This window comes from Cibotium barometz, chromosome 37, assembly GCF_041138505.1.
Source record: "Cibotium barometz isolate CiBa-2024 chromosome 37, ASM4113850v1, whole genome shotgun sequence".
Lineage (NCBI taxonomy): Eukaryota > Viridiplantae > Streptophyta > Polypodiopsida > Cyatheales > Cibotiaceae > Cibotium > Cibotium barometz.
This window is the reverse complement of record NC_141082.1, coordinates 15142241-15214329: the sequence shown is the minus strand read 5'-3', so window position 1 is coordinate 15214329 and position 72089 is coordinate 15142241. Positions and strand designations below refer to the sequence as shown.

The window sequence follows — 72089 nt, the reverse complement described above, 5'->3', positions numbered from 1 at the left end:
GAGGAGGGTCAACGCAATCATGAAGCCAACAAGTTAAGGGCTAACCGGGCTAGGGATAGAGTGTATCCAAGAACTGAGCTGTTTAAGAAAAGGAGATTGGACGTGCCTTCTCCAATCCCATAAGAGTCTAAGGAAGGGACTCAAAGTGACCTCATGGCAAGAATGTTTTAGCAAGAAGATCAATATTTCTTTTAAAATAAATACATGAAAATGAAGGGTGTACCACCCAAGGTGGTTCAATACACTATTTTGATCATGGAAGGATCGAGACCATCCAAGCAAAAACCATACCAGATGAATTTAAAATATGCAACGATTATAAAGGAGGAAATTAATAAGCTCATCGCTACAAACTTCATCTATGAAATTGAGCACATAGATTGGCTTTCACAAATCGTGATTGTGCCAAACAAAAATTAAAAATTGAGAGTCTATGTTGATCTCAAAAAGGTCAATGCAGCCACCAGAAAAGACCAATACCCACTACCATATACGGAACATGTATTAGAATGGGTAGCAGGTGAAGAAGCCTACAGCTTCTTAGATGGGTTTTTAGGCTATAACCAAGTGTCCATAGCACTAGAAGACTAGCACAAGACATCATTCAATACGATTTGGGGGACATATGCTTATAAGGTTATGCCTTTTGGCCGCACCAATGTCCCAACAACTTTCCAAACGACTGAAGTGCATGGCCTTCAAGGACTACTTACAAAAGTGGCTGGAGGTATTCATTGACAATCTATGTGCATACTCACACTAGACTGAGCACTTGGCTTGCTTTGAGGAAGGTGTTTGAGAGATGTCGATTATATCGTACATCCTTAAACACTTTAAAGTGTCGATTCTGGGTCAAAATTGATCTTGGAATTACTCCCACCAACCAACTATACAAAGGTGTACAACGGTTTATGGGCCATGTTGGGTATTATTGATGCATTATCATATTTTATGCTGAAATTACTAAGCCATTGTATAGACTACTCGTTGTCTTTGAATGGACTAAGGAATGCCAAGAGGCCTATGATAAGTTGAAGAATGTACTAGAGCTAGTGCGCCAATCCTGAGACCACCCAACTAGGATCTTGTATTCCACGTGCACATCGATGCATCAAACTTTGCTATAGGATGTGTATTGGTGCAACATGGGGAATTTAAATTGGATTACCCTGTTTGCTTTGCCAGTCCGTCAACTAAATGATGTAGAGATAAACTACACCACCGTTGAGCATGAAGGGTTGGCCATGGTTTATGCTGTAAAGAAATATAGACATTACATTTTGGCCCCGACAAATTTGTGTTCTTTGTGGACCATCAGGCCCTATTATATCTGGTGAACAAGCCTTGCACCATAGGAATAATCACACGCTGGTTGCTTCTACTCCTGGAATTCAACTTTACGATCACGGCGGTGAGAAAATGAACACAATATGTTTTAGCAGACCATATGTCTATAATTCCTAACGGAGAAGCAGCAACAACATGCATTGATGATGACCTTCCAAATGCCTGTCTATTCAAACTTGACATGGTTCCTAAGTGGAGTGAGGAAATATCCAACTATCTAGCTCATAGGTTCCCACAAGATTGACCCTTGAACAAAGATAAGATGCGTTAGCTTATTAAGTTGGCCACACCTTATCAATTGATTTGCTAGAGAATTATATAAGCTAGGCAAGGATGATATCCTTAGGAGATGTGTGCGAGAGGATGAGTTTGTCACAATCTTAGAAGAAGCACATGTAGGAATAGTCGGAGGACATTTTATTGGAGAAGTCACAGCTCGCAAGGTGCTTCAAGCGGGATTGTGGTGGCCTATGTTATTCGAGGATGCCATAGAATTTGTAAGGAGATGCAAGGAATGTCAACGATTTACTATTCCACAAAAAAAGGACAGAATGTCACACTCACCCTGTGATTGTGAGACAACTCTTTGAGAAAGGGGGTATTGATTTTGTTGGACCCATTAGTCCAGTAGCGCATCCATCACAAGCCCATTATGTGATCATGGCCATAGATTATTTCACTAAGTGGGCAAAGGCGAGAACCTCTAAAAGATTTGATGCTCGGACTACAGCCAAGTTCTTATATGAACAGATCATTTCCAGATTTGGCTGCCCACTGAAATTAATCAATGATCGGGGTTCACATTTCATTAATGAGGTGATTGAACAATTACTTACAGGATTCCTTGTAGTCCATCGCAAATCATCACCTCATTACCCATAGGCAAATGGCTAAGCAGAGAGCACAAACAAGTTTTTATGTACTAAAACCTTAGAAGCCAGTCGCACGGATTGGGAGCACAAGCTGACTATAGCACTATGGGCCTATCGTACATCATATAAGGTAGCAACGAGGTACACCCCTTTCGTCTAGCTTATGGCATTGATGCGGTGATGCCTATGCAATTTTTAATTCCAAGCCTACAAATTGCCGTACAAGAAAGGCTCACTGCTGAAAATGCATGCCGAGAGGTTGGTTGACTTGGAGAAACTCGATGAAACTTGGCTGATTTCCTCGCATGGGCTTATGGTCGAAAAACTACGAAGAAAACACTGGTTTGACCATAACCTAAAACACAAAGAACTAAAAGTGGGGGACCTCGTCCTCATGTATGATGTGGGAAGCACCAAGAAAAAGAAACCAAAATACATAATGTTCAGACCTTTTCGAGTTCGAAATCACCCCTCAAGGGTCACTCCAAATTGAAACTATTGAAGGGGTGGAAATAGAAGGGTATATCAACGGAAGCAAACTCAAGAAATATTATGGACCCTTGACCCAGGAAATGCTCACACGAGCATCTCCTAAAACAAAAGAAAGAGCTAGTCAAGGAAAAGTTCAAAAAAGCTCAAGAGGAATCTAAGGCGAGGGAAGCCAAAACAAAACAAATACTCCAAGGGAGAACGCTACACGTAAACATGGCTTCATTGACCTTGCTTGACAAGGATGACTTGGATATCGAACCTACACGACTCAGTGTAAAAGTCTCTACAAAGGAGGGTCACATGACAAGCATCACACAAATTGATACGGGGTCAATTCATAACTTGATTTTCTATGAGACATGGGTGGCCTTAAACAAACACCCCCTAGAGGCAACTAATGCATAGATTCGTAGTGTGTATCCATCTGTTACACAAAAAATAGGACTTTTGAATATAAACATCTCAATATGAAATAATCCCTTAGTCAAGAAGGTGTTTGTTATGCTTGTAGGAACCATGGAAGAGGAAATGCTTCTTGAACGATCACGGATTTGCGCCAGCCAACAAGTGCCATATCCAATGGGCAAAATGAGAAATGCAACTCAATGATAGCAAGGACACCATCACTGTGCCATTATGGAGTCCATTGAATAAGGAAAAATAGGTAGTGGCATGTGACATGGAGTCTCCAATGCCACGAAAAAACAGAAGGCTTAACAGAACAAGTATCCACATCAAAAGATCATCCCTCTTCAAGAGAACCAAAACAAAGGTAGCAAAGGTATCCAGCCAAAGCCCAGCTTCAAGCACAAGGATACTATGAGACAGACAAAACCTCATAGGTATCTAGACAAAAAAGCCATGCTACAAGCATGCGACAAGGAAATCCAAACAAGGACAAGAAGCTATATTCCAAGCAATCCCACTCACAGCTAAGCATTCAACAACGATGGGTCCGAAAAGACTTACTAGTAGCATAGGGCTATTATCAAGGAAATGAAACAGTATGGGTACCAAAAACCAATTGTGCATGTACCTCTAGAAAAGCAGAAGAGAGCCATAAGCACAGACATGATAAAGTCGAAATCAAGTGATAAGGAAGCACCAAAGTTGGTATGGAGAAAGAAACAAGTTCAACCAACAAGTAAACAAAAGAGTGCGACACCACCAATGTTATCCTCCAATGAAGAAAAGCTGAACCAAGCCGTGGACCAAGGTAAGGGAGACATGCACTCACATGCACAGGAAGCAAAACATGTTCACCAGGATTCAGTGGATGTACTCCTCCAGTAGTGGATGGAAGGAAAAATCAAAAGTTCACTTAGAACAGGAAGCAAAACATGTTCACCAGGATTCAGTGGATGTACTCCTCCAGTAGTGGATGTACTGTAGTGGATGGAAGGAAAAATCAAAAGTTCACTTAGAACTTAAGCGGTTGTTGCAACAACACATACCCACAGGATCCAAAGTACAACATTGGTTTTCATGGTAATAAAGAAAGGAGGATGACAAGGGGAACCTAGCTCCAAGAAACTGGGTACAAGGTAAAGGGGTATACTTTTTTTCATGCCGTGAAACATGTTCATGCGTTTTTCACGTGTACACTTCTACTCCTCAGAATGCATCACATATGGCCTTGGAGTGTTTGAGTATATAGGAAACCATAGGGTGTCAATATTTGCATGCATAAGGGTACAAGTTGTTTCATGTCATGAACCGTTCACGTTGTGAAATGCTCATGACTATTTCACGTCGTGAAACACTCCACAATAGTTCACGTCGTGAACCAAATCATGCTAGTTCACGCAATAAAACAGTCAAAAAACCTCTACAAATCGCAGACAAACACATTGCATACCCAATTAAGATGGTCGTTGGAGCCGACAGCTAGATCATAAATACATCTTTTTCCCCTTTTTTCATCAACCTATTTACATCGCTCTTCTTGGCATCATCATCTTCATCGTCTTTTAGCGTGCATCTAGTCGTCGGTGTCCATCCACATTTAATTGCTTGCGACCATCGATTCTCAGGTAGGAGCTCCTCACACACTTTCAATTGTTTCATTCATTTGTATAAAATCATTGTTGACCTCTTAGGTCACATTTGAACACATTTTTGCATTTTTACAACTCTTAATCGATTGCATATATCCTTTCCCTTCATGTTTAAATCATCCCTACACTTTAGAAGGTGCATCTCCCACCAAATCCTCTCTCATGACATAAGGAAAATAACCCGTGAAATAGTAGTCTGCTAGCTATTTCACGAGTTCTAAACTAAACTCTCGGTTTGGTTAAGAATACACTGATCACTTTAAGCCAGTTGCCCATACCAAGTGCTAACCACTAACACACTTTCCACATTGATAATCGTGACACTACAATATGCTCTTTCACGAAATAACTTCCTGCTACTTCACAAGCTAAGCCTTTCATGGATTAAGCCCTTCACGAGCTAAGCCTTTCATGGCTTAATTCCTCACAAGTTAAGCTTTCATGTGTTAACCCTCGCATACTAACCTTTCACATGCTAACCCTTCACGGGTTAACACCTTACGGATTAGCCTTACACACAACTAACTACTTCACGCTCGGCCATTTCACAGCCTACTACTTCACGGATTATGACTAATTCCCGACAAACAGTAATTCACACACATCCCTTCTTGACATTGCTCATCACACTAACACTCTTCCCATCATACACCCATGCATAAAAATCACTAACACACACATACCCCAAAAAAAAAGGAAAAAAGAAAAAGAAAAAGGAGGACTGCGAGCTCCTACTAGTCACAAATGTGACTGATGTTCTTTTCACATGTTATAGATGGCCTCCTCTACTACTTTTTCGAACCAGAGGTTGAGGAGAACCCGGCCGTAACTCAGGCCAATACCACAGGGTCACCAATAGAAAAGAGGAAAAGAGCACCACGTGTGGCACCAAGCTCACTTACCTTGTGCCATATGCACAGACACTCCAAGGTACTGTCATCCACAAAGACATTTAGATAGCTTACGGGAAGATTATGTTCCAGTATCACAACCCACATTGCTTAAAGATCTTAGAAGATAGAGATGTCAAAAACAACCTGGAGAAGGTAGGACTTGGCAGAATGGCAGACGTTCTCCCCCACACCATCAACCCAACACTATGTGTGGAATTTCTGAAGTCTTATGACAGAAACACCAAGCGAGGTACAGTCACAAAAGGTAGATGGATCCACTGAGTAGGTACTCATCACACAGAGGAAATGATACGGGCATCTCTGCAGTTACCCCTAACCCATACCGACACATGTCCATACAATCGATCACATGCCCATGAAGGACATGCTGAAGAGGGTTTCCTTTAACTCAAATGGAGCAGAATATGAGAATATAAAGGATGAAGCAGATGAGAAAGCTTACAGAGCAATGTCAATGCTCATGCAAGTAAAGCTAGTGGACAGATGTTGCGTGACGAGTGGTGATCAATGCAAGGATGCAACACAAAGATGCAAGCAAGAAAACAAGTGACATTCTTATTTAGGGCTCTTGTAAAGAGTTCCAAGTTGTAGATGATTTATATGAGATAAATCTCTTCATTGAATCAATAGCAATGTCATGAGTCTTTCTCATTCTCTTCTCTAATCATTTTACTCTTATGCATGCTTTTAGTATTTCGTTTTTGTGTATGTGGGCTGATTTGAAGCTTTCATGGAAGCTTGATGCTTGAGTGTGTGCATGCTTGTAGGAAGATAGGAGTGGAGTGAGGTCTTTCTCTTTGCTTGTGTGCATAGTGATTGTGTTCCTCTTGCTTGTATTTGTGAATGAATGGGTGTGTAGGAATGAGGGCAAGTTGAGCTTGTGTGTGTGCTTAGTCTAGTGTCATGTGATGGTAGCCATAAGCATTCTCTCCATTTGTGGATAAGCTTTTGTGCACCGGTGTACGGGTTGAATCCCTAGCTTCAAAAGGGATGCAAATCCCATTGGATTGAGCTACACGTGGATCATGCTACTCTTGCTACAAGTGAGAGAGTTTTCCGTCTCTCCATTGGCGCCGTTTTGCCGGGGAGAAGACTCAAAACCGGTTGAAAAGCTTGCATTACTACCACTATTTCTTTTTGTTTTTAGGTTTAGGGTTAGCATGAGTGTGGAATCTCGAAGCTAGTGATTAGAAGAGAAAAAATAGATTAGTACTTACTTGTGCGGTTGAGATCTACTCCCGCTAATGTTTTCTCATTCATGTATATGCTTTCCATGGTTGTTTTCATCGTTGTGTTCATGTTTTGTTCATAGAATAGAAACGAAATTTGCATAATACATTAAGCTCAATGCATTATGTGTGACCTTATGTATTATGCATTAAACTTGTGCTTAATGTATTAATACATTATGGCTTAAGCTTAATGCATTATGCAATAATGCAATAGATTAATGCTTAATGCATTATTGCATAAGCTTTATCCTTATTACATTATGCATTCATGCTTTCAGCTTATGCACATTACGTATTATGCATCAATGCATTAAGTGTATGCTTAATGCAATATTAGGCGGCTGCATCTGAGGCCGTGTGGGCGGTTGGCTGTAGCAAGAGGGAAGCGAATGCTGGCGGTGAAGGATTGACGAAGGCCGGCAACAAGAAGTTGGCCGGCTCTACAGGGCGGCCGCGTGGAAAGAGCGCAAGCCGGTGCGAAGGCAGCTGTGAAGGGCCTCAGCTGAAAGCGAAGGTGGTGGCCGGCGAGAGGCAGCTGCGAAGGCGAAGGCCCAGGCGGCTGCATCTGAGGCCGTGTGGGCGGCGAAGGCAAAGAGTCACCCACTGAAGGCCGAAGCAAAGAAGGTGAAGAGCGGGCAGAGGAGTCGAGAAGGTGCGCAGCCGCGAAGTGGCCGCAAGGAGGGTGGGTGCTGCTATAGAGTGGCCGGCGAAGAAGCCAAGGCGGCGGCTGGCGGGGTGTAGAAGTGAAGGTGACTGCAGCAAAGTGAAGGGCACCCAGCGGTGGAAGAAAAGAAGGCAGCTGGCGGCGAAGAGGGCGGCGAAGGCTGCATTGTTGACGGGGGCGTCAGAAGGTAAGGTGCTGCGGAAGAAAAGAGGAGGAGCGAAGGCGAAGGGGCTGGCGGCGCCTGGCCGCCGCTGAAGAGAAAGAGAACAAGAGCTGACGATAGCTGAGGGCTGAGCTTGCCTCTCAGTCGCACAGCAAAGGCGGCTACGAAAGGCGAGAAGGAGGCGTGAAGGAGGTGAAGCAGACGAGGATAACGCTGCGAAGGCGAAGGCGCATGGATCGCACGATTCGCCGGCTGCTCTGCAAGGATAAGGTTAGTATTTTTTATTTTTTTTTATTTTTTTGTTGATTTTCATGTTCTTTGTATTTTTTTTAAAAAAAATAAAATAATAAAAATAAAAAGAAAAAAAACAATAAAACAATAAAAATAATTTAAAATAATTTTTTTTAAAAGAGAAAAGAAAAGAAAGAAAGAAAAAAAATAAAAAATTCTGTAATTTTAGGAGTCCACATTTTTTGCATATTCTGTAATTTTTTATTTTTTTAAATTTCTATAATTTTTTGCATAATTAGTGTAACTTGCATTTTTTTAAATTTTTGTAATTTTGTGTATAATTAGTATTTTGTGTAATTAGTTAAAAAATAATAATAATAATAATAATAATAAATAGATAGTTACACACATATTCATGTTAGTTGCATTTAGTGGTTAGGTAGGGTATAAAAATATATATATATATATATACATAAATATATATATATATATATATATATATAAAATAAACCTGAAAATTTGACCTTATGCACTTGCGGTCGGGACGTCATATAGACACTGCCATAGGGCCTAGGGCACCTTCTAGAGTACCTACGCAGGAAAGTGGGACCCAATCGGTAGGAAATTTGGCAGATATTGCTGAAACCTTTTCCGAATCCCAATCTGATACCCTTTCCAGAACAACTAGCTCATTGTCCATGGACAATCTAGGGCTGTCAAATAGTCATCCCTTAGCCCCAAATAGGACACCCACAAGATCTTTTAATCCATTTGAAGCCGACACCATGGGGTTACCACTCAATGTAAGACTTCAATATGTCTACACGAATGCTCAAGGACCTGAGATCTTTAGGGATCCACAACAACGGTATCTTGTTAAGATCGCAAACTTTTTCTCAGAACTTGATAGAGCACCTCTAGTCAATGACCAGGGTAACGTGTACATGGGTGGAGATGGTGTTCGCTACGAAGTCACCTATCATCCAGAGAATGTAGACAAATTAGGGGAGCTCTCTAAAAGCGAGTTCTTAGACTTATCAAAGCTTTCCAGAGCAAGGGAGTCTAGAGATGATTGGCTCATTGAGCCGGACATGCTTGGACCATCCAATGCCCAGTCCTCAAAGCCATCCATAGATGATTTACTTCTTGTAGATCTAAATTTGGAAAGGGATAGGAAATGCAAGAGCAAAATGGATCAGGGGGACTGAGAACCAATGGGAGTTTGTACGACAAATTCCAGTGACAAAGGTCTTATAGGATGACCCACTTCAAGAGGTCTATAAGGACTCTTTAGAAGGATATTATGCCACAACTAGATTGCCAGAGCTAGATCTTCCTCTAGCACTTGTGGTGGTAGTCGAGAAGCTTGCAGAATACAAGAACCGAATCGTTGATAAATGGGCCAATGAATACCGAACCTTAGATTGGAAGGAGATTCGGGAGCTCACGTGGAAAGGACAACCATTATTCATGGAAGTGTTCTCAACAAATACAGCTAAACCAGGAGAGACAGCCTTTCTTGGAGAAACTGCTGCTCCTCCCCTACGAGAGTTCATTAGAGAGGGACCCTCAACATCAAAGTGGACCACTGCAAGTAGCCCAACTCTAGCACCAAGATATTATCCTACACCAAAAGTGCGACCACAGATCACACCACCACAACGTTTCTCTCACTATGACAATCGGAGGGTAGGGGAGCCAACTCGGCCTCCCATAAATGCACCTCCTAAAATGCGGGTAACAAGATCTTTGGAGGGGGTTGGTGAGGCAGGTAATAGGGGACCCACACCAATTTGGGATGCATGTGGACCATCTTACCAAAGAGAAGAACAATTCCCACTGAGAGTGAGAGGTCGTAGGCCCTATGATGAGTATTCAAGACAAGTAAGGCCATCAACTCTTCAGAAACTGGTAAAGAAGTATGAAGGGTCGGGAGATCCATACGACCATGTAGCAGCATTTAGGCAAGCAGTTCGAGCTGAGCAAGTGACTGACAAGCATACGCAAATTGAAGGATTTGGGCTCACTCTTGAGGGAAAGGCCCTTGCTTGGTTTCAGGCACTAGAGGCTTCAGACAAATCTTCTTTACGAGTTCTGGAAGAGAGATTCATTGCTGCTTTTTCCTTGATGGGGATTCAACATGACACGGTAGCAAACATCTACTCTTTCAAGCAAGGCGAGACTGAGAGTGTTAGAGATTGTGTAAATAGGATGAAGCAGTACATTAATCATTGCCTAGAAGATGAGAAGCCCATGTGCAAACCCTAGAGTAAATCTGGAACAAGATTGATGCATTAAAATAAGAGAAAAATTCTGGTTTTGAAACCCAGAGTTGATTAATTTCTCTCTTCTTAAAAGGACTCAAAAATTCAACACTGTATACACATCTCTAAAAAGAAGCATAAAGATTTCAATGAGTGTTGCCATGATGCTATGGATTTCACAGATAACTTCAAATTTCAAGACGGTTCTGGCCCTGAGGTGCAACCTAGGGATCAGTGGGGTGATGACCAAAGTTCAGGGTCTAGTGCGCTAGTAAATCCAGACCAGATAGCTAACGTAGTACTAAGGAGATTGGGACAAACCTATCGCCCACCCATGCAGCCACAACAACAGCAGCAGCGAATGAGGAGTGTACTACCTACAGGTCCTCATCTTTGTGGAGCATGTGGCGGTAACCATAAAACCGAAGAATGTAATACCTTTTCTCCTCTAGTCACAAAAACCAACCCACAAAGAAGTGGTGCCAGGCCTGTGCTTGGAACTTTACCCACACCACAAAGGAATGTACTCGCATTGAAAGAATGAGACAGGAGCGTGAGCAGCAAAGGGGTGGAGTGACTCCACAAATGCATCAACAGTATACTAATTTTGAACGTAAGCCACCGATGGCACAAGAGCAAGCACGACCTATTCTTGGAGCTCAACCTCCTGCTCTCCTGGGAGACTGCTCTTGTGAGGGTTGTTGACTACGACAATTCAAATATGTGTAGAGACTTGGTAAACCCAGGCTATGTGGAGGAGGAATATACATCATATTCATCCAAGGAAAATCTCTTTGAAAGTCCCGCATATCCAAGCCAAGCACTGGAGGGTTGTTGACTACGACAATTCAAATATGTGTAGAGACTTGGTAAACCCAGGCTATGTGGAGGAGGAATATACATCATATTCATCCAAGGAAAATCTCTTTGAAAGTCCCGCATATCCAAGCCAAGCACTGGAGGCTCAACCACCAGGGGAACAAAATTCTTTGATGTTGCTAGGCGGCTACCAACCTAGGACTCCAGGCCCCTCAGGTCAATGGCAGCAAAGGAAAGTAGAAGCCAAACTAATGGGCCCCTGTTATGAGTGCGGAGAACCCCATTGGGCTCGTGATTGTCCACATCGCTCAAGGCAAGCAGCTCGATCCAATACAACAGTACCACAATTTTCACCAATTGAAAGATATTGTCTAGGGTGTTGTGTAGAACACTTCCCAAAGGATTGTTTGCTGAAATCACATGAGGAAGGCACCTCTCAACCAAAGGTCTCACTCAACTTGGTAGGGGCAGTTCCATCGCCACCTTCATCAGAGAATGAGGATGTCATGCCACTTAGAGTCATGACTAGATCAATCTAGCAACTCATTAAGGAAGCTCAATCAATACTTGAGGGCCCACCTCCACCTATCCCTCGGGGCCCAACCTCTCTTAAGCCAACATTAGAAACCATACCAGAAGTGTCATCAAGTTGGGAAATGAAAAGTGAGCTCATCTCACAATCTCATAGCGAGAAGTCTGCACCAATTGCCACCCCATTAAAAGAAGGTATTATGCCACCACCTAGCCTTGCCTTCCCATGCAATGATGAAGTTATTGATGCTAACGAGGACATGGGCAATGAGATGTGGGCAACAGTTCGTGAGAAAGTTAATGAGAATATGTCCTCTATTATCTCACCTCCATTCTCTGAGGTGGATTTTACCAGGGGCATAGAAAACAACTTTAGACGCCCAAGCATCCAGGAGGAAGTTCAAACAATTGTTTCTCCTAGAAGTAAGCATACAATGAAATCCTTACCGTCATATTTGGGAGATTATGAGAACTGTTCTCAAACCTTGAGGATACCCTCCATGCATAGAAGGTTGACAAAGGAGATGGATATGGGTATCGTGCAAGCTATTTTGTCAGCACCAGTGGCTTGTACCTTACCTTTGCTTGATTTGATAAAGCTTCGACCTGAGTTGTGGAATGATATTGCCACATGTTTGTCAGAGTAGGTATTGCTACAAAAGGGTCACCATCATTGTACTATACACCCTGAGACAAAGCATGTTATGCCAGTTCCTATCAACAAAGTAGGAAAATTTTGTGAGGACGATCAGGGAAATGCTACCCTCCCATTAGAAGTGCGAAAAGTAGCTTCAACTTCAATACTTGATAGTGGTGCAAGAGTGGGCATTGTGACAAGTGATATTGGGTAGACCATTCATGCGACAATTTCAAATGATTCAAGATTGGGGATACAATTATTTGTACCTCCGACATGATTCTGTCATCACAAGGGTCAACCTAAAGAATCACTCATATCGTGATGTAACAAGGTCTCCAATAGATGAGTTTGATTCTGTTTCATCTGAGGGCTCAAGAGTTACATTGTCAGATGGGCGAGAAGATCTGTGGATGTGTGGAGCCTCATGTAGGGATTTCAACACTGAGAGACTTAAGGGTAATCGAAGTGTATCAGAGAAGGCATACATTCCACAACCCTTCCGTGAGCACTTAATTGATCCACTAGAATGGAGTCATGTCCTTGCAACATTATCGACATGTGCTTTACCTAAGCCAATTCAATTTTGTGACTCAGATGGATATGACATTATTCCTATACGAATGGTACAACCACGTGACCTTCTAGATGTTTTGTACTATAGGGTTTGCATCCACAACAGCACTGCATGTAGAGGAAGTCTCAGTGGAGGATTTAACACTCGAATGGATGGGACTCTGATTTTGAAGATGATGAGATAATCCCTGAGGAAGAGTTAGGAAAGGCACGCCTGCTCTCTTGAGAGGAAGGGAGGTTCAAGTAGAGATCCCTCGAAGCCGACCTAAACGTAAATGCTGTAAGAGCCATAAGAGAATCCGTAAACAAGATGAGAGGAAACGACGTGAGAGACTACAAAAAGAAAAGGAGGAGTTTAAGAATGAACACTCTCGACCACCACCTCACTTCTCATGAAAGAATGGATATCTATACTATGTCCAAGCACAAGATAGTATCAAAGACCAAGTAAAACGATCAGATGGATTCCAACCAGGAAAAAAGCTAAAAACTGTTAGCAAAAATCGTAAAAAAACGAAGAAACAAAAACCAATACTCAAATCTAAAACCGATTCAAAAGAGAATGTCGGAAGTGCAAAGATAACAGTTGAACAAAAAAATCGGATGCAAGATTGCAAAGGGGAGCTCAAAACCGCATGGTCTTCAATGAGTGACGACTCAAGTGGACAAGAACAAGGTCTCAATGTTCCCCCCAACTTCACACAGTACACTCTTCAAGATCGGAAGATTGTTCTTCAACAACCCATGCAACAAAAGCCAAGCATGCCAGGGGTTTCATATGATGGTCCAGAAGATGCAAAAAAAATTGATATCGCTAAGCCAGGAGAAGAGCCTCACTATGTGTGGATTGCCACAGACTTGTCCTTAGATGAGGAGAAGTTATTAATTCAAACAATAAAGGAGTATCGCGATGTTTTTGCTTGGAGTTATAAAGACCTCAAAGGAGTTGATCCAAGCATATGTCAGCATACAATTCTATTGCGAGAGGATGCAAAGCCTTCCAAGCAACGTCCTTATACTTACAATGAGAATTTTGCACGAAAGATAAAAGAAGAAATAGATAAGCTCTTAGAGGCAGAATTTATTTATGAGATTGAACACATTGAATGGGTCTCCCCTATTGTAGTGGTGCCCAAGAAAAATGGAAAACTTCGAGTATGTGTAAACCTCAAGAAGGTAAATGCAGCTACTGTACGTGATCATTACCCACTTCCAATCACGGATCATGTTCTGGAACGAGTTACAGGGAAAAAGGCATATAGTTTCTTGGATGGATTCTCCGGTTAGAATCAAGTGTCAATTGATCCAAAGGATCAACACAAGACAGCCTTTGCTACTGAAGATGGCATCTTTGCCTATCGTGTTATGCCATTTGGTCTAACAAATGCACCAGCAACCTTTCAGCGGTTAATGAGTCATGTATTCAAGGAGTACCTTAGGCAATTTCTTGAGATCTTCATGGATGATTTATGTGTTCACTCACAAGAGCGTGATGATCATATAGAACACCTCAGACTTGTGTTTCAAAAGTGTCAAGTTTATCGTATATGCTTGAATCCTGACAAGTGCAAATTCATGGTAAGACAAGGGAAAATTTTGGGCCATATTGTTTCTCGCAATGGGATTTCAACAGATATGGATAAAATTGATGTCATTGTCTCATTACCTCGGCCTATCAACCCTAAAGGGGTACAAATATTCATGGGACATTGTGGCTATTATCGTCGATTCATCTACATGTACGCTGTCCTAGCCAGACCATTATATGCTCTTCTTGTAAAGTTTAATTATTGGACTGATGAGTGTGAGGAATCCTTTGAAAAGTTGAAGCAAGCATTAGTGACTGCACCCATCTTACGGACACCAGATTGGAACCAAATCTTTCATGTCCATATTGATGCTTCAAACTTTGCAATTGGATGTATTTTGGCTCAATCGGGAGAACATAATAAGGATTTCCCAATCTCATATGCTAGTCGACAGTTGAACAATGCTGAGAAGAATTATACCACAACAGAAAGAGAAGGTTTGTCCATGATATATGCAGTGAAAAAGTTTCGCCATTACCTTTTGGCAAACAAATTCATATTTTTTGTGGACCATCAAGCATTGCTATATTTGGTGAATAAGCCTTGTGCAACTGGAAGGATTGTGAGGTGGTTTGTCATCCTTCTTGAGTTTGATTTTGAAGTGGCAGTCCAAAAAGGAACAACTCATCTTAGGGCAGATCATTTGTCTCGAATCACCTCAAGCGAAGCTCCTGTGGGTGTGGATGATGATATGTTAGATTCAACACTTTTCCTTGTAGAGACAGCTCCTAAATGGTCTGAATCCATCTTAGAAATTTTGACAAGTGGGCAGATACAACTAGCGGGTCCTAATGTGGACCTATGGCAACCATTCAAGTTAATCTTAGGGAGATTATATCGTCAGGGTAATGATGGAGTATTGCGGCTTATACCTAACCCTGACCAATATGAGGAGATCTTGGAATGGGCACATGCGGGTATCGGTGGAATCCATGCATCAGCTACTACTTGTGTGCGACGTATATCTCAGGATGGGCAATGGTGGCCTACCATGCATGCAGATGCTGAAAAATTTATTCGTAACTGTGCTTCATGTCAAATTCAACAGCCAATTCATAATGTCACATTATTCCAAATTTCAACTACACCAAGTTGGAGTAAGTATATTGTGGACTATTTTCAGCATGGTCATACTGATCAAAAAATTCCTAAATATCGAAAGCATGCTATTGAAGTTGAAGCGGCAAACTATATGCTGATAGAGGGCCAACTCTACAAGAGGGGCAAGGATGGCAACTTACGCATGTGTGTATGTGAAGCTGACTACTTGAAAATCTTGACTCATGCACATGCAGGTGTTGGGGGTGGACACTTTTCGGGCAATACCACAGCTAAGTTGATTAGGTGGTCTGGGCTTTGGTGGCCAACCTTACAAATGGATGCCGAAGAATATGTAAAACGTTGTGACGATTGTCAAAGGACCAAACCTCCCATCACAAAGGACAATATGCCATTATGGCCTATGTTAAGCACACGTGCTTTTGCAAAATGGGGTATTGATTTTGTCGGTCCCATTAAACCTCCAGCTTGTTACACGCATGCCGAATATATTATAGTCACAACTGACTATTTGACCAAATGGGTAGAGGCAAAGGCTACTGTTAAAAATGATGCCAGAACCACAACCAAGTTCTTGTATGAGTACGTGTTTACACGCTATGGCTTACCTATTGAAATCGTTAGAATCAAGGTGTGCACTTTGTGAACGAGGTCATAGAGTTTTTGCTTCAAGAATTTATGGTAATTCACAAGCGTTCTGCACCCTATCATCCCCAGACCAATGGACAAGCTGAGAGTACTAACAAGATTCTCTGCACAGCACTCACAAAGATTGTTGAGGGACATAGGACTGATTGGGAGCAAAAGTTGCACTCAGTTCTTTGGGCATATAGGACAGCCTATAAAACATCTATGGGCACAACCCCATTTGAGCTTGCTTTTGGGCTAGATGCAATTCTTCCCATTGAATTTCTTGTACCTACTCTACGAGTTGCTAAACAATTGGACTGGACTGGTCATGAGCTTTCACAACGCATTGATGAATTGGAAAAGCTTGATGAGACCCGCCGCTTATTGGCGGTAATGGGGATGTATGCCTGTTGCCATATATATATATAGGCAGTGATGTGTGTGAACACACTTAGGACCGCCGGGGCACTTTTTCCCTCTTTAGGAGGTTTTTTCCCCCGGCTTGTATATACGCCCATCATTCTAGGGCTAACTTATCTTTGTACATTGACACAATCTAATACACTTTGTGTTGTGTGCATTCTTGCTTCTTCTTCTCCAAGCTTTGTGTGCTTTCCTGCAACCCTAATTCCAACAATTCGTATCAGAGCAGGCATCGACTCCCAGGGCTACACCGCCAGCACCCTCCGACTCACGTTCTCCGATTGAGGTGAGTTTTCACGAGTGCTTGTTGCAGATCCCTATACTCTGCAAATCGGCCCTTAGGGCTTTGCGTTCTCAGAATTTGCATCTGTCGTTTCGGGCTTCATTTTTGCATTTCAAGTTCTGCACAGGTGTTTTCGTCATTTTCTGCAGAAATTTCGACAGTGCAGTTTTCTGCAAAACAGGCATACGTATTCTATTGTGGATCGTGCTACATAGCACGAGTTATTCTCTGTTCAGTCTTTGCTTCATTACAGGTAGCTTTTGCATCAGTTTCAGTCAGTGGTGGCCATGGCTGATAACAACAATGATGTATTTCGCATGTTATCTACTGATGACAAATTGGATGGAGACAGCAACTACCCACTTTGGGCATACATGATGCAGCATGTTTTGGTTGCAAAAGGAGTGTGGAACATTGTGCAGGGTATGGATGTACGTCCAGGTTCTGTGGACGTAGGATCTGTTGAGGATGTTGCAGGTTCTAGCAGCTCTACTGTTGCTGCTGTTTTACCCACTGCTGAACAAGCTCGTTGGGATGGTAAAGATGCGCAGGCTCATGCCTTGATTGCACTTTCTGTCAAACATAACATCACCCCACATATTCGTTCAGCTAAAACAGCAAAACAGGCTTGGGATATTCTAGCTGGTTTGTATGCAGGTCGTAACGAGGCAAAAATCGCTTACATGCGTAAAGAGCTAGAATTGAAGATTATGCAAGAAGATGATGACATGAATGTTTTTCTTGCTGAGATTAAAGATCTCAAAGAACAGTTGATTTCTGCAGGTGAGATTATTCCTGATCATTCTCTTGTGCAGACTGTTCTTGATGCTTTACCTGAGACATATCAGACTTTTGCTTCCACATGGAGACTTCTTAATGAGGACAGACCTGATGCTGTCAAGTATGATACTTTAGTCAACAAACTCTTGCAAGAAGCGCAGTCCAGGCAAAATAGGGCCAGGCAATGTGCAGTTGATCAAGCATTTATTGCTGCCCAGCAGCAGCAGAGAAGAAGTGATAAGGCAGCCCCTTCCACTGTTTCTTCTCCTATTAGTAGGTCTGCAACTTCTTCTCCTTCCATAGGTAGCAACAATAAGTCTGAGAAGGCTCTTGATAAAGGCAAGAAAGGCAAATGATCATGTCATTAAGAATTGCCCTAAGCTAAAGGCTAAAGAGGCAAAGAAGAAAGAGTCAAATGCAGCCACAATAGCGGATGCTTCTACAAATGCAAATTCTACAAATGTTGTGCAGGATACAGAATGGGCGTTTAGCGTGTATTGCCAGTATGAGCCATCTGTACATGATGCATGTTTGGCAGTTTCTGTTGACTCTCATGTTTGGTATTTTGACAGTGGTGCTACAAAGCACATTACCTCGCATCGTGATATGTTCACTTCTCTTGAGGCTATCCCTAATGGGAATACTGTCACATGTGCCAATAATGCTTCTTACCCAGTGAAGGGCGTTGGTAAAATTATGCTTACGGCTGCAAATGGCAACGCTTTCACACTTTTAGATGCTTTGTATGTGCCAGGGATAAAGAAGAATCTATTGTCTGTCTCTGCGCTTGCTAGACTTGGACTTGTAGTCAAATTTGTGGATGACAGATGTACTGTTCATGATTTGACTTCTGGTGATACGATTATTGTACCTGGCACCTTGTTTCGTGGGCTGTATAGGCTCAATTCTTATGACAAGTGTGTGGAAGATTCAGCAAATGCAGTTTCTGATGAAAAGGCAGTTTCAGATGCAAAACTATGGCATGCTCGTTTTGGTCATCTGAACTTTGCTAGTTTGCTGCGTTTACAGAAATTTGATATGGTTGCTTCATTGCCCCCTCTTGAGGCACCATTGAAACATGTTTGTGAAGGCTGTATTTTGGGCAAAATGCAGCGTTCTGCGTCTCCAAAGGATGGTTCTGTGTGGGCCACTCGCAAATTGCAACTTGTACATAGTGATGTATGTGGGTCTATGCAAACTCCGTCATTTGGTAAACACTTGTACTTCGTGACTTTCATTGATGATTACTCAAGGCATGCATGGGTATATCCACTGAAGGCAAAGTCCGAAGTATTTTTGTGCTTCAAACAGTTTTTTCTTATGGTTGAAAATGTATCCAATTGTACTGTGGACACCCTCCGTTCTGATCGAGGGGGGGAGTACATGTCTGAGTTTGATGCATTTCTAGCTAGTCGTGGGATAAAACACCAATGTACAGTGCCATATACCCCTCAGCAAAATGGTGTTGCTGAGAGGAAAAACATGTCACTTATGGAGATGGCACGATGCATGGTCAAGAGCCAAGCTTTGCCACATGCCTTTTGGCTTGAGGCTGTCATGTGTGCTGCATATGTACTCAACAGGTGTCCCACTAAGGCCTTGCAGTCTATTACTCCATACGAAGCTTGGCATGGCAGGAAGCCTTCTATTGGTCACTTGCGTGTCTTTGGTTGCTTAGCCTATGCTTTAGTGCCTATGCAACAACGCAAAAAATTGGATGATAAGGCTGTCAAATGCATTTTTGTTGGTTACAGTGCTGAGAGCAAGGGTTACAGATTGTATCATCCGCAGTCAAAGCGTATCTTGATTAGTCGAGATGTTGTTTTTGTGGAAGATGCTGTGCAGCCTTTGTTATCATGTACCAAAGAGACAGGTGTGAGCTCACGGGATGTATTTGATACATTGTTGCCTCTGTTCACAGGTGGGAATTCAAATGTAAGTCCTAATGAGGTAAATATTCAGCCTATGCAGATTTCAAACGACATCATAGATCAGCCTATTTCTGATGCAGATTTACAGGATGTAATTTCTGAGGATAGGGCTGAAAATGAGCAAGCTAGAGGTATGCCTAAATGGCTGGTGCAAACCTTGCGTGATAGTAAAATTGATGCACCTATATCTAGTCGTACTCGTTCAGGTTTTCAGCATGCCTCTTATGCATCAGATTGTTATGCTTTGGCTGTGTCTACTAGTATGTGTGAAGAGGAAGAACCTCTTTCATTTGATGAGGCACAAAAATCAGAAAATTGGTTGGCTTTGCAATGCAAAGTGAATATGATGCTATAATCAAGAATGGTACATGGTCTTTGTGTGATTTGCCTATTGGTAAAAAGGCCATTGGATGTAAGTGGGTTTTTAAGTTGAAACGAAAGCCAGATGGCAGTGTTGATCGCTATAAGGCTAGACTTGTTGCAAAGGGTTATGCTCAAGAAAAGGGCATTGATTTTGATGAGACCTTTGCTCCCACTTGTCGTATGACTACCATTCGTAGCATTTGTGCATTGGCAGCTCATAATGGTTGGAATGTACATCAGCTGGACATAAAGACTGCGTTCTTGAATGGAGATTTGCATGAGGAAGTGTATGTATTGCAGCCTCGTGGTTTTGTTCAAAGAGGGCAGGAAAACAAAGTGTGCAGGTTGAAAAAGGCTTTATATGGTTTAAAGCAAGCTCCACGAGCTTGGTATGAAAAGATACATGCATATTTGACTGCACATGGGTTTCAGAATAGTCCAACAGAAAGCACTTTGTATGTTAAACGTGTGGATGGTGTACATCTAATCATTGCTCTCTATGTCGATGACATGCTGCTCACAGGACCAAATGAGAGTCATATTGCTGATTTTAAGGCTGATTTGAATGCCTCTTTTGAGATGTCAGATTTGGGGCATTTGCATCATTATTTGGGGATACAATTTAAGCAGTGTGATGGAGGTATTGCTTTGTGTCAAACAAAGTATATTGAGACATTGTTGCAGAGATTTGGCCTTGAAGACTGCAAGCCTATTGCTACTCCAATGGAGACAGGTTTGAAGTTGAGTCTTCATGATTCTGGAGATCACTTTGATGTCACACTCTATCAGACAGCTGTTGGTTGCCTCATTTATGTATGCATTACGAGGCCGGACATTCAGTTTGCAGTCTCACAGGTGAGCAGGTTTATGCATAGCCCAGGGTCTCAGCATTGGAAGGCAGTTAAACGCATCTTTCGCTACTTGAGTGGCACCATACATCTTGGGTTGTTTTATCCCAAGGGGGGATCGTTGCCGTCAGATTTACATGCTTTTTCGGACTCAGATTGGGCTGGTTACTATGACACAAGAGTGTCCATAAGTGGTTTTTGTTTCATGCTCGGTAGCTCATGCATATCTTGGTTGAGCAAGAAGCAACCTACTGTGGCCACTTCTAGTTGTGAAGCTGAGTACAGGGCAGCTTTCATAGCTACGCGGTTGAGTGTGTGTGGCTCAGACGGCTTATGGCTGACTTGGGGGTGTTGGACAGGAGTCTGCCACCTCTATCTTCACTGACAGTTAGAGCGCATTGGCAGTTGCGAGAAACCCAGTTTTTCATGCTCGCACAAAGCACATTGAGGTGCATTATCATTATGTCAGGGAGAGACTCTCAGCAGGAGAGATCAGCTTGGCCTATGTGCCAACACAGGACAACCTCGCCGATCTTTTCACAAAGGCGCTTCCTCGTGAGAAGTTCGAAGCTTTCCGCAAAGCTTTGGGCTTGCTTCCCTTTGTGGACTGATCTACTTCGGGCATGGCACTCCCCTATACATGAGTGCCAGCTCTCGTTCACACCATCACTCCCAGGGGGGATTTGTTGCCATATATATATATATATAGGCAGTGATGTGTGTGAACACACACTTAGGACCGCCGGGGCACTTTTTTCCTCTTTAGGAGGTTTTTTCCCCCGGCTTGTATATACGCCCATCATTCTAGGGCTAACTTATCTTTGTACATTGACACAATCTAATACACTTTGTGTTGTGTGCATTCTTGCTTCTTCTTCTCCAAGCTTTGTGTGCTTTCCTGCAACCCTAATTCCAACAATGCCGAGAAGAGGAGACAAAAGCAATGGTCTGATAGAAATGTAGCAACTGGCCGATTCAAAAAAGGGGACCTTGTGATCTTGTACACACTTAAGAAGCATAAAAGAAAGCTCAAAAAACGTGGCCTAGGACCGTTTATGATTAATGAGCTTACTCCAAGTGGTGCAGTGCGTTTAGAGACACTAGAAGGTGAGCAAATGCCTAACTTCATTAATGAAAGTCGTCTCAAGAAATACAATGAGCCATTAACTGAAGCCATGCTTCAACAAATGCATGCTGCACACACACGGAAAGAAGCACATGACCTACTTAAACGTCAGGCTCAAGAAGAGGCTAAAGCTAGAGTTGCAAAAGCCAAGGAGCATCGCAAGGCTTCTATGTTGGTATTACCGTTGGCTACTGATGAACCATATGTCGATCCTTTCAATATTCAAGTGTGTCTTCATCTTCATGAGACTACCTACTTTGGCTCTGCCTTAATTGACTGTGGTGCAGATTATAATGTTCTCTCGTTTGACACGTGGATAGCCTTGGGGGACAACCAACACTTGTGCACATTCCTATTGACTTACGAAGCTTCTCAGGTGAAGATAACCCTATAGAGGAAAAATGTGTCATTATGATGTCCATTCAGGATCACCAGATGTCAGTTCCCTTTTATGTGGCAAGTAAGTCCAAGGCAGTGGTAGAGGTTGTTCTCGGTCGATCATGGTTAAGTGCTACCAATTGTTCATTAGATTGGAAGAATAGACAATACAAATTACAAATTGATTCTGATTGCATCCTGGGATCTGCTACTCCACGAGCTTTATCATGTCAAAAGGGTGGTGCTTCTACCTTACACAACCCACTTTCAAAATCTGCTCTTGAAGCTCCAACACAAATGATGTGGATAATCGATGAGTCCTCAAGTGAGGGCCATGGCTGGCATGTTCCAACTACTCTAGTCACTGCTCAAAGAAGGCCAGGCAAAAAGGAATTATCAATTTGGCTACCCAAAGATGCATACAAACTTGTACCATCTAGCCTAGTTGCTAAGCCTCCTAAAAAGCACATCTTTTCCAAGCCTAAACCTCAGATTGTTACTCATTGGGTCCCAAAGCATGTTCTTAAAGCACAAGGCTATTATGAGGGTGCAACAGCACTTTGGCTTCCCAAATGCCATGGTTTACTAGAGGTAAAAGAGTGTATCAATAAGATTCCAAAAGCCACCCTTGGTTTTCCATATCAGTGGGTGCAAAGGAAATCAACACAACCTCTTCAAGATAGGATAGGTGGTTGTGATAGCACCTACAAATCTCCTTGTGTTGACCTTCCCAAAACATGTATTGAATCACCAGTTGTCCCAATTTATCCTTGTTACACAATTCCACTATCAACTTGTGTACCTAAGATAAATCCAACTTTACATGAGTTTCAAACACTGATCTACCAAAGAGCTTCAATTGTAGTGTTAATGCCTTACCTTTGGTTTTGGGTATGTCCTTCTTAAGAGGTGGGAAGGTTAGCAATTGTCGAGGAATTTGAGCAAGATAAGAGGATTTAGGCATTGAAGTGCTAGAATCTATGCTCAAAGGAGTAGGCTCACATTTACTAATGTGGTTCCTTATGCCTTTAGAGGATTGTGTTCTTTTTGAGATGATCTTATCTACAATGTTTTTGATTGGGATTGTAATGATGGATATGAGTGTATAAAGTTTGAAGTTTCTGAATTTTATTGTTCTATGACCAGATACCTCCTGATGGATACTTGGCGAGATACATGTCCACCATGCATTGACCCTGATAGTACTCAACTTGAACATCGCGGGGGTTATAGTGCTCCTCCTTTTCAAACTCATTCTAGGTACTTTTATGCTCCCTTAGGTGAAAATTGCTGTGGGCATCACTTTGTCACTTTATTCTATCAACAGCATCACCCATTTCCACATTGTCAAGAGTGTGCACGACTCGTATTAGGAGAAGCTTCACACATTTGTTGGCTATGCTGCTCTTACTTTCGACGATATGGCACGGGCTTAATGAAACAAATTGTGGGAATTACACCCCAACGCCATAACCTTCTTGATGTGAGAGTACCAGAGAGATGACCAAATCAACGTAGATTACCTGAGGAGGTTCAAGCACAATAATGGAGGGATACATGCATATAAATGACTTGTAACCACCTATCTTGTAAGCCCTCCTTTCCCCAGCCTCAACATGTCAATTTTGGATCACTATGAGTACCTATATTGAGCATTTCCAAAATCGAAATTGTCTGCTTAACCTTCCCATAGAACCAATGCCATATTTTAGCGAGGAAGCACTCCTTCCTCTACCACCTTCTCCAGAGGCTGGTTTTTGTACAAGGTTGTCCTTGCATCCTGAAGTGATTGATACCATCTTTCCAACAGAAGTGGACACGAATCCACCACCAGTACAAGGGTAAGCTTATCAACTCCACGATAAGATCAACAAGCCAGGGCACTTTTCTCCCACTGGGTTTTTCCCCTCGGTGATTGGTACCAATAACAAATTTTATTCCTTTCTTTTCTTTTCTTGTTTGTTAATAAACATTTTGCAGAGATCTCAGCTAAACAAGAGCATACAAACACGCCCCAATAGTCCACTTACCGTGCACACAAATTAGGAAGGGGGGAGACATGCAATGCCTACAAAGAGCAAAGAGAAGCAATCTGCACAACATCAGCAATGCATCAATGCAAACGCACAACATCAACGAGCACTACAACAGGTGTATTCAAATCATAATCTTTTATTCTTTATGTACTTTCAACTTTTGGATATATTGTTTGCATGTTCACACACAGTTGGCTGGTTTAAGTTTTAAATTAGTTGTTAAAATGTCGTGAGTGATTTCTAGATTCTTAGAGGACTTAGTAGAAGGTATTTCTATTTGAAGACGGTGTAGGATATATACCAACGGAGTCTGCCAAGTTCTTATGCTCTCGAAGTATATTAGTTATCCTTAGTGGTAGCTACCTCTTAGGTATGGGCTAGGTGCTAGGATTAATAATAAAAAAATTTCATGCCCTAAAAAATATATACAAGTGAATCGAGACATGACGTGTCTACAGCCATGTGGAATGCTTGGTAGGACCTGGGGTTGTCTTAGCACCTTGGGGCCGATGCCTTGGTTTCCATGGGGTGAACACTGACGTCTAAAAGGTTAAGAAAGACCTTCAAGGACTCTATCGCCTTGATAGATGCTGGTAGGACTCTGGGGTACATTATGGGCCCTCGAGACCGATGCCCTCATCTTCATGGGATACTCCTTATGTCAAAAAGAAAGAAAAGGGTCTGTCGCCCTTGAGATACTTAGCGGCCTTTAGATTCTCTTTGGCGGAGGTCTCTTGGCCATTGCTTGGGTCTCATTGGGATGGAACCTTTCACTTTATCATCTTTTACACACACATTTAAAAAAAAAAAGAAAAAAAAGAAAAAAGAAGAAGAGGTCCAATCACCATTGCTCATATTTAGGACTAGGTTTGCCACTTAGGAATAACTTAAATACTTGTAGGACATTGAGACTGCGGTCATAACCTGTGGTGTGCAAGCACACTTGCCTTTGCATAGCACTATCTACCACTTAGTCTCACTTTGTCTAGTCTTTACTCACCTCTTTTAGCACTCTTTAAAACTCTAATCAGCCTTTCACTTGTATGCTCACGTGTGAGATTGTCATTGCTGGTTTTTTTTTCAGTAAAAGGCTTTACTTGTATCCATTGTTTTTTGCAGCTTTTGCTTCTACCGCGCTCGAGGACGTGCGCAAAATAGGAAGGGGGGAGTGTTGCGTGACGAGTGGTGATCAATGCAAGGATGCAACACAAAGATGCAAGCAGGAAAACAAGTGACATTCTTATTTAGGGCTCTTGTAAAGAGTTCCAAGTTGTAGATGAGTGTAGGAGTGGGCTTAAGAATAATCCCACATGGGAAGTTTTGGGAGTTTTAGGAGTTTTAGTATAAAAAGTGGCTCATTTGAGAGCTTAGGTACACTTTGGGCTAAGTTCATGCAAGAGCTCCTTTGAGAGAGCTACTCTCCCTCTTCTCCATAGAGGTGAAGACTCTTCTCTCACCCCATCTACATCTTTGTATGAGATAAATCTCTTCATTGAATCAATAGTAATGTCATGAGTCTTTCTCATCCTCTTCTCTAATCATTTTACTCTTATGCATGCTTTTAGTATTTCGTTTTTGTGCACCGGTATACGAGTTGAATCCCTAGCTCCGAAAGGGATGCAAATCCCATTGGATTGAGCTACACGTGGATCATGCTACTCTTGCTACAAGTGAGAGAGTTTTCCGTCTCTCCAACAGATATAACAGGGTTCCTCTCAATCACATAGCCAAGGTCCATGAGGAGAAATAGGAGGATTGGGCTTGGTATATCCACCGAGAAATGGAGAATTACCTCAATCTACACCAATCCAAGGTGTGTAATCCATATCTCCTAACCAAAGTACTCAGCCATGCAACTAATCTTCCCATTCCCCAAGGCACTCAAAAGGCAGAGGTACCTCAGGGGGCTGAAGGATCCACGGAGCCATCTACCCTCATTTCAGACAAGCTCCCCAGCAGGGACAAGCGGCCTTGAAGGAGACTAAGGAGTTAATTTAAGAGCTGAAGGGTGGTAAGAAGTCAAAGAAAGGTAAAAAGATGCAGGGTAGCCTTAGAATCAGAAATGCAACGTATGGAAGAAGAGGTAGCCCATGACATTGCATCCTTTCAATAGGTTCTATAGCAACATGGAGCAAAAGAAAAAGATCATATCAGCTTGACAGCAAGTGACGTTCTAAAATCAACACAACACGCACCACCTTCCAGCCCTGCTCATATGTTATTTACAAACCTTTCACCACTCCATGACTCCTTAATCTCAGATCAACCCAGATTGGTGCAACACAAGCTCTAGCAGCATAATGATTGCCACAAATAGATGAGGGCAAAAGGAATGAAGAGGCCACCTCAGCACAACCAGAAACTCAGGAAGCTGAGAAGATGAAGAGAACTGATGAAACTCCAAGTCCAAGTAAGCGAAGGCAAATGGACGTTGAGGGCATAATAGAAGAAGGATCCTTCTTGCATAATCTCGATGCTAATCGCTTCCTAGAAGAGACCATGAAAGGCCTCGACACGTTGCTAGTATACTAAACAGAAGGCTCAACCTCCCCACAGTGCAAATATTTGGTCCCAGGAGAAAAGGGTATGGAGATATCATTTGTTTACCACTCACATGCTACGTGATAGGAATGCCGAACTATGGAAATAGGTCCAGGAGTCCACTGACCAGGTAAAAGCACTTAAGGAGAAAATAGCCACGATGGATGCCACACATAGAGAAGTGATCCTAAAGAGTTTAAAGGTAGCCGAGGAATAGGAGGCATGGCTCCATACCTTAGAGGGCAATAACAAACTAATCTCAACAAGGTCATAGTCTGGACCACCAAAGAGAATGAGGAGCTCAAGGCAAGATTAGAACAAGCCAAGGTACAACTGCAAAAGGAAGTGGCATATACCAAGTAGAAAGAAGAGCAATATACACAACAACTAAAGGAAATACATGCCATGTACCAAGCAAAGGAAGACGGATATACATGGGCAGATTAATGCACTCATTGTGAAAGCCATTGCTAAAGCAGAACAGAGAGTGGTAAGCCTTCAAATAGAAAGAGAGCAACTGAACAAAGCACATGCTGAGAAACTAAAAGCCCTCAATGAGGTGATCACAACAAAGTCGATAGATGGAGATAAATCAGATGCTGGTTAGCCATCAACAGGTGCTTGAGCATGTACACTAGCAATTAACCTAGTAGCCAAAGCTTGGCAGAGGAGCAAAAAAATCAAATTGAAGAGGATAATGTTCAAGCCACAACTTGGAGGATTGCAACAGAGGAGGCTGTAAGAAGATACGAAGAGCTAGCCACTGCTCAAGATGCTTGAGAAGCAGCCATCTCCACATTACTCACCACCAAAGACTCCAGAATATAGGATCTGGAATGCCAAGCTAGCCCTCCAACAAAGATCTGAAAGAGCTGATCAACCGGATGAACTATGCCAACTCATCGAACGCGGAGATAGGTTCATTGCCAGTAACTCCTCAGGCACCTCCTTAGACTCTAACATTGTTTTTGTCTACACTAACCCTCTCTCTTCTTCAATATGAAATTAACATAATTAAAGACCTCAATTTAGGAGACCTAACCCTAATTCATCAAAACACGAAAAGGGATGCAGACCCAACCATAATAATGGGAATCCTACGGGGGATATAATTCTAACTATCCGAGCTGATATTTTCTATTTCCCCTTACATCCCATAGTGCTAAACCTTCGTAGTTGGTGTTGGGTGCTGTAACAACAATCAGACATTCTGGATGACAATGTCGATAAACCAGATGATATCCTAATGACACTGGCCAACTACGAGGTTGTTGCGCATGAAGCTACCAATGGGTTATTAGCCATGGCTAGACTGAAATTTATAATACCCATCAACATCTAAACCTCTCACAGTGCACATAAGAGGAGGCTATACCGTAATCCAAACAGATGATACCAACCCTCGCCTAGCGGATTTTGGCATACAACCGGATTGGTGCAAGGAGTATCTGGAGAGTCCCAGAATACAGTTATCAGTAGTACGAGTGCTCCCCCATCAGTGGATCCATTATTCATGCCAATCAAAAGACGACTCACTCCACTCCAATTCCATGAAGCAAAGCAACAGGACTCTTATGTTTGTTACAACTTCCCTCACTTCTTGCCATCCATATTCCAAGATATCACAAGTCAACGACAACAATTGCTCACATGGATACGGGCATGGTGTAGAATTCCAGATCCAGATATAGTAGTTGTCTCGTAAGATTCATGAAGTTGATCGTAGTTCTCATCAATCAACCAAAGGAGAAGCATGATGGATTTGAGGCAAAATAGCTTTGCTTTGACATGAACAGAGGCCCAACTGAAAGAGGCATGATGCTTTATTATCATTACCTAAGGTGTCTTCCAGGTTACATGCATGTCATGTCCAAAGACATGGTCGACACCAGGTTTTGGATGTCCCACTTAGCATTTCGAAGAACCCTTAAAAAGCTTCAATCCCATCGAAACTTTTATAGACGCGAGCTCAGCGACCACTATGTCTTTTGACCTAGGTAAAGGTTTTGAGCACATAACCTACATCAAGTAGGGGGATGTTAATCCCATTTTGGATTAACAAGGATGTTCCTCCAATTGAGGACATTATGTCAAGGCACTATAAAAGTTGTACATTTTGAGATATTGGCCACCCAAGGCCTTAGTTAGTGTGAATAAGGGCTAGATGTATAAAAGGAAATTTCTCATAATGAAAGAACACAATCCCCCTTTGTGCTATTAGAGCTCTTGCTTTTGTCTTGTATGAGACAGAGAGTGAGAGTGTACTCTAGTGCATGTTTCTCTTCTATATGCATGTGTGTGGAAGAGGGAGAGGTAGATTGCCTTGCATTGTGGTAAGAGCGACTCCACGGCGGTGGCAGCGTGGAGGTGGAGATTGGAGGAGTGGAGCTTCCAAAAGCGAGCTTGGGGAGCCTCAAGGGATGTGATCTTAAAGCATTGGTAAGTACCCAACGATTGTTGTTGTCTATTGCTTCTCTCGATTGTGGTTGTGGAGTTTCCTCGTGGGAGGTGTGGTAGTCCATAACACCAATCTTTGCTTTATTGTTGGTTCCTTTGATATTGACCCTTGTAAAAAGGTTGTTTAAATGAAGAGCGCATGTCAAAATCCCTAGAAGATGTCAAAGCTTTGGAGAATTTAGAAGGATAATTCTCATGTGGGAACCTTAGCACACCATTTTTCTTTTCACAATTCAAAGCAAGAGATTTAGCAGATGAAATAGTATGAGGATGAAACATGTTGACCTCCGCTCTAATCTTTGGATCCAACCCTAAAATAAACTTCCTTTTAGGCTTCCTTTTATGCACTTTTTCAATGGATTGCATTTGAAGGAGGGCATTCCAAAAATTTTCAATGTAAGTTTGGACATCCTCCCCTTTGAGCTATCTAAGAGTGTCCAATGCTACCAGGCCTAGGTTTTGTACTGAGGAGGTAGAAATTTTCTCTTGATTTCATGCTCAAAATTCTACCAAGTATGAGGTTTATGTTGCCCATTCTAGGTAGCGTTCCACCAGAAAGCGGCATTCTGAATCAAATGATTTGTAGTGCACTTGACCTTGTCTTTCTCAGAAAATTTTTCTCCCGAAAAATAGTCATCAAACTAGCTAAGCCAAGCTAAAATTCTCCGTGCGTCCTTCTTTCTATCAAAATTTTGGAAAGAGAAAGCCTTGCGACTAATGCAAGATTATTTTCAAGCTATTTGAGCATCAACACTTACTTTGATAGCTCAACGAACAGAACCCTCGTTCACTATCGCTATCAAAATCATGTCTATGTAGTTTTTGACGTTTTATTTGGTCTTCTAATGCAAGACTATGAGTGCATTCATTGACCAATTGTGCTTATAGTAAGTTGCTCTAGAATAGACAGGGGTGCAGGAAAACTAGCCACCATAAATGATGAGAAATAAAGAGAAATAGCAAAAGTTCAGAAATACTTATAGGTAGATCTCACTCGTTTTGATAATGATTTTGAATTCGCATGACCCGCGACAAAATAGAAGAGTGATGCGGTCATCCAACGCAATCTCCAAGTTATCTAAAAGTAGTCATGAAGAGTTGGAAGATCATTCGGTGGGAAAATATTGAGTATCGGAAGAGAATTTGAGCTTTTGAAGAGAAAATGGTGACCCAATTTTTGAAAATTTTGATTTGTTGTAAATTCTCAATTTAAAAAATGTGAGACGCTAAAAATTTCTTCAGTTTGAAAGCGGGGCCAAATTTGGATGAATTTGGGCAAATTTTGAAGGGTTTTTTAACTTAAAAAGGCTCCACACAATCTTCTCTTAACTTCGAAGCTTTTTATAAATAGAGAAAGATGGGAATTGTGTAAGCCATAGATTTCTATAAGTTTACAACAACCGTTGCAAATTCAACTTGCTTAACTAAGTGTTAGATTTAGTGCTTATGTGCTATTATGTAATTTTATCATGTGTTGCTAATGTGTAATGTGTTTGAATGGACAGCTTGTAGGTTGGTGAGATTGACGAGTTTTGTGCTCGTAAGTCAGTATGGTTGGGACATGATGGAAGTGATTTTGCATGAGTAATTACCAGGAAGGTTTTTCCTTTTAGTATTTTGGCATTGGCGGGATAGCCACCATGGTATTTACTACAAGATATTTTTGTATTTTTTTAGCCAGCCACTTTTGTCATACATGGGCATGGACCTATTAATTTGGTTGCATGTGGGCTAGCCCTTGTGGGTTTATATGTATTTTTCCTTAGTGATTTGGATATGAAGGATTTATTTAAGCTTTTAGTAAAGGCAACTCTTTTTTTTTTTTAAGGGCAAGCCCATGCAAGAGCGTGTAACTATTTTTTTGCATGTGGGCTATTTTTGTTAATAAAGACATAAATACCCAAGAAGTGGGAATATGTCGACACTTCTTGGGGGGGGGGGAGGGTAAATTGCACCTGATACTCTCTCATATTATTATTTTTAATTTTTGTTTTATGCTATCTGGCTCAAGATAATTGTTGAAGTCTATGTAACTTAATTAATTTGATAGGTAGTAGTGATGTGTCTCCCCAAGATCCAATTTCCTATCAAATTGTAAAGTGACATGAGTTTGTTCATAATTAATTAGTAACATATTAACTCTCGATAATGTGATGCTATTTGTTAGTCGCTAATAATGTGAAGTTTTTGTTATTGCCTAATAACATGAGGACTTTGTTATTTCCTAGTAATGAGTAGTCTCACGTCTTTTACACGCAAGGGTTGGGTACATTTTCACTCAAATGCTCAAACATAGCTCCTCCATGAATTGGAATGTGAATATTTCCCCTTTTCGCATTGGGCTACGCATCTCCCTACCGTCTTCTCATCAAACTCATAACAACCTTACATCATCCAATACCAATGTCTTGCTACTTACACTTTGGGACACAAAAGACGAGTATCACAAAAGACAAGTATTATAACAACCTTACATCCAATGCTAATGCCCTGCCACTTACACTTTGGGACACAAAAGACGAGTATCACAAAAGACAAGTATTATAACAACCTTACATCATGATTGAAACTTGACTTACATCACCAAGTCATAAACAAATTATAGAGCGTCTTCACTCTAGTGTAGCAAAACTACTCACTTGTTAGCACATCCCAAGGAATCATGAATGAACATTACACACAAAAAACAATACATTTAAAAACTATACGGAAGTGTGGCACAAAATGCTTTACATACAAAAGTCCCCATAAGCTATATAGTGGTCACCAAAAAATCTCATGAATATAATAGACTATAGTGAAATGTGGTAACTTAAATGTTTCACATATAAAGGTCATCATAATCTATATATAAGGACCACAAAAAAATTGTCATATACAATGACCCTAAACTGGAAGATAAAATATATCTAAGTAGAATCAGATGGCGCCATAAAATCTTGGTGTGTTGCAGATGTAGAGCCTCCTTCATAAAAAAGGTGACGTCTAAATGATGTCTTATGCACATGCTGTGAGACGGCGCCTATACTCAAAACTTTGAGCTTTATTCTCAAATTGACGTATACCTAGGTAATACATAAAAACCCATTAAAAACTTTGAATTTTTGAGATAAAAGAGCTTTACAATTCTAAAATCATAATATTTAACATACCTTGGTCAATCGACGAGGTAATTTCATGAGTAGGCGTATGAGTAAGCCTCAAAGAGCTGTACATATAGTTATCATTATGACCATGCCCAATAGCTTACCGGTCAACTAGCTCTTGATAGCCTAAGTAAGACACAATGATGCAATCTGGATTGTAAGGGTTTGCAAACCCTATGAAGATCTACCTTATAAAACCCTAGCGAATCACATACAAAGAGTTTCAATATAAACTTATCCACATCAGGAATGAATCGGTTGCAAAAAGAAGATCCCTTATACTTACTTATGCATGAACCAAACAACACCCTCTTCTTCACAAAGAATAATTAGCAACAAAAGATTAGAATATGTATCCATAAAGACTTACCATCTCGAGGAGGTCAACCAAAAATAACTAAGCAAAGACAAGAGCTCTCCATCGAAAGGGATCTGCATATTTTCTTAGGTAAATAACTTTAGTATTATTATTAAAAACACACAAGCTAAATCCTTAACACATGCATATTTGTGTACCTTCAACTTGAGTAGTAGAGTTGGTGAGACAAACGTAAAAGATCTTGTCATCCTAATCCTATTTAAAGTACATATGTGTTAATGTGTATGCAGAGGCTAAAATAGAAAGCTTTATAAGCACATAAAATTTCACAAACTTAATATGCATCACATAGATAGCCAACAAAATAGACTGCCTATACTCTAGACTTAACCTATACCTAGTTAATATATACAACCCATAAGAACTTTGGATTTTCAAAGACAAAGAGCTCTACTATTATACAATCACGATATATCCACCAACCTTGGTCAATAGATGGTGCTTCTTCTTCAAAAGGAGTACATACTGGCCTCAAAAAAATAAATAGTACATATTGACCTCAAAAAGCCATATAAATAGTTCTCATTATAACTATGGCCCATAGGCTAATAGGTTTTTAGTAGCCAAAAAGAACACATCAATACAAAATGGACTCTTAAAGCCTACAACCACATCGAGCTAAAACAAAACACTCACTCAAGATCGGCAAGAATCACGTCCAAAAAGTCAAAATAAACATAGATACATCAAGAATATACTTGTTATATCATAACACTATCCCTTATACTCATGTATGTACTAGAGAACACCATCTCCTGCATAAAAAATAATCAACAAAAAAGGTTAGAATATTCATTTTTTGCAGTTTGGGTCAGATTTGGCAGTTTTTTTCAGAGGCGACTGTAAGAGGGGTGTTGACTCAAGAGCAACTATGCAATCAATTCATGGAAATGACTAGAAGCTCGGCAGAGCTTGGCCACATAGGTTCTATGTGGTGGTAGAGGGTTAGTCGAGCTGGCGGAGTTGGCTATGGGTGGTGGGGGGGTTGGTGGTAGCTCTAGTGTTTACTAATGGCTCTACAAAGTGGCTATTTTCTTCCATTTTTCCTCCTGACTCTACCTAAGCGCATGTTTCAAGTTTGTTGAGTTTTGTTTAATGCCAATGAAGGTCCTTACCCCCTTGCTTTGATTAAGGCCTCTCCTTGGTATTGTTTAACACTAGCTTGGTAGCTTAGTATGACATAAATACGTCTTTTTGGGGGTCTGCTAAAAATTTCATATCTTATGAATGGGGGTGGTATTTTAGCATTTCTCTTCTAGTTGCATTAATAATTAATTCGATTAAATTTACTTCTTAGAATCTTTTTTTAGTTGTTGAGCTTTTGACACCCAAAATACGACAATAGTGTGAGCTTATACGGTGATTTACTTTAGTTATACTAATAAATCAATGTCTCCACTAAAGTAATCGGTCAAGAATACATTTCTATATATTTCAATTTAATTAAAAAACAATGTGATAGTCTTAACTTTCAAAATTGCATTGATAACAAAATAGTGTATATAAACCCTTGCTTATATTTGGATCATCTAGTGAGAAACTTATGAAAATAGTGTTTACTATTATATAAAATGACTAGATATTTCACTTAAAGCCTTATGAGATGTTTAAAAATGTGTGAAGTAGTCTCTTATTCTATAGTAATAAATATGGTTCAAAATCTATAAACTTTCATCTAAAACAAAGTGTCTAAAAGGATAGGTGTATATGTGATTGGCTCTGACAAAAATACCAACAACAAAGCATAACATTGTACATAATATGTGTGCATTATTTAGTCCTAGTCTATGATTATTTAATTAGCTATAAAAATCCTTAGAGTTAATTTTTTTGAGACGGTCAAACACATTAGAATTTTCATGAAGTCCTAAATTTTGGAGTTCTTATTGCTTTTTAAGCCTAAGATGGCTTATATTACACTATATATATGTTTGTGAAGCAATGCATATCTAAAAACTTTAGAAAGAAATGAGAAATTGGCTAACTAAAGCCTTGGATCTAAATATAGTCCAAACAGCTTTGCATTACTACTGTATTCTTATGAAATTGAAAAGCCTAGACGTAATCAATGTGGTCCCAAAAAAATCCCAATTTTCCTTTACTATGTACCTGATGATATGAAAAAAGGAAACCTTTAATTTTCACTCTCCATGTGTTCTAAATAATTCCATAGCTCTGGTCAATAAAGAGGACATAAATATGTCCACGGACACTTTTCTATCCTGTATTACCAACCTGTATTACCAAACTAGTGTTAAGACTTTCTTCCTTTGATTTTATCCAATTAAGTGTGAGGTTGGAATGCTCTTAGGTGCCAAAATCAACTAATCATGGGTGTGCTAATTGATGAGGATGGTTGTAAGCCACTCTAATGAGCTCATACACCTCCACAATGGATCAATGATGGTGGCCAATGGAGTTCATATTGTTTTGGAATTTTTAGGTTTTTACGGTTTCTAATTAGCTTTGCTAATGAAAAAACCATAAAATTAGCACCTGATTAGTGTAAGTAAGCAAACAATGTATATTTTAAACAAAAGTAAGCAAACAATGCATATTTTAAATAAGATCTAAGCTAGATGATGCTCTATCCACTTGCAAGGGGAATGAATGTATAAAATTAGCACATGATTAGTGAAAGCAAGCAAACAATACATATTTTAAACAAAATCTAAGCTAGATGATGCTCTGTATACTTGCAAGGGGAATGATTGTACACTACTTAATGTAAAAAATGTCTTATATATAAATGGTTAGTGTTCACACTTGGCCTGTCCATGGCACTCTCTTTCTAACCTAAGCAGGTATATATATGAAGTCCTAGACTCCCCCCCATAAGCACAAAACAAGGGTGCTTTACATATTTCGGTGCCATCTTACTAAAGATACATTTCTATAACAAAAAGGTAAGATAGCAAAGCACCTTTCAAAAAGCAGGACCGGTGAGATCGTGTTAATCGGAGTGATTAACATTTAGCTATCTTAAGAGAGCCCACGTTAGGATAAATTTTTTGATGGTTGATAAGTCTTTGAGGTAATTTCCTAAGCAAATAAACACACACTTTAGGGATTAAGGGTGGGAGTGAGTGAGAAAGCTTTCATTCATAAACTAATATTATAACAAATCAAATTTTGCCACATATAATGGGGATGCCCAAATTATTCTCGAAGAAGTGTTCTGTGGCTAACGCCAACCGTTCAGGGTCTCAAGACTCGGATAAGGGCTCGGTCAATGGGTGGAACTTGCTAAGTGCTTTTATTGGCATGGCAGAATGAGAGGGTTAAGAATAACCTTATCGTGATTAATGAGTCATGACTCAATGGACAGTCCGGACAGCCTCGCTTCCCAAATGTGAAATGCCACCACACGCCGTTTCCCGCCAGTACATGATTCAGTTGCTGCTTCCTCGTCACTCTTCCTCCTGACTCCCGAGAGCCATGGGAACCCCCGCGCAGGAGCTTCCTCCCGCCCGCAGCATGGACTTTACCGTTATCTGCCGTTTCCTCGAGAGGCTCGAGAAGAAAAGTCATCTCACAGGAAACAGGGCGGGCAGCGTGGAGCTTCTTGGTCGTCTGCTCGAAGCTGCTCGCAGATATGGAGATTTATACGCAGTTGTGCGCCTTCTCATTCCCAAGGTACAACACATTTCTCTGTTTATTTTTCTTTGGATCGCTTTGCAAGCGATGAAGAGGTAGGGAATGCCCTGCTCCCCGCCATTCCCTGCCCGGAATGGGAGACCCGGGACCTGAGCCCATTCCGTGCCCGGGAATGGGGGAGGAGGGCATTTCCCTCCCGTCATGCCCCCGGCTCAGAAATCGAGTGGTTTGGCTTGAAATGTTTTTGCATTTTGATTGGATAGAGGCAGTCTTCTAGATTTCCAATTGCTTGCAAATGTTGAGGTGGCTATGATTGGCGGAGCTTCTTATTCCATTAGAATGCTCATGTGATTAAGGGCTGTAATTGGTTGACAAGCTGGAACTGCAAGGCTAGGCGCATGTCGTATTAGAGAAAGCACATGCGAATGCAAATGTGGCTCAAGAAATGATGAGCCGCATCAGGCGTCACAGTTGTGGGGAGTAAGAGGAGCTGGAGACACAGCACATTTCATCATTTCAGCATACTCTGGCGATAGTGACAGGAAAGTACACTTGGCAATGATGGTGTTGATAGTGACAGGAAAGTACACTTGGCAATAAGGGAGTACAACATCTGCATGCTCTGGATTTCCAGGTAACCTGATTTGGTGGCTGACGTTCCTTCTCTGCCGACCACAGTTGTGCTGAGGTTCCCAATGAAACCTCAGTAAAGCACAACTCTTAGAGCAGCTTTCCATGGCCTCTGATGATTGCAAACAGTGAGGTCCGCTTCAAATGAAGGGAGGAAAGCATACTTTGTTTGAAAATATGGTGATGATATTCTATCTGAATCAGCTCTGAACGAGCATATATATTGACATGCGCATAGAGCAGCTTTTCTCTTGAGACACCTTTGTAAGAGAATACAACTTGTGATGTATACGAAAGAACACTCACAAGAAGTAGGATCTTTCACAACACAAAACTTTAAAACTCAAATTGCACAGAGATTGAGAAGAAAAATGTATTACTGAAGTGATACAATAGATGGCAAATCCCCACACCTGTGAAGGGAGCTTCAATGGTTGATCTGGAATTGCTAAGACGGAGGTTGTATGCTAGTAGAAGCTAGGGAGTAAACTCACAGTGATGACTGATGTACTGTATGGAGAAGGGGTTGGCCGTGTTATCTATATAGGTCTATATCCGTGGGGCGGCCGTGATATGACCACGTAGGTCTGCGGTCATAGTCAGTGCCACCGTACACGGTGTAGACTCAGCCCATAAAGATGTACTAGAATTTGCGTAGTAGTCATCCGAGCTCCCACGGTCATCCGGGCTCACCTTGGGCTCCGTTCGGGCCTCGCTATGTCAAGGACAGTGTGTGGACCATTATGAGATAACGGTGTAGTGTAGCATGTAGCCTATTTGGCAGTGTGCCAAGTCTAATCCAAGCCGTCTCTAAACCATATGGCCTCATAGGTTGGTGTCCCTTGTGAGCCCTGGTCCGGGACGAGTCAGCCTAGTTTCACTTTAAGCGTCGAGGGTTAGGTGTAAAAGTCTTGTACATGGTCTTGGTTAGGTGTGCAAGTTGGGCATATGGGGTAGTGCCAATCCGTACTGTGTGTCACCCTCTAGAATGATGATAGGTGTTCCGGGCATTGAAAGGCTTGTAGCTAGATGCAAGGGCACCTGGGAGCCTATAGCTACATTTAAAATTGCATAAAGTGTAGGGGCAAAGGTTCACCCATGCTGCCCCACACTTGGGCCACTTGGGGCAGCCCATGGGCCATAGCACTGGCCCACAAGAGTCCATAGCATGATTGGCTAGCCCTTATAGGGCATAGGCTTAGTCGGCTAGCCTCTAGGTGGCAAGGGCCACTGTCGGCGGCTAGCCTCTAGGAGGCATGGCCATAGTCGGCCAAGCATGGAGGGCTCTCAGCAGCAAGGCAACCAGCATTTTGAGGCCCCCAGAGCAGTTGGCTAGAACATGGGCAGCCATACCATAGGCGGCGAGCCACTTGGTGGCCACATAGGAAAAGGCGCCTTCTTTGTTGCTTATGAAAATAGGTTGTGGGATTTAATAAACAGGCCGACCCCTCTTGCAGCCCACCGACCACCAATAATGAGAAGTATGTAAGCATGGGCTTGTCTAGGGTTTTTACCATCTCATAATTCACAAGTGCTGAAGTCATAGTCACAGGGGACGGAGGGGACGGAGCCTTGGAACGCCGGGACGGCAAAGGGATGGGGACGGACGGACGTCCCCCGACGGACGTTTCTCACAGGGGACGGCGACGGGGACGGCGCAGGGACGGGGATGGCTGTCGGGGACGGCAGAGAGCCGTTGCGCCTGCCGTTGCGCCTGCCTGCCGCCTGCCTGCCCCTTTCTAGCCGTTTATGGCTGTTGGGCCTTGGCTCTTCTAGCCGTTTATGGCTGTTGGGCCTTGGCTCTTTGAGGCTTGGCCCTCTCTCTCTCTCTCTCTTGCCCTTGAGGCTTTCCTCTCTCTCTCTTGCCTATCTATATAAGAACAAGCCTCTACAAGGCTACAAGCACACACAAGTTCACAATTCTCAAGGCTCATTGCTCAAGCTTTCAAGGCTCAAGCTTCTTGAATCTTCTCTCTTCCAACTTCCAAGTTCCAAGCTCTAGGGCCTAGGCTCTCACCTCTCCCTCAAGCTTCTTGAGTCTTGACTCTTCGAGTCTTCCAACTTCCAAGCCTCTAGGCTCTCTCTCTCTCTCTCTCTCTCTCATTCCTCAAGGCTCTCTCTCTCTCTCATTCCTCAAGGCTCAAGAGTCAAGCCATCTTCAACCATGGCATCCTCCTCACGTGCCGGGGCTTCTCGTAGAAGGACAACGGGATGGACATGGTGGGAGGAGGCAAAATACAAAACATCCGTTCATGGAGGCGGTTCTCGCCCATGGGTATGCAAGCTTTGCCCGTACCGGCGAACGGGTGGCGCCGACAAAGTGCGAGCCCACCGCTTGCATGAGAGTGGGCATGAGGTGAGGTTTTGCACGAATGTCACGCCCGAGAAGAGATGGGAACTTCTTGACAAGCTTAGCGTCTACGAAGCGGTCGAAGTGACAAGAAGGACACCACGAGTGGCCGTGGATCCCGCGACGATGGGGAGAGGAACTCAAGCCTCTACCATGGAGTCATGTGGTGGATCGGGATCATGCACACCATCACCTTCACCATCAAGTCGGAATGTTACTCCATCCACGACACCGGCACCCTCCATCTCCACGGCCTCTCAATCATTACGTGGCCCACGGCGACAATCTACACTTGGGGAGAATTGGAACCCCAAGTTGAAGGAGGAGGTGGATATGGCGGTGGCCCGCTTATTTTTCCACGACCACATTGCCTTTCAAGCGGCTAGGTAAGTGCAATCGATCATTGCCAATTCATCATTCATGTTTTCATCATCCTAGTCCCCTTCTCATAAGTAAATTACTTTCTTGAATAGGTCGGAATACTTCAAGGTCATGGTTAAGAAGATTGGGGAGTATGGCTCAACCTATACGCCCCCCTCATCCGAGAGCTTGTGCACTACATTGCTCGAAAAAGTGTGGCCATATATCAAGTGTGGTAAACACTGAGAGGTTTGATACTAAGCAGGATATGGGAATCTAGGAATGCTATACTACACAGGGGATCCAGCTGTGACTATAGCTCCATAGGGAGAGTAAGGAATCTAGTGGTAGAAGGTCTTGTACTAGCAAGGACTAGGGAGAGAGGGAAGATTAAAGCTACTGTGGATCTACTGCTTAGGAAGTCCATAAGCTCCAATGTTCACCTTAGGGTGCTGTATCTTTTTTGATACTTAATATAAATTTCTTTGCATTAAAAAAAAAAGAATAACCTTATCGTGATTAATGAGTCATGACTCAATGGACAGTCCGGACAGCCTCGCTTCCCAAATGTGAAATGCCACCACACGCCGTTTCCCGCCAGTACATGATTCAGTTGCTGCTTCCTCGTCACTCTTCCTCCTGACTCCCGAGAGCCATGGGAACCCCCGCGCAGGAGCTTCCTCCCGCCCGCAGCATGGACTTTACCGTTATCTGCCGTTTCCTCGAGAGGCTCGAGAAGAAAAGTCATCTCACAGGAAACAGGGCGGGCAGCGTGGAGCTTCTTGGTCGTCTGCTCGAAGCTGCTCGCAGATATGGAGATTTATACGCAGTTGTGCGCCTTCTCATTCCCAAGGTACAACACATTTCTCTGTTTATTTTTCTTTGGATCGCTTTGCAAGCGATGAAGAGGTAGGGAATGCCCTGCTCCCCGCCATTCCCTGCCCGGAATGGGAGACCCGGGACCTGAGCCCATTCCGTGCCCGGGAATGGGGGAGGAGGGCATTTCCCTCCCGTCATGCCCCCGGCTCAGAAATCGAGTGGTTTGGCTTGAAATGTTTTTGCATTTTGATTGGATAGAGGCAATCTTCTAGATTTCCAATTGCTTGCAAATGTTGAGGTGGCTATGATTGGCGGAGCTTCTTATTCCATTAGAATGCTCATGTGATTAAGGGCTGTAATTGGTTGACAAGCTGGAACTGCAAGGCTAGGCGCATGTCGTATTAGAGAAAGCACATACGAATGCAAATGTGGCTCAAGAAATGATGAGCCGCATCAGGCGTCACAGTTGTGGGGAGTAAGAGGAGCTGGAGACACAGCACATTTCATCATTTCAGCATACTCTGGCGATAGTGACAGGAAAGTACACTTGGCAATGATGGTGTTGATAGTGACAGGAAAGTACACTTGGCAATAAGGGAGTACAACATCTGCATGCTCTGGATTTCCAGGTAACCTGATTTGGTGGCTGACGTTCCTTCTCTGCCGACCACAGTTGTGCTGAGGTTCCCAATGAAACCTCAGTAAAGCACAACTCTTAGAGCAGCTTTCCATGGCCTCTGATGATTGCAAACAGTGAGGTCCGCTTCAAATGAAGGGAGGAAAGCATACTTTGTTTGAAAATATGGTGATGATATTCTATCTGAATCAGCTCTGAACGAGCATATATATTGACATGCGCATAGAGCAGCTTTTCTCTTGACTTTGTAAGAGAATACAACTTGTGATGTATACGGAAGAACACTCACAAGAAGTAGGATCTTTCACAACACAAAACTTTAAAACTCAAATTGCACAGAGATTGAGAAGAAAAATGTATTACTGAAGTGATACAATAGATGGCAAATCCCCACACCTGTGAAGGGAGCTTCAATGGTTGATCTGGAATTGCTAAGACGGGGGTTGCATGCTAGTAGAAGCTAGGGAGTAAACTCACAGTGATGACTGATGTACTGTATGGAGAAGGGGTTGGCCGTGTTATCTATATAGGTCTATATCCGTGGGGCGGCTGTGATATGACCACGTAGGTCCACGGTCATAGTCAGTGCCACCGTACACGGTGTAGACTCAGCCCATAAAGATGTACTAGAATCTGCGTAGTAGTCATCCGAGCTCCCACGGTCATCCGGGCTCACCTTGGGCTCCGTTCGGGGCTCGCTATGTCAAGGACAGTGTGTGGACCATTATGAGATAACGGTGTAGTGTAGCATGTAGCCTATTTGGCAGTGTGCCAAGTCTAATCCAAGCCGTCTCTAAACCATATGGCCTCATAGGTTGCTGTCCCTTGTGAGCCCTGGTCCGGGACGAGTCAGCCTAGTTTCACTTTAAGCGTCGAGGGTTAGGTGTAAAAGTCTTGTACATGGTCTTGGTTAGGTGTGCAAGTTGGGCATATGGGGTAGTGCCAATCCGTACTGTGTGTCACCCTCTAGAATGATGATAGGTGTTCCGGGCATTGAAAGGCTTGTAGCTAGATGCAAGGGCACCTGGGAGCCTATAGCTACATTTAAAATTGCATAAAGTGTAGGGGCAAAGGTTTACCCATGCTGCCCCACGCTTGGGCCACTTGGGGCAGCCCATGGGCCATAGCACTGGCCCACAAGAGTCCATAGCATGATTGGCTAGCCCTTATAGGACGTAGGCTTAGTCGGCTAGCCTCTAGGTGGCAAGGGCCACTGTCGGCGGCTAGCCTCTAGGAGGCATGGCCATAGTCGGCCAAGCATGGAGGGCTCTCAGCAGCAAGGCAACTAGCCTTTTGAGGCCCCCAGAGCAGTTGGCTAGAACATGGGCAGCCATACCATAGGCGGCGAGCCACTTGGTGGCCACATAGGAAAAGGCGCCTTCGTTGTTGCTTATGAAAATAGGTTGTGGGATTTAATAAACAGGCCGACCCCTCTTGCAGCCCACCGACCACCAATAATGAGAAGTATGTAAGCATGGGCTTGTTTAGGGTTTTTACCATCTCATAATTCACAAGTGCTGAAGTCATAGTCACAGGGGACGGAGGGGACGGAGCCTTGGAACGCCGGGACAGCAAAGGGACGGGGACGGACGGACATCCCCCGACGGACGTTTCTCACAGGGGACGGCGCAGGGACGGGGACGGCTGTCAGGACGGCAGAGAGCCGTTGCGCCTGCCGTTGCGCCTGCCTGCCCCTTTCTAGCCGTTTATGGCTGTTGGGCCTTGGCTCTTCTAGCCGTTTATGGCTGTTGGTCCTTGGCTCTTTGAGGCTTGGCCCTCTCTCTCTCTCTCTTGCCCTTGAGGCTTTCCTCTCTCTCTCTTGCCTATCTATATAAGAACAAGCCTCTACAAGGCTACAAGCACACACAAGTTCACAATTCTCAAGGCTCATTGCTCAAGCTTTCAAGGCTCAAGCTTCTTGAATCTTCTCTCTTCCAACTTCCAAGTTCCAAGCTCTAGGGCCTAGGCTCTCACCTCTCCCGCTTATTTTTCCACGACCACATTGCCTTTCAAGCGGCTAGGTAAGTGCAATCGATCATTGCCAATTCATCATTCATGTTTTCATCATCCTAGTCCCCTTCTCATTAGTAAATTACTTTCTTGAATAGGTCGGAATACTTCAAGGTCATGGTTAAGAAGATTGGGGAGTATGGCTCAACCTATACGCCCCCCTCATCCGAGAGCTTGTGCACTACATTGCTCGACAAGGAGAAGCGCATTGTAGAGCAAGCGGCCGACAACACAAAGCGGCAATGGGAGAGGAACGGAGTCTCCCTCATTGTGGATGGATGGAGTGACACCCGCAAGAGGAGTATTCACGGCATGGTTGCATATTCCTGCGGAGAGATGTACTTCATCTCATCTCATGATGCATCCGGCACTGGGAAGAGCGCGGATGTGCTTGCGGCGGAGTGGGCTACCACCATGGAAATCATTGGCCCCGAGCATGTAGTGGGCTTTGTTGCGGATGGGGAGCCTTCCAATAGGGCGGTGGGAGCTATTCTCCAAAGTATGTATGGACATGTCACGATGTCCTTTTGTATGGCTCATTGCCTAAACAACCTCCTCAAGGACATCGAGGCATTACCATGGATCAGCCCGCTCATTGAGGAGGCCAACACCATGGTCTCCTTTGTCCTCAACCACCAAAGACTTCGGCATGAGTTCAACAAGAGGTCCTGTCTCTCTCTCCTCAAATATTCCGACACCTGGTTTGCCTACAACTTTCTCATGTTGGGCCGGTTGAAGGATTGTAGCGGTGCTTTGAGGGGGCTTTTCCTTAGCGACGAGTTTGTCGCCATGCAAGAGTCCCATACAAACATTGGCCAAGAGTGTAGGCTACGAGCGGATGACGCCTCTTGGTGGGAGCGTGTGAAGACCATAGATGCTATGGTGAGGCCCATAGTCCACCTATTGAGGATTGTAGACGCTATGCAACCATGCATAGGCAAGGTCTACGAGGCCATGGATCGCATGATAGAGAAGTTGAAAGACTTCGTGCCTGACGAAGACAGATACGAGGAGATCCATGCCTTGTGTCTAGGAAGGTGGAATTCCTACTACTCTCCATTGCATGCAGTAGCTTATGTGGTGGACCCAGAATTCCAAGGCAACAAGCAGGAGAGCGACCGGGAGGTGAGCGCTGGATGGAGGATCATCTTGGATCGTCTTGTGCCTGATGCATCGGTTAGGCACAAGATCAGGGACCAGTTTTCGATGTACAGGTCATTTCATGGCTCCTATGGCTGTCATGATGCACAGGTTGACCACTCCAAAGTTGGTGCTGCTCTATGGTGGGAGGACTTTGGTTCAGATGGACTGGAGCTGCAGCAGCTTGCCATCTGCATACTTAGCCAGGCCGTTAGCTCCTCTTGCTTGGAGCAACTTTGGAGTACCTACAGCCACATTGCCTCTAGGAAGAGGAACCGACTCGGGGTAGAGCGTGCCAATGACCTTGTCTTCGTCAGCGCGAACTTGCGAATGCTTTGCAAGAGCGTGACCAAGAAGGCAAATTCCTTCACCGAGTGGAAGATGAGTCAACAAGAAGAGCAACAAGAGGATGAGGTGTAGGAGCAGCATGCCAGTGAGGATGAGACTGAGGATGAGCTTGATGCTTCTTTGGCACAAGCTACCCATGACCATGAGGCGAGCACTTCACGTGGATGATCATTCATGGATCATGATTCATGGACCTTACTACTTAGCTCTAGCCTCTAGCCTCTAGTCTTCAGCACTTTTTTGTCATTGACTCATTTGAGTCCGTCCATGTATTTTGCCTCCTTAAGGCATAGTCCTGACTCCTGAGTCCTGACTCTTGAGTCATGACTCATTTTGTATCTACTTAATTATTAATATGACTCAAAAGCTTACCATTTTAGTGTAAATTTGTGCTCATTTTGATGTACTTCCAAAGTAGAATAAGTGTAGAGTAGAAAAATAAAAAAAAAAAGTATTTTTGAGTGCCGTTCCCTCCCCCGTCCCCGTTCCCTACTTATGGCCGTCCCCGTCCCCGTCCCCGTCCCCCGTCCCTTGTGACTATGGTTGAAGTGCTTCAAGGGCGAGGACAGCCAAGGGAAGTCTAAGCAAACAATGAACAAGCTGCAGATTTACAGCCAAGGTGGACCTACAGAGGGGCCCTTCAGAGGGTATTTGGGACCCAATCGTGTGTACTCGTCTTTGTTCTCCTTCTTCTCTGTCTCTCTCTCCCCCTTCCTCTCACTTGCACTCTTATCTGTGCTACATTGTGCAACCAAGGTGCTAAATATCGAATCAGAGCTTTGCCTTTTAGTGAAGAGATTCAGCCAAGAAAAAAAAAGATGCCCCCCCCCCCTCTCCCTGCTTGTGTGGTTTGTTTTCCGACACTGGTTGCACTCCCATTCCAATGTGACTCCTTTCCATGAAGGACGGTTGGTTTATAGCCTCTGGAAGTGACCCGAAATGGTTCACACACGCAGTGGGGGTGGTTTTATTGCGGTTAGGGAGAAAGTTGACCACTCCCAACGTGGCGAATTCCAACGATGAGAGAGAACACCAAACCCCTGCAGAAATATTTTCTTTGACGATTGCTTCTAGAAGTCATTAGTGGCGATACAAACACCATGTTCTAGGAATTTATGCACATCATAGCACAACAAGGGGAGTAGATGCGGGCGTGCACGGTATCTATACATGCCGTGGAGAAATGGATACCTCTGCAAGATATCTCGACACCCATTCTTCCCTCCTCTCCTCTGCCAATCATCACAGAGATCCCTTCCCAGATCCTTGCTTCGGCTATCTCCCTTACGGAGTTAACACAATGATCCTGTCCGTTACATGATTTACAGGTAAGGGAGGTAGAGTTTCGAACATAGGTGGTAGCCTATGCTGTTGCACACAGGAGGAACAACGTCGACATGTGGAGCACGAGCGATACCTTGCAGCTCTTGATGCAAGGAGAGTACTTGCCACTTCTTCGACTCACCTTCGCGAAAGGGTGAATTTTAGTAAGTCAATTTTGAACTCGACCCATAACTTTGTATTCTTGGATTCATCAATTTGAAGCCTATTTTGTTGTTGGTAGTAGGAAGTTGGATATAGAGAAGGTGGCATTAGCTAGTTGCTACATCGAAAGAGAAGCCATCTCTTGGTGGACTCATTAGGCCTAGGCAAATTCCAATTACAGAGTTGCTACTTGCGAGTAGGATCAATTTGTCACGGACCTCAAGAAGCGATTTCTACTGCCTCATTATCTTGAGCGACTCGAGGATTGCGCCATAACATGTAGCCAGTCCTCCAGTTTGCAAATAAAGTCACTCACTTGGTTTTACAACAGCAAAAATCAAGTGAGGACAAACGAGATCGATTCCTGTATTGTTTAGACACGTAAATCCAGTGGGATGTGTGCATGTTTGAACCACAGACTTTTGATTGGACACTTTCACTTTTGCAAAGTGTCGAGATGAAATACAATAATGGAAAACCAAAGACCTCTTAGCTCAGAGTAGCCAAGGCAGCCACTACCAATGGCAAGGGTTAGAACCAGACCCAGTCAAGGTCTACCCCGAGAGCTTGTGGCTTCTAGAACTCGAACAATGGACCTTGCCTTACTCCATACTAGAAGGCTCTGGCCAGCAAGACGAGTGGTAAGCTTAGTCTCAGAGAGCATGAACAAGATAAGGAGGGGTGATGTTTCTTGTCATACAAAAGGACATACCTCTAAGGCATGCTCTAAGAAGATCCCTGTTGAGTCCACTACCCCAACCTCGATAGCTTCTATGGTGAGCTAGCCTACCACATTGACCCCTTGGTTGTTGCTAGTTCTCCGGCTTCCACTTCTTCGGTTGGTGAATTGCTCAAAACATTTGGCTACATAGGTGGCCAAAGAGTCGTCATCTTGTTTGACGACGGTAGTACAGAGGACGTGATCACGGAACAAGACGCTCAGTGAGTCCATTTCTCGTTGACCTCGGTAGATAAGAAAGTGGAGGGATTTAGCACAGGTATGACAACGAGCATTAAGTTTGAAGCTCGTTGTGCTAAATTAGTCATCTAGGGCACAAAATTTGTGCGTGATTTCATGGTTTCCTCTCTTGTAGGTGGAGACATCATCTTAGGGATCTAGTGGTTTCACAAGTTCACTCCAGACATTGACTGGGAGTAGCACACGTTCCGAATTACATAAAATGTATCCAAGGCTCCCGTGATCATTAAGTGTGGACCAGGGATACCTAACTTTCTAGTCGTTAGCCATATCTAAGCTAAACGAGAGATTCAGAAAGGTTCACAATATGCGGTGATCTATGTTCAGACCACCCAAACAGTTACAAGTGCTTTGGAGAAGTACAAGGCTTTGCATGATCAGTTCCAAAAGATCTTTCTTCGGGATAACTTGCCTCCTAGGCTTTCCCCATCTAGTGTTTCATGCGGAAGCTTTGAGAGTCTTCTTTCAGCCCTAAACACCACTTAGAACATGCTGATGCAAAAAATGCAGACAGAAGAGAGAGAAGAGAGAGAGAGAGAGATGGTTGGAAATTCCATATCTTCATATGGTACAAAAAGGTACATAGGTTCTTGCAGCCATGGGTTGCCTTCCATGAAAAGGTGGAAACACCCAAAACAGTTCCAAATCCTAGACCCACTCCATAAGGGAGTGAATGAATCTAACTATGAGCATTAGTGCCTTTATATAGGCCCCTTGGACAACTAGAGTGCTGGCCGACTGGTCAAATTCAGCATAAAAGTAGAGCTGACTTGTTCTCCATGCAACCAACATCACATTATGCAGCCGACAGCAGCATCTTGCACTTCTACGCAAACGACAGGTCTTCCTTGTCCTCCTCCTAATCCAATACTTGCCAAATCTGCACTTCATGCTCCAAAATCCTTGGTTCTAATCTCTTTTTCTGGCTGCCCCTTCTGGACTAGCTTCAGAGAACGTCCATGGCAAATCTTGCACATGACATCTAGACTAGAGGACCACAAAATTGATCTCTCCAGGTTCGGAATCCTTGAGCAAGTTTCCATATCGCCTGAGCAAGGCCATGGAGACAGAGTTGGACGGTCAACTCCACGGATTGTTGCAATCTAGTTTTATATGCACTAGTGTGTCTCCATTCATAGCTCTGATCCTTTTTGTAAAAAAGAAGGATGGATCCTCCCGACTTTGCGTAGATTATCGGGTGCTCAACAAGCTGATAATCAAGAGCAAGTTCCCAGTGCCTCGGATTGATTACATCTTAGAGGGGTTGAATGGAGCTAAGGTGTTTTTGAAGATTGACCTCAAAAGTGGGTACTATCAGGTATGAATTGTGGACGGAGGACATCCCCAAAACCGCATTCCAAATTGAGGGGGCCCACTTCGAGTTCATGGTCATGTCCTTCGGTTTAACAAACTCCCCAGCTACATTTAACCGCATGATGTTGCAGGTTTTCAGGGACTTGATAGGTAAGTGTGTCTTCAACTTTTTGAATGACATTGATTTTTTCAGCTACAGAAGAGCAGCATGACATTGACGTAGAAAAAGTGATGAAATTGCTGGAAAGCAATGAGCTTTATGTCAATGAGAAAAAATCAGAGCTTTATCTATACGAGGTTCATTACCTTGGATATATAATCAGTGCTAAAGGCATCCGATTAGACCCTGCAAAGATTTTGGAAACTACATATGACATTCGGTCATTTGTGGGCATTAGCCAGGAATATTCCACCCACATCAACAAGTTTTCTGATGTCTCGATAGCTCTCATTGAGCTACTTAAAGGTGTGAAGACTTGGAGCCAACGGATTCACATGACCTTGCGTGGATTACAAGCTTTCAAGGACCTTAAGGTTACATTATCTGGGGACCCTTGTTTAGTATTAGCCTCCTAGGATGACCCTATTCTGGGTGATCTCACCTGTCTTGTAAGCTGATCCCTATTGAAAAGAACTACTCGGTTTATGACCATAACTTCTCATGGTGATACAAGCCCTAAAGCATTGGAAGCATTTTCTTTATGGGCATGACTTTTAGGTTTGCACGGATCACCAGGCTTTGCGTTGGCTTTAGGCTGTGCCAACTGCAAATTGGAGTGATCGTCTAACACTGTTGATTTTCCAGTAGTTTGGTGGAATGATTGAGTACCTTTTGGGCAACGAAAACCTAGTGGCCGATGCCTTGAGCAAGAAAGGAACCATGTCCCACATCCAATCCACATGGATGGATCTTGTTGGTATAGGACTAGACGAAATGAAGCATTAGTATGCGGATTCCGTGGAGTACTCAGTGGGAATAGAATACTCAATGGGAACAGGCATTGGTGGACGCCACAAGACCATGCCACTTTTTGATATGCGATGGTGGTTGGCTTTTCTACAAAGGTAACCTTTGTGTATTAAAACAATTCCAAGTAACTCTTCCCACGATGCCCATGATGCCGGTACTGGCAGTCATGGGGGCATGAACTCGACTTTGGAGAAACTAGAGCAGCAGTTTTATTGGCCTAGAATGAGGCAAGACATGTTCACTCATGTGCAATACTATTTGGTTCGTCAAAAAGTGGAAGCTCTTCATGGGAAGAAGATTGGGTTGCTACAACCATTGCCTATTCCCGAAGGACCTTTTCAAGATATCTTGATGGATTTTGTGATGAACCTACCATCCAGTCCGGTTAAGTGTAATACGCAATGTTTGACGATTGTTGATCGTTTTAGCCAGTTTGTTATGCTTATTCCTTTTAGGGCTAACGTTACCGCTGAAGATGTTGCTAGGTTGTATATCAGGCATTGGTACTCCATAGGTGGCATACATAGAACCATTGTGTCAGATCGAGATTCCAAGTTTACCAGTCATTTTTGGAGGACATCATTTGATAACTTTGAAACTAAGTTGAATTTTTCCAGTGCATTCCACCCACAGACGGACAGCTAGACGGAGATTTACAATGAATTGCCGTGCTCAAGTGTTGTGGTCATCACGACCAACAAGGTAAGTGGGAACAATTTTTGCCTTTAGTTCAAGCTGTGTTGAATGGCTCTTTTTCTTCAGCTAATGGCAGGACTCCATATGGAGCATCATTTGGAAGACTATTGCAGTCTTTTTTGACCAGGATGTCGTCCTCAGTGCTTGAAGCTAATAGGTTGACAAAGTCTTACTAGGAGATTTCGGAGTCTATGAAAGACAGGTTGGCTGAAGTGTTGGAGGTGGCAATTCGCATAGCTACTCTCGGATTGTCGCATGACTGAAAGTTGTGGTGGATTATCCCATATGTGAGAGCATGGGAAGTCAAAGAGCCACATATAGGGTGTGGTTGTCATAGATATCTTCTCGACCGGTTTTTTTTTGGGGGGAGCAATGGTTAGGAGATGGGAGTCTAGTCACCGACTTGCTCAGTGCCCTGGGGTGGTGTGCGTGCTGTTGCTGATACGTGACTTTGACACTAGCCTCTGTTGATTGAGGTGCTTGAATTGAAGAAGGGTGTTGGAGGTGGCAATTCGCGTTGCTACTCTCGGGTTGTTGCATGATTGAAAGTTGTGGTTGATCATCCCATGTGCGAGAGCTGTTAGAAGTCATCTCCTGTCTAGATTTATACACCAGGGCCTTTGTTGTGGGTGTGCCCGCCCTTATGAGGTGTTTTCCCATTTTTCCCCACTCTCCGTATTTTTCCCCTATTTTTTCCATTTTTTCTGAGGCTTGGGAGGGCTGCCAGAGGGTGCCGGGAGCAGTACAGTGCTGGCCGACTGGGTGTTTATCAGTCGTGGGCACTCTTGTTGCTGGCCGACTGGTTTTCATCAGTCGTGGGCACCAGATTGCTGGCCGACTGCATTTATGCAGTCATGGACCTTTTTATCAGTCGTGGGCTTTTCCTTATGCTGGCCGACTGCCCTCTAGGGAGGTATATATAGGTCCTTAGCCCCCATACCTCATTTGTATCATTTCTCGGGATCTTCTTGTGTATATAGAGCAGAGTTACACGCCTACATCTCTCTCTCTCTCTCGTGCTGTTTTTCTGCCTGCGTTTTTGCTCGTGTTCCCAGATTTGGTCATCATCTCCGCTGCGTATTCTGACATGGTATCAGAGCCCTAGGCTCTAGATAGTTCTTGGGATTTGTGTGAGCAAGAGGGGGACTGTTTTGTGGCTGATTGGTGGACTGTTTTGGGCTGATCGGGAAGAGGAGAAGCAAGAGGAAGGCGGGCTGATTTGCTGGACAGCCACTTGCAGGTATTAGTTCTTCTTTGTTCCCACCCACCCACCCTTCTCAGAGTACATCCCCGCTATGGCAGATCTGTTTGAGATGGCCGAGAGACATGTGAAGATCCCGACACTCCCCACGTTCCCGGTGGACCGCCAGTTGGACGGGAGCAACTACGGCATATGGAAGGTGATGATGGAATCCGTTCTGGAGTCCTACGATCTCGCCGATTTCGTCGTTGTTGGTGTTCCACGGCCGGAAGTAGAGGAAGGGGAGTTACCGTCAACCCGAAAGGACCGGGAGGCCCAGACGCAGATGTGGGATCGTGTCAACGCCAGGGTCCGTTCGTTTATTTTCCTCAACTGCACACCACAGGTAATCAATCATGTAAAGCACATGACGCTGGTCAGAGGTATATGGCAGCATTTGGCCTCACTTTACAACAGGGTATTGCCCATGAAGAGGATTTCCTGGGAAGTACAGATGCGGGTTATGAGCCCTGCAAAGTCGGCGACGATGCGGGAGCATATTAACAAGCTGCAGGCTCTTCAGCAGGAAGTTCTCCAGGCTGGGAAGGAGATATCGTCAGAGGACATGGCCATCACGTTGCTGTCACACTTGCCCTCTTCATACTCAGCATTTTACTCGTCTTTGATTACCAGTGGCAGGCTCAGCACCATCACGTGGGAGGAGCTTGTGCCCATGGTCCTAGACCAGGAGGAACGATTCACGAACCCTCCTCAGGGTGGAGGTTCGGAGGCCTTAACTGGCCAACGATCGAAAGGCCGTAACTCGGGGGAACAAAGGGAAGGCTTCATCGGAGAAGTCTTCTGAGAAGAAGTCCGACGCTGACCGGCGAGAAGCTGAAGGCAGAGAGGACCTGTAATGATTGTGGCGAGAAAGGCCACTACTGGAGGCAGTGTCCCAAGCGGAAGACCGAGAAGGGTGAAGATTCCTCAGCAGCAATCATGAAGACTCCGGCTTTTGTGCACCTGAAGGTGATGGACACCGATGCTTCATTTTCTTCAGGCAGGGAGGAGATTGGAGGACTCTCCGCAACGGATACTCGGGAGTGGATTCTCGATAGTGGTGCTTCCCGGCACATGACTCCTTCCTGTTCCGGTTTACAGGATCTCTGCAGGTGTTCTGGTCATATTCTTACTGGGGATACGTCCACTATCCCAGTTCACAGTGAGGGCAGGATGGAGATAGTTCCCGATGGCAGAGGGGGGAAGCATTCCTCCCGGGTGTTGTATGTTCCGGCACTTGGTTTTCATCTGTTGTCAGTGCATCAGGTTTGCAAGACTGGCGTACGGGTGGAGTTTGATGAGCATTTTGTTGCTCTCCGGGACAAAGCAACAGGCCAAGTGGTTTGGGAAGGTGGAGTGGAGAATGGAGTTTATAGGCTTTCAGCACTCTCTCTCCCAGGTCCTCAGGTTTGTGATGAGTGGCAGTCTGGTAATGGCCACTTGTGTGTGGATACGCTGCAGGTGCGGGCTTTCCGGGACCAGATGGTGGATAGCTTGCCACTAGACGGCAGCAGTTGGCAGGAACTTTCCAGTACTGATGTTGGTAGTTCTTGTGTTCGTGAGTCAGAGGAAGCTGAACAGGTCACTTATGCTCTGATGTCTCGTCGTGTTCGGGACATAGAACTTCCAGTAGTTGAGGATGTTCTTTCCACGGGGACCTTTCGGAAAGCCAGGCAGGTGCTTACTTGCAGAAGGAGGTGGTTTCTCCAGGCTTTGTGGTTCCGGATTCAGAGGGGGTGGTTGACAGGTTTCATCAGGTTTCCAGGACTTGTTTGTGCACCGTAACAGGTGTTGATCCTTGTGAGCAGTGTGATGTCTCTGTGACTCAGAAGCTGTATGGTTCATTGATCTGGTTGATGGACACCGGATTGGACGGGAGCTTCCTGATGAGGCAGTTGAGCTCTTGGTTGCAGATGTCTCTTTGTGAGGCAGGATTGCGTTTCCTGTGGTTTCTGCAGCATGCGAAGGATCATGGACTCTTGTACACAGGAGGGGGATTGTTGGATGGAGTCCGACTCCGCGGTTGGAGTGACTCGGTTTGGGGAGGAGATCCGGACACGAGGAGATCTACTTATGGCCCAGGAGCAGTTTTACGGAGCAGGAGGAGGTTACATTGCAGGTTTGGGCTTCCACTGGAGGAACCCATGGTCATCCAGAGGCACTTTGTTCGTGAACAGATCGTTGCTGATGACATCTTGCTAGAGTTCTGTTCGACGGAGGACAGTACGGTGGACCTCTTCACGAAGTCGCTCTCTCAGGATTTGCTCAGGCGGCACCCCAGCTCCCAGTGGTTGGTTACACAGCCAGGAGCTGAGAGGGGGTGTTAGAAGTCATCTCCTGTCTAGATTTATACACCAGGGCCTTTGTTGTGGGTGTGCCCGCCCTTATGAGGTGTTTTCCCATTTTTCCCCACTCTCCGTATTTTTTCTCCTATTTTTCCCATTTTTTCTGAGGCTTGGGAGGGCTGCCAGAGGGTGCCAAGAGCAGTACAGTGCTGGCCGATTGGGTGTTTATCAGTCGTGGGCACTCTTGTTGCTGGCCGACTGGTTTTCATCAGTCGTGGGCACCAGATTGCTGGCCGACTGCATTTATCCAGTCGTGGACCTTTTTATCAGTCGTGGGCTTTTCCCTATGCTGGCCGACTGCCCTCTAGGGAGGTATATATAGGTCCTTAGCCCCCATACCTCATTTGTATCATTTCTCGGAATCTTCTTGTGTATATAGAGCAGAGTTACACGCCTACATCTCTCTCTCTCTTGTGCTGTTTTTCTGCCTGCGTTTTTGCTCTTGTGTTCCCAGATTTGGTCATCATCTCCGCTGCGTATTCTGACAAGAGCATGGGAAGTTGAAAAGCCATATATAGGGTGTGGTGGCACCTTGTCATAGATATGACCTCGGCTGGGTTTTTTGGGGGGAGCTGTTAAAACCCTAAGATCTCTCTAGATAATTGTTATGCATAAAACATGCATAAATCAGGCATAAACTCAACCACCCAACCACCCCCGAGCCCAAGGGATGCACACATGAATCATAAATGAAATACATCATACCTCTACCTTGATGTCCCATACCATCAAGAGGTATAACACAATCCAATAGCATATAGCTATAGTGTGAAATGGTAGGTGAGTAGATATGGACCTCTACACAAGAGACCATAGCATAAGCCTCCAAGCCTCCAAGCTTCCAAGCCCCCTTGAGTGTGCCCCATGCCCCTATTATGTAGGAGGGCCCTCAAGTGACTCTTGACTTTCCATTCCTCATGTGTGACCCTTGGATGCCTGACCCTAACCTTAACCCTTAAGGTTAGTCCTAACCCATGCTCCACTAGAGCTTGTTCCCATGCTCCCATGCTCACAAGCCTAATGTGGGTTAGCCTCCACACATAATGTGTATATAACATAGCACACATAATGTACATATAACATACTTCCCCTCTCTCAAAACATTGCACTCTTGCAATGAAAAGAAGGAGAACTGCACTGAACAATCTCAACCGACTCCCAAGTCGAATTCTCAATTTTCCTATCTTTCCACCTTATTTTAACCTCAGGGATTAGTCAACTACAAAGTTTCCTTTCCTTGAATTCAAGTACCTTATCAGGTTCATGTGGAACATAGGATAATTCATCGACTTCAACGAGTTCTTGAGGAGTAACTGTGTCATCCTCACCTCCCAGTTTTCCTTTCAATCTATCGATCTGAAAGACTGGATGAACTCTAACAATTGGAGATAGTTTTAGTTCATACGCAACTGTGCCAATCCGATATATATCTCGAAATGGACCACAATATCTAGGAGATAAATTCGAGCATTTTCCCATTGACAAAGTCTGAAAAATCTTTAGGAACATTAAAAAAAACCAACGCTCCTGGTTCAAAAGACCGAGATGAGCATTCCCTATCAGCATAAAACTGTGCCCTATCATGAGCACTCCTGATAGAATCCCGAGCTTCGGTCAGAATTTCTTGCATATCTCGCAAGAAATCCCTCGATGCATCAAGCTCGATGTCCTTAAGACTGACATCAATAGGTGCCCTGGGTTGATACCCATACATAAGTATGCACGGACTAAAAAATAATAGCCATAAATTTAGAACTGTTATAGGCAAATTCCATCATTGGAAGATATTTTCCAATATGATGATTTTCTAAAGACATGCACGAAGCATATCCTCTACAATCTGATTCATACACTCTGTTTGCCCATCAGAATACTTCGGATGATCAGATCAATTCACATTCAAAGTAATTTCCTTGTTGTAAACCATTCGGAATAAAGTAGGAAAACATGGCATTATAACAGCAGAAACCAGGGATTCATCGGCGCCCCGACATACCCACATCTGCATATGGAATAATCGACGTCTCGAGTTACCCATATCAACATAGAGAATCATCAACGTCTCGATGAGTCACATATATCCATCCGTAAACCTATCAGGTTGATTGTGTAAATCACCTAAAGTACGGAACTAAAGAAAGAAATGCCAACAAAGGAAGAATCCAAATTTCCTTATCCGAACACAACAAGATAAACTTGTTTGAACTCTAAAGAAAGAGATTTCAACAAGTGAAAATGCCGACGAGATTGCCCTCATCATAACATGTAGGCTATAGATAAAAGAAGTTTATCTAGAGAATGCCCACACTATAACTTCTAGTGAATTTAGAAAATAAGATTGTCTTTGAATGTTGAGGTCAACATGCTAAGTGATGTAAGCAAAGCAACAATCTTGAGTCCAAATTATCCCATAAGATAATATATGTGAGGGATCCCTAGCGTCCCATACCACCATGATACCACCCATACATACCTTAACAATTTGAAACTCCCTAGTATGCCGTCTAGGAAAATATGAATAAAATCCTGTTAAAAAGGAATAAGATGGCCTTATCCAGACTTTCACATACTAAAACCTGTCTCTATATACTTGAGACTACATCAAGGAATAAATCCTTCTGAGTACATCATTAGAAAAGAAATTGAATTATCGGCGCCTTTCTAATGATAACTACCCAAAACACAATAAAGTTAGGGTAGGAAAATAACTCACCTAGATATATAAGCAACTAGGTATCCGAGTTGGAATATATACAAGAGTATAAGAAATATACTCCAAAATTATGTGCAAAAAACGAAGGCAAATGCTACCTTCAAAGCACCATAGTTGATCATAAAAATCAATGCATACCATCTAATGGACATAAATCATGCCAAAAGAAGCATTAAAATTGGTGGCCAACTCATCAATCCGGAGTATATGAACTTATGTTGTTCAAATAAAACTCCAAAGTAATAAAGTGAAACACATGTGTGTAGCACTCAATAAAAAACCCCTAGACACAAGTGATCTAGGCAGAACCTGATGAGTCCATAAAAACTTGGAAAACATCCAATAAAAATCCACCAAAACAAACCGATCAACTAACCCATGATAGAGGCTTAAAAAATTAAGCACAAACCACACTTAAATAAGTGCAAAATAAATTATCATGGAAACGTGTCAAAGGTGAAACACACTTTGAACGTAAATTATAGCCATCAAAAGAAATTAAGGAACATGTCCAAAAAGAATGGCTAAAAAATGGTAAAAAATCATGAATATATCGTTTAGAATTAATCCAAACATAAATATCCATTAATACGAGATATGATCGTATTAAAAATATGCGAATAACACGCATCTATCTAATGTCAGCACGATGAAACGTACTTCAACATTAAATAACCCTCGAAAATATTAATTTCTCGAGAAAAAGAATTATCATGATTTTTTTTCTAATTTTTCTAAATTTTACAGGGCCTCAAAATATAATAATTTTGAATTCCACCCAACCTATCCTATGGCATTCCAAACCTATATTTTTCCAGAAAATTTTTAGCAATTTAATTTGCCAAAATACCATTGATATTTTAAAAATACCAATTTTTAGGATTTCTAAAAATAATTTCTAGAAATTTCCTAATTTTCCCTGAGAATCCCATCGTTCACGAAATTTCCAATTCCGCCCGACAATTCTCAAATCCAATGAAAATTTTTAATTTTAATGGATTTTTCTAATTCTTTGGGTCAAAAAATATAATTTTAAAGGAATTTGAATGGTCACGGGCGCCCGAACGGACACACCACATGCCAAACACCAACCTCACATTTTTCCAAAATTTAAAATAACCTTTGTCTAATTTTCCACTAATTTTCAAGAATTTTTTGAAATTTTTAATCAACCCCGAACGCATTTAGAATACGAACGGTCAAAAAATTTCAGAATTCCAATGGTTTTTCCGGAATACGGAAAGCCAAAAGTTTTGGGAAAATGAAAAGACAAAAAAAAATCGGAATGTGAAAGGTCAAAGGTTTCCGGAATACGGAAGGTCAAAAGTTTTTCCGGAATTTGGAAAGCCAAAAGGTTTCGGGAAAACGGAAAGCCAAAGGTTTTCCGGAAGATGAAAAGCCAAAATTTTTTCAATAAGAAAATTCCAGGAATTTTTCAGAGATTTTTTTTACCTCAAATTCCAAATTTTCTGAATTTTTCAGGCTTTTTTTTTTCAAGCTTTTTTTCTTGAAAAATATCAAAAAACTCTTTTTTTAAAAATAAAAAACTCATTTTTTAAAAAAAATGAAAAAATAAGCTTTTTAAGCTTATTAGCCCATTTTGATTTTTTAGGGGGGGGGGCGTTTTTCCGCCGGCGGCTGCTGCGCAGCCCCCCCCCCCCCCCCTCCCGTCGCCTGCGCATGGAGAGAATGAGAGAGTGAGAGACTCTCTCTTCTCCCCTCTCTCCTCTCCTTCCTCTCCAAATCAAACTCTCCTCCAATCTCTTCTCTCTCTCTCTCTGTTAAACAGAGAGATTAGCTTAATCTTCAATTAAGCTTTTTAATTAAACTTTCTTTTAATCTTAATTATAATTAATTATGATGCTTGAAAATCATTTTAAAGAGATTTTTCACCCGGAAAAGAGAAAGAAAAATCAGATTTGAGAGGCGGAGAGAGTCCCACGCACACGGGAGAGCAATTTATGCATCAACACGCTGTCCCCTACTGAATTTCAGTAGAAATTGACAGAAATTTGATCGCATTCCCGCGGAAAAAACCCGCAAAAAATGTATAAAAATACATTTTTAATCATAAAAATGCTCAAAAAATCCCTAAAAAATTAGGAAAAATTTCTAAAAAATTCTAGAAATTCAGGGAATCCATCCTACAAAAATATCCACCATAAACTTTATGGTATTTTTGTAAAAAATTCCATTAATGCTCGATTTTAACCATAAAAAATAGGGAAAAATAGCATTAACTCACGGTATTCCCCCGCAACGTCGATTCGTCCATTGAATTGTAGTTACACATGTTCCAATCACCAAATCGATGATCCACGTGCAATTCATCAACACAAATCAACAAAAAATAACATTTTATTAGTAAATATTAAAATTTACTAAAAAAAAATCAACAATTAAATAGAGATTGCTCTGAAACCACTGTTAAAACCCTAAGATCTCTCTAGATAATTGTTATGCATAAAACATGCATAAATCAGGCATAAACTCAACCACCCAACCACCCCCGAGCCCAAGGGATGCACACATGAATCATAAATGAAATACATCATACCTCTACCTTGATGTCCCATACCATCAAGAGGTATAACACAATCCAATAGCATATAGCTATAGTGTGAAATGGTAGGTGAGTAGATATGGACCTCTACACAAGAGACCATAGCATAAGCCTCCAAGCCTCCAAGCTTCCAAGCCCCCTTGAGTGTGCCCCATGCCCCTATTATGTAGGAGGGCCCTCAAGTGACTCTTGACTTTCCATTCCTCATGTGTGACCCTTGGATGCCTGACCCTAACCTTAACCCTTAAGGTTAGTCCTAACCCATGCTCCACTAGAGCTTGTTCCCATGCTCCCATGCTCACAAGCCTAATGTGGGTTAGCCTCCACACATAATGTGTATATAACATAGCACACATAATGTACATATAACAGGAGCAACGGTTGGGAGATGGGAGCCCAGCCACTGACGTTGCTTAGTGCCTTGGGGTGGTGTGTGTGCTGTTGCTTTGCATGACTTTGACATAAAGCATAGGAGGCCTATAGTCGACAAGCCAACAAGGACATAAGAGGTGAGCTTCTCGGAAGAAGATTGGGTATATCCCAAGATCATGAAGCAAAGGTTTAAACAGGTGGGCAAGCGATGCGCAAAGTCATCGTTTCGGAGCTTCGAATCCTTGCCCATTCTAAAGAAGATCAATGAGGTCTCTATGAAGCTAAAGCTATCTCCCAATTGGACCATGCATGATGTGTTCCATGCTAGTTGGTTGAAGCCTTATATTGGACATCCTCTCTCTGATGTCCATGATGAACATGAACCACAGACATAGTGGACGAAACTGACGTTATGGTTATGAAACAGATCCTCTTGCATCGTTTCAAACACGAAAAAGAAAGGCGGTTTTTCACGAAGTTTCAAGACCGAGGGACACATGAAGCAGTGTGGCTTGACAAAAATTTCTTCGAAGATTGTCCGGCATTATTGACAAACTATTTGAGGCTTTGTAGCTTCCGTCAAGTTAAGCACAAGGGGATGTCATGTGCATCCGCACTTGGATGCCACATGGACATATCTGTACAACATGCATAGAACCTGGAGTGATAATTGGTACCTTGTGAGCCCCAGTCCGAGACGAGTCAGCCAGGGTTCCAGTCTGAGCGTCCAGGGTCGGGTGTACAAGTCATGTACAGGGTCTTGGTCAAGTGTGCAAGTCCCGCACATGGGGTCATGGGATTTAATAAATAGGCCGACCCCTGCCACCGACCAGCTATAATGAGAAGTATATGCATGGGCTTGTTTAGGGTTTTCACCATCTCATAATTCACAAGTGCTGAAGTGCTTCAAGGGCTAGGACAGCCAAGGGAAGTCTAAGCAAATGGTGAACTTGAAGGTCAAGAATCAAGACACTACAGGCTGCAGATTTACAGCCTAGAGAAAGTCAGTCTTTTTCTCATCATTCAATAAAGCAAATACACTAGTCTTTGGTGGGGGCCCTTCAGAGGGTATTTGGGACCCAATCGGGTGTACTTTGTCTTTGTTGTTCTTCTCTCTAGCTCAGTTCATTTGCAGAGAGCCAGGGATGCAAAGCCTCAAGACAGGCTAGCTTTCGGAGTAGCTACTCTACCCTTGACGACATCTTCACCCTCCGTGTCATCATCGAGGAGGGTAGAGCACGACACTAGAGGATTTACTGCTACTTTGTGGATTTCCGCAAAGCTTTTGATACTATACCCGAGCCCGCCTCTTACACCGTCTACAGGAGATCGGAGTCCCATCTGACATGGTTTGGAGCATCATGGCCCTCTATGAGTCCGTCACCGGACGAGTGAGAGGCCCAGGAGGTACATCATAGGAGATTTCCAGCACTATTGGGGTGAAACAAGGCTGCCCTCTATCACCCACTCTTTTCGACCTCTACATTGATGAGATCTTGAGCTTCATTGATGGATTAGGCGGGACTGGTCCCACACTGGCAGGCATATTGATCCCCATACTACTTTATGCAGATGACATTGTCCTCCTCTCAGACTCAGTTGAAAGGCTTTAGAGGCAGTTGGATGCCTTACATGACTTTTGCACTCAGTGGGACCTCTTTGTTAACCTTGGTAAAACCAAGGTAATGGTCTTCAATACCTCTCGCCTCATCACATCCAGATTGAGCTTCACATATAGAGGGGATCATGTGGAGATTGTCTCATCCTATGTCTACCTGGGTGTCACTTTCAGTGGCCCACGCTTTACCATGCTTCCCGCAACACATGCCAGAGTGTCGCGGGGATATGCAGCCTTGAGCTTACTTGAGCGGCAGTGCTTCCAGGCACATTTCCAGGAGCCTTGGACGAAGGGCTGGCTTTTTGACACCCTTGTCACACCAACCTTGATGTATGGAGCAGCTTTCTGGGGCCAGATTTATTTGATGAGGATTGGCAGCGAGTTGAGAGGCCCCAAGTCATGATGTTCTCCCATATGATCCGCAGCAAACCATCAGTCCCACACCAGAATACCCAGGCAGAGTTTGCTGCAGCCCCAATGGTAGTGGAGGCACTCTTCTAGACAGTCTCATACCTCCATCGCATCAGTCACATGGATCCTCACAGGCACCCGCTAGTTTCCACTTGGTTCTCAGTATATGGGCTTTGCATGGACCGCCTACCCCCCCCTTTAGTACAGTTTGGACTCCCCTTTTCTCCGGTTGTCTCACAAGGATACCAACCGGGTTATCCGGTTAGATCTTCCTAGCCTCTACACACATTGCACATGGATCACACCCCCGGAGCTCCCCACGAAGATGCACTTTTACAAAGACCACTTCCTCACACTCATTGAGGATGGATTCATCTAGCAGCCGGGCTACTTGAGTGTTCACATGTCCCATGCCATGCGGATTGCGATTGGTCAGATACGGGTTTCTTCCCACCGCCCTAGAGTGGAGACAGGTAGAGCTACGCGCATCTTCAAAGCCGGGAAGCTCATACGGACACCCAGAGAAGAGAGGAGAGGATCTACTGACTATGCCACATAGAGGTTGAGACGGAGGAGCATTACAGATGCCGCTGCCCAGTATACTATGAGATTCGTGGGAGGTTTCATAGTCTATTTCGTGAGGGATTTGGTCCACTCTCCAGGATCATTGACTTCCAGGACCAGTGTTACCTGGGCCTCTTCCTGCTTGAGCTCCGCAGACACAGGGACGCCTTCTTGAGACACAGGCCGCAGCCACCCCACCCCCTCCCTCGGCAGCCAACCATCACCAGTTTCTTCCGGACCCAGGAGGTGGAGGACACCGACATAGTGGATCTTGTGGACCCTCCACGAGCTGCTCTGGACCTACCTCGCCTGAGAGGAGTTACCTCGGACCGAGCCTTTGCACTCCGGCGTGCCCGACGCCCTCGACCCCCCCCCCCCCCCCCCCCGTCAGCCACGATCACCTCATCAGCTCCAGATCCAGGACATGCTCCACTGCCATCGAGCTACCTTTCCACGTGACATAGCTGAGGGAGACCTCTCGGCCATACTCATCAGTCCCATGCTTGACATTTTGGAGAGTGGTATACCATCTACTCGGAGTTGATGTTGCTCCCATGTTTTTATGTTCTTAGTATTCCATGATGAGTTTCCATGGACAGTTTTGTATCACCCCAGTGAGATAGCTATATTTATGTTTTCTTTCTGTTTTATTTTCCATTCCATGATGAGATATGCCATGGACATTATTGTATCACTTTGGTCTCATAGGCCCATTAGGTCTTTAGTAGACGCTTAATATGCAGATTGTGCCGCGAGGAGGTGGAGACTGAGGATCACTTTGTATGTAGATGTAGAGCCCACCAGGGGGTCAGAGATAGATATGCAGGATTGTTTGAGGAGCACTCTTCACTACATCAGTTGATGGAGGCCTCGGACCAGCGACAGCTTGGCAGACTACTACTAGAGCTTCATAGTTCTCGAGAGAGACTCCTCCAGACATCGGCTCCCACTAGGGGTGGGAGACAGTCCCAGCTCACAGATTTCTTCCAGAGAGCTATGCCAGTGCCAGCTGATGTACCACGTGGGGTGACCGCACAGAGAGCAGAGGAATTGAGAGCCAGGAGGAGACCTAGACAGACTGGACATAGAGCACCCCGACTCCATCACCGAGATATAGCAGCTATCCGAATGAGACACCAGATGGAGACACAGGAGAGGCTAGCTCGCTTTCATTCAGACTCAGGGTACATGTTCATGCCATTCACAGCCTCAGCATCGGCGATGTATGATATCTTATATCCCTCTTATGGCACTGGATGGAGTTAGACATAGATCTGCATAGCATGCTTGTACTACCCCTTCAGCATATAGAGATGCATCTTGCCTTAGCACTCCATCCACATCCCCACCCCCCTTATATTGTTTGTATATGGGCTCCACCGATCCATGATGATTCACAGTTGTATCCAGACACATGCACACTTTTTCTTTTGTTTCTTTTCTTCCGATGACCGGAAGAACACAGTTGTATTATTTTTTTGTCTCATAGGCCGACTTTGGCCTCTCGTAGACGTTAATATATCTTTCTTTCTTTCTTTCTCTCTCTCCCTCGCTCTTGCACTATTATCTCTGCTATATTGTGCAATCATCAGGAACCAAGGTGCCGAATATTCATTATCAAAGTATAATCCTGTCTGTAAGCTTCTACATGTTACACCCGGGTTGCTCAACCATGGCTACTTATAATGGGGGCCGTACAAACATGAGCTAGCCGATGCGTGGACAATACAATGAGAGTGGAGCATTGATATCTAGCATGTCCTGGGGTTGTGGGGTCCAAATGGGCGGGCACCAAGACATGTTTAGATGGGCCTAGAAGCTATGCCATGAACTCGAGTCTCTTGTTTATTCTAATGTTAGCTGGGGTTGGTAGGGTTCGGTGGGTTAACTTGGAGTTGGACCTGACCTGGGGTAGCCGACCACAGCCCACTTCGCATGGCCTCTGATTGTGTGGATGAAGGGTATTAATTGGAAGTGACATAGCATCCATTTGAATATGCATTTAGAGCGGCTTCTTATGGTCTCTCATTGTTCACAATCTGTGAAGGTTTTTGGTATGGAGGGAGGAAACGTCAGTGAGATGTATGTTAACATGCACACAGAGCATCTTTACATTGCCTGACCATTCGCCTCGTGGGTTCACCAGCGTGATGTGGAGCGGCAACACTACAACATGAAGGAGAATGCTCTTGCTGTCGTCTTGATGCAGGCCCTTGGTATAGCTGCTGACTCTAAGGATGGCCTGCTGTTGAGCAATTGGAAACGGACAAGCAATTCTGCTGCAGGTGACTTCACGCGGATAGCCATGCAGGTGATATCTGGTGGCCTTCATCAGGGTTTAGAGTGTGGCTCGGTCTGTATATTATTAGGTCATACAATCAGGGCATCATCTCACTAACAGGATTGTGTTGCAGGTGATTTCTCGGCGTCAAAGACAAATCACGTCTAAGCTCTCTGTGGCTGACATCAATTCCATGCTGGATAGGCTTGCTCAAACAACAAAAAGGTATACTTGGCTTTTGTCATTGCTTTTGCACATTCAAGAAGCTGGCAGCTTTTGTATTTGCATCACCAAAATGTTCCATTCTCTGGCAGAAAACACAGGGTGGATCTATTTAGGGAGCTTCTGGAAAGAACTGCTTCAGTGGAAGTCAAATGGTTTATTCGCATTGTTTTCAAAGGTGACATCTGGATACACCAACATCCTTTTGCTGCACTGAGGTTGCAGAATCAGTGGATCTGCTTGTGGACTTTCTAACCATAAACTGCTTTTAGAGAAAGGTGATCCTGGCACTAGTAGACTATGCCAATAAGAGGTAGAAAACATTATTTGTGGCACAAACCTACCTCAAAGGGGGGATGTGTGGCTTTTGACTAAGAAATGTCTTGGTGGTGAGCGTGCTGTCCTGTCTACAATGGAGATGGACCAATGTTGCAAGTGATAGATTGCAGAAATTCTTGTTTATCACACACATAATATACAGTATCTATGTATAATGCTTGCAACCTGAACAACAAGCGATATTTGGATATGGTCACTAGATGTAGGCACTGGACTGGCTAGATGGTCTAGGCCTTCGGTTGAATTGTAGGTCTTTTCAGGTTGGAGAGGAGTGATGGTGCCTTGTGATTACGGCTAGGTTGGTGTATGCATAGGACCTAGCTCAGGCTAATCCTAAGCTTGACATCAGGCTCAGGCTATGATTCGAGAAGATGGAATGAATGTGAGAACGACTAATGTGGCAATTATGTTTTGATTGGGCACCCCACCTGAAAGTCAGTGTCCTTTAAGTGGTAGTCTGGTTGTGTGAAGACGGGATTGGGAAGGAATTGATCACTCTTGCTAGAATCTTATGTCTAAAGGGGGTCTTGTATGGAGTGTATCTTGGTGGTATGGGACGCTAGGATCCGCTACATGGAGGGTTTTTGGATACATCTATATTCCTATTTGGTGGATTTTTGGACTCAGGGGAATCAGCAGTTGATTTATTATAGGAAGGAGAGAAGAATGAGATTGTGGATTGCAACGACCAGAGAGATTGGTATGTTGCTTGGTATTTGCAACTATGACTGGGTCTATATGTTTTGGGTAAAGCGGTTATGCTTTGCCGGATGTGAGGTGAAGCTTTTCCAGCTTTGTAGAGATGGTTCTGATGGATCTTAGCGTACACAGATATATTTTGTAGAGATCCAAATTTAGACCAATTTTTGCTCATATTGAAATCAATAGGTTTCTCGAAAAGATTTATTCTCTCAAGAAGTTTAAGTTTGTATGTTGAAAGAGATTGTATCACGTGTAGGTTTACAGGGTTCCATTGAGGCAGATGTTTTAGTTTCTGATGGGAGAGACGTGGGAGATATATGGTTTATGGGCCATGCCTCTGACAAGGCAGATGTCCAGGTTATCAGCTTTTATGGCTGTTACCCAAGGTTGTGTAGAGTCTGACTTGCGAGCCAGAAAACATACCCAGACTTTGCGAGTGAAATCATCCACAAGAAGAAGAAAATATCGAACCCCTCCAAGAGACTCAACCTCCATGGGTCCAGCAAGATTTGCATGCATAAGCTCTAGTCTTCGGGTTGCTCGATGAGTGGCCTCCTCTGGAAATGCATCTCGATGATGCTTGCCCATCTTGCAGGATGACTTGAGCTGAGGTAGTCCGTTGACAACCTGCTGAGAATGGAACTTTTGTAAGGCAGCAATGGATACATGACCGAAGCGAGAATGCCACAGAGAAGTATCTGCCTCAAAAACCAAAGCCATTAAGGGGGAGAAAAGCTGATGAATATGTGAGTTAGTGTGAGGGATCTAGGAAGATAAGTTGGTGATCTTGTAGAGACCTCCATCATGGACTCCATTGGCAACAACTGAGAGGGTCTTTCTGTCGATCACTTCAGTGACCTCATCATCAAAGTTGACACCAAGTCCCCTTTGAGAAGCTTTGTACATTGAAAACATATTTTTGGAAATCCGTGGTACATATAAAACATCATGTAAGGTGGCAGAGGAACCCAAAGAAACATTACCAACACCGGTGACAGGAAGTGAAGAGTTGTCGCCGATACAAACTGAAGAAGAGAGAGTCTGGTAGTCCTCCAAGATATGGGCTTGATTGATCATGTGGGTAGAGAAGCACCACTATCACCAACCCATTCCACCGTTTCAGGTGTGTCACTGACCTCTTCTGGAGAAGTTATTGATGTGATCACGAGGAGTGAATCCTGTGAAGAATTGGATGAATCTGTGATTGCCATGTATGCAACTTTGGCAGATCCCTGCTCTAAAACTTTGTCTTTGCCCTTATCTTTGGTGTTGTCCTTGTCAAATGCTTTAGAAGCATCTTGGGCTTTATGCTTGGCTTTGGCTGCCCGAGAGTCATCACGATGAGCAGAGGAGCGAGCCTGAGTATGACCTGATCTTCCACAGTAATCATATTCATTGCTTTTGTCCTTGGACTCCTTTGAATCGTGTTTACCCTTACCTTTATCTTTGCCTTTGTTTTTGTTGTTGTTGTTGTTGGAGTTGGAGGTCCCTTTTCTGTCTTTGCTTTTGCCCCCTTGTCAGAGGCAACAAAAGCAGACTTTGACTTGCCTTTTCTGCGAAGCATGCACTTCGTGGAGATAACTCATGACTTGCTCAAAAGGGGGAGAGGATCACGGAAATAAATATTATCCTTAAAAGAATCAAAGGAAGCAGACAATTTACCAAGAAGTTTATGGATGGGATTGTTGATGGTGCTCCTGTACTCCTTAAGCTACAGCTTGATTCGGATGAAGTCTCCAATCTTCTCCATCAAGTTATTTGACTCATTGATTGTAAGCTTCTCCAGATGTAACTCCAATTTGGCAATCTTTACTGTCGAAACTCTCTGATACCTCCTCTGGATCTCCGTCCACATTTGATGAGCATTACTCCGGTAGAGACAAATTGTGCCTGTATAGATGGAGTCATGCAATGGATGATGATAAGACGAGCCCGAGCATCCAATATACTTCTTAAAGCAGGGTCCACCAAGTGAGGTGTGGAGATAGCCATCACACACACTTCCAGCAATCTTTCTTCTCTAAATTTTTCTCATCCAAGTCTTACTCCCACCCCTACCCATATACCATCCTACAATCCTTCCCAATGAAGGAGCTGGAGTATCAACGGGAGAATGAGCAACAATAGAGAAATTTCCTGAAGCCATGTCCTCTGACAAGAAACCTTCTCTGAAGAAAGAGGGCTGTAAAAAAAACCAGCAAATAGCCTCCTCTCAAGCTGTGCACAGCAAGAGGAGAGAAAGAAGAAATCTTGATTACCTTGACACAGTAGGTTGAGTTAGGACTTGAAATTTCCTGAAGCCATGTCCTCTGACAAGAAACCTTCTCTGAAGAAAGAGGGCTGTAAAAAAAAACAGCAAATAGCCTCCTCTCAAGCTGTGCACAACAAGAGGAGAGAAAGAAGAAATCTTGATTACCTTGACACAGTAGGTTGAGTTAGGACTTGAAGTTTCTCGATACTTCAGTCAGAGATTGAATATCTTCCTACTTATGATGATTTGTTCTCAACATAGTGTGTCAGGTAGTAGAGAAGGTAAATAAAATCTGTTGGAACATTACACACATTCAGCACCTCGAGATTATTTGATTGGTTAGGATCTGCATATGATGATACTAAACAGATTATGTTTGGTATGGGTGTCAACCCAAGTTTCCCTTGAGAATTAGAACTAGAAGATGTAGGTCTAGGTGAAATCCCAGAAAGAATTGACCCGCTGTACAGCCAATTCCATAGCTCTACATTTGGTAGAGGATATGGTATAGTAGGAGTGTTATATCATGGGTGTTTTGGCTTGGACACAGTCTTGATAGGACCACTTTTAGAGGTCATTTATGATGACAGTGTTTAGATAGTTGATAGTTCTGTTGTACTCGGAGAGGGAAGGTATTTTTTTAATATCCTACTAAGTACGAGGAATTACCCAATCTTGATAGGATAGGTAATTTGATCGGCTACAACAATTGTCTTTGTGATGTTAGATTATCCGGTTCCTCAAGAGTTGGATTGAGGGATTGTTTGTGTTCCTCACGACTTTGATTTGAGTTGGCTTGTTTTTAGTTCCACTAAGATAGTTGTAGGAATAGTGGTTGTAGTTTTAGCCAGTTCCAACTTCCTATGGTAGAGTTATGAGTGGAAAAAGTAGACATGGTGAACTAGATTATGGAGTCAGTTGTTGTCAGATGTAGTTTGAGTTTCCCCTGTTTATTTCCAAGGCTAGGATGTCTTCAACTTAGGAGACAATTGCTAGTTTACAGCATAGGTTTCCCAGTTTTCTTTCTTAGACAGATTTTTGTTTCCAAGAGTGGAAATGTCTAAGGAGGGGAAGTATGCTATGTACCTAATCCTCAGGATTAGTGGCCTAATCTGAAAGGATTAGGGGAGCCTTGAATTAGGAGAAAGCAAGCTAATACGGGTGGCAAAGGTTATTATTAATAAATCCATGTGTATTGGTTATTTATAACAAGATGGTTATTTATAGTGGCAGTGGGCTCTATATAAGTGAGACATGGGTTATTGTTGTCATAATCTCACTATTGGTCAGAGTTTGACCAAGACTCCGACTACGTGTGTGGCAAGGCAGAGCATAGATCGGCATGCCGATGGATTGACATGGGGATCTGTGGGAGTTAAACCTTAGCTCTTGGCTTGAGAGTGGTTTGAAGCATAGAACCTATGTTTGGGAGATGAGCTAGCTTGCACCTCTTTTAGGGGGATTGTACTAATCACTCGTGTTTTGCGTTTAGGAGATTCATGGGGGTTGCTGCCATAGTGGCTGGTGCAAGGGGGTTGGCAATGAGTGGTGGAAGGTAGGTCACCTTGGGAGTAGAGTGGCAAAGGGAGGGTGTGACAACGTGGAAGGTTGGCGGGGTGGTGAGAGAAGCAACAACATAGTTGGTAGGGTTAGGAGTTGTTGAGGAGGCAGGGTTTGGTTGTTGCAAGTGAAGTTGACGGAATCCCTTTAGATAATAATAGTCTGTCTTCATGTCCCCCCTTCTCACAAAAGGAGCAGTACTGCCTCCTCTTTGGGCATTCTTGGATGGATGTCTAGGAGACTAGCATAAGGCACACCACAACCCCTTCTTGGCTTCTTGTTGGGTCTTTAATTTCCAATCTCTTTCCTGAGTTGGAGTAGAATGCTTTCCTCATTTTGAAACTTTTGGCTTACTTTGAGTGCCTCCCGCTCATGCTTCAGTTGAGCCATTGGGCCATCTAGTGGTGTTGTAGTAGGGGGTGCAGAGCCCACATCACACTCAAAGAGTTTACGTAAAATGTACCAAGAAGGTGTCCTCCTGCCCAAGTCCTCGGCTCTTGCACATAGAAATGAACCACCGGATGTGGTCATCTACATCTTCAGTGGTGGATCCTTTGAAGGTAGGAAGCTTGACATTTACCCAGCCCAACTTTGTGGAAAGGGGTTGTGGGCCAGGATAGATGGTTCTTGGGTAGGGAGCAAAGTGGGAGGGATATGGAAAGCTCACTCTCTACCTCAATGCCAATGTGAGTGCAAGAATGAGGAAGAGATGGAAATGGAGAAGTAAAGGGAGAAGAGGGGAGCAAGCATTATTAGTCATACACACACACAATCCACTAGCAAGCAAGCATGATCAAAGAGATAAGGCAAACATACAAGCAAGCATCACGACAAGAGCACAAAGCTAGACTTAATTGTGATAATGGGATTATGTCCTTTCTCATTAATCAAAATGACTTATATACAAGCCTCATATTTATAATGTTCAATTGACCGAGTAGTGTCCGGAGTCCAAAAGCTAGAATAAGTTAATTTCCTAGGCTATGTATACTAGCATTACACAAGTCGTAAGGTCAGTATTCCGATGATCATGCGGCTTTACACAAGTCGTAAACTCGGAGATATCTCAAAATCTATTGCGACGCGTTTAGCACGGATACAAATAGATGTGGCCTAAAAGGTGATGCTGTGCATCCGGAGTAATGCTAACCAATGTGGTTAACACACAAAAGTAGTGTAGAAGAAACCCCTACACTCAGGATATGAACTCACCTTTTCTAACCATCAAGTTCACCAGCATTGTTAGCATGGCATGTCTATAATCTTTTTTTAAAAGAGTTCTTTGGCTGTTTTTGTTCTGTAACGATAGTCTATGTTGAATGTCAACTAATAAAGATACAAGGCCTAGCCCTACTACGTGGCATGATGATGTGGCATTGAGATGTCTCATTCTCTTTTCGTTTTTTTTTTTGGCAAGAAAGAGACTTTTATTAAGTATGGAAGAATCAATACAAAATCACGGCTAGAAGCAGGAAATCCTCATCATAGAGTGCAAGGTAATTGCAGCCAATCAGAGGTGCGGTGATGCCAAAAGAGTTCAGTGGGAGTTGAAAAGAAGATCCCATTATCCCACTCCCGCATGAAGAGAAGTTAGAACAAGCTTTGCTTGCGCCGATTCAGAAGGTCCCTGATCTTGATATATGTCTTGTTATCACGCTTTACTGTTTTAAAAAAATGTTTTGGGGTTACCAATTTTATTGCTGGTACTTTGATTTTGGCACCTATAGGCTACTACCCCAGATTTTGATAGAGTTGTGTGCTCCATGATTTCGTTCTACTTTATTTATTTATTCCGAAAAAGAGATTTTTATTAAGTATGAAAAAATATACAAGAGGGAGAATTTAGACCAACATCTAAACCTGGCCAAAGAAAAGTCCAAATTAGGCGACGTAATAGGCCAATGCATCCCCTATGAAGGACTCAACAAGAAGTGATAAACCAAGCAGTGGCAAGCAGCACTTGGTTAACCACCAAGGCTCTAGATACCAATCAAACTTCTTGCTACTCCAATGCTGAAGTTTCGTTTCAATGCTCATGAGCACAAGTGCAAATTGTTGTGCTGGGAGATGTCAATGCCAATCTAGCAGCCAAGGTATCTAGCAATGCATCCTCTCTCAATCCAAGTGAACCCCACATCCAAACCCCAATCTGCCTGTGGAGAGTCACTGATCCAAAATCCCACATACTTGTATCAATGAATGGTGGCTTCTGTTGCCAAACAAAAAACTTCCAAGGCTGTCCTGAAGGCACAAAGACATGCATGTGAGGCCTTCAAAAACATCGTGGTATCATCTGCTAGCTTCGAGTCCAATAACTCTTCCTTTGTACGTAGAGGCAAACTGAGGCCCCGAGACTTCTGGGGTAGCCTGGATGAACCTGCTGATAGTCTCCATTACTACTAGGTATAGTATGGGAGCGAGGGGGCATCTCTGCCATACCGAGCAAAATCTGAAATGCTTACCACATCCCTGCTTGCGAAAATTGTGCTATGGGCCTTCCTATATAGGCATGAAACCCCTCTGATCCAGTCCTGGGAAAACCCATACGTGCCTCCAAGAAGTCCCAATCCACTATGTCATATGTTTTTTCAAAGTATAGCAGGAGGATGGGGGTTTCTGGCTAGATTTAGCCCACTCTACAACTTTTTAAAATGAGAAGATGTTATCAAATATACTCCTTCCTTGGAGGAACCGATTTTGTGTGTCATGAATAACCCTTTGAAGAATTGGCTATAAACTCACACTCAATGCATTAGCTAAGATCCAAGTAAAGTGATGGGCTTTCATGGCTTGATGTTGGTCTTA

The 72089-nt window shown here is 43.4% G+C and overlaps 1 protein-coding gene across 1 annotated transcript; it reads left to right on the top strand.

Annotated features, from left to right (window-relative positions):
* The first annotated feature begins 40326 nt into the window (after positions 1 to 40326).
* Positions 40327 to 65345, top strand: LOC147616981 (DNA ligase 4-like). The gene is made up of 4 exons (XM_086776324.1): positions 40327 to 40558; positions 64076 to 64240; positions 64344 to 64435; positions 64525 to 65345. Exons 1-4 carry the CDS (start codon positions 40361 to 40363, stop codon positions 64685 to 64687), a joined length of 618 nt encoding a protein of 205 aa, XP_086632450.1. The 5' UTR covers positions 40327 to 40360; the 3' UTR covers positions 64688 to 65345.
* Positions 65346 to 72089: the final 6744 nt, after the last annotated feature.

Excerpts from the sequence above, each read along its gene's own strand:
- LOC147616981 (XM_086776324.1), top strand. The coding sequence starts at position 40,361 with ATGGGAACCCCCGCGCAGGAGCTTCCTCCCGCCCGCAGCATGGACTTT. Across the intron at positions 40,559-64,075 it reads TGCGCCTTCTCATTCCCAAG|CGTGATGTGGAGCGGCAACA; the intron begins GTACAACACATT and ends TGGGTTCACCAG. Across the intron at positions 64,436-64,524 it reads CTTGCTCAAACAACAAAAAG|AAAACACAGGGTGGATCTAT; the intron begins GTATACTTGGCT and ends ATTCTCTGGCAG.